This window comes from Loxodonta africana, chromosome 5, assembly GCF_030014295.1.
Source record: "Loxodonta africana isolate mLoxAfr1 chromosome 5, mLoxAfr1.hap2, whole genome shotgun sequence".
NCBI classification, from domain to species: domain Eukaryota; kingdom Metazoa; phylum Chordata; class Mammalia; order Proboscidea; family Elephantidae; genus Loxodonta; species Loxodonta africana.
Window position 1 is genome coordinate 25,563,278 of NC_087346.1, and position 72,089 is coordinate 25,635,366.

The 72,089-nt window shown below is 39.4% G+C and overlaps 1 protein-coding gene across 1 annotated transcript; it reads left to right on the plus strand.

Moving 5' to 3' along the window:
• The first annotated feature begins 15,690 nt into the window (after positions 1-15,690).
• On the plus strand, positions 15,691-49,372 carry LOC135231474 (rho GTPase-activating protein 20-like). The gene is made up of 11 exons (XM_064286263.1): positions 15,691-15,769; positions 20,764-20,959; positions 25,002-25,133; positions 28,364-28,405; positions 29,097-29,181; positions 35,843-35,920; positions 38,494-38,560; positions 40,871-41,059; positions 43,773-43,951; positions 45,924-46,085; positions 49,259-49,372. Exons 1-11 carry the CDS (start codon positions 15,691-15,693, stop codon positions 49,370-49,372), a joined length of 1,323 nt encoding a protein of 440 aa, XP_064142333.1.
• Positions 49,373-72,089: the final 22,717 nt, after the last annotated feature.

The window sequence follows — 72,089 nt, forward strand, 5'->3', positions numbered from 1 at the left end:
GGATTCATTTTCTTTGGCATTCTAGGACAGAACTAGAAGTGATTGGAAACTAAACAAGATTTATTTGCTCAGTTATAAAGTAGAATTTTATAGCAATGAGTGTTGGGCAACAGTGGTAATTGCCAATATTTAATTCTGAGCTCTCTTTCTCTTCCTGAAAATGTTCATACATATCATAAGGAGGTTGTACACTTTCCTTTTTTGATGGAAGATTGAATTAAATGACTTGTAAGTTTCCTCCCACCTCAGTGACACTGTGAATCCATAAAGTACAGTCTTAATAAAGAGGGTAGATTTACAATTGGTAGACCTTTCCACTGGAATGAAAGGTAAGTAGGTAAATCATCCATGAGTTCAGTCAGTTGGGAATAGGACAGGTAGTACAAACGAAGTGATAGGACTCCTTGCTCCTCTGACGAATCTAATTTCCAATAAAGTTAAATTTCCTAAGGTAATATATTTATGTAAGAATATTCAATCAACAGTTATCAATTTTCTCTTTCCGTTGCAGGTTGACATTGTTGTTATTGGAATATAAATAGACTCAAACACACTGTTGCTCTCATACTTGAAGTGGTTTTTCATACATTCCACAGTGCCAAAAAATTTTTATTTCACTTAAAAATTTTGGTGCTTTCTAGGTTTATTCAATGTAGTTCTGTTTTTTAAAGAAGTATCTTTTATTTTAAAGAAAGTGCTATTTTTAAGAAAAAATTTAATCCAAATAAGTGTATTTAAATCCAAATAAATTTTTACTTATCTCATGACATGGGTCTATAACTTCTTTCTTGATTTTTTTCTGCTGGTAGTCATTCTAATTTAAAAATGCTTTATTATAAACATTTGTTTTTTTGTTAGCATCTGATCTTTATTGTTAATCATTTATGTGTATCATACATCAGCCACCAGAGTAACAGAGAACTTTTATTTGTGATAAAACTCTCCAGCCTTGTATTATTTAGGCTGTGTTTATGTTTAAGTGAGGTCTGCTTTTCTATTAACAGATTTTTTTATGTATCTTTTATTTTTAAAATAATTTTTATTGTGCTTTAAGTGAAAGTTTACAAATCAAGTCAGTCTCTCACACAAATACCCATATACACCTTGCTACACACTCCCAATTACTTTTCCCCTAATGAGACAGCCTGCTCTCTCCCTCCACTCTCTCTTTTCACGTCTTTTTCACCAGCTTCTAACCCCCTCCACCCTCTCATCTACCCTCCAGGCAGGAGATGCCAACATAGTCTCAAGTGTCCACCTGATGCAAGAAGCTCACTCCTCACCAGCATCCCTCTCCAACACATTGTCCAGTCCAATCCATGTCTGAAGCGTTGGCTTCGGGAATGGTTCCCGTCCTAAGCCAACAGAAGGTCTGGGGGCCATGACCTCCAGGGCCCTTCCAGTCTTAGACCATTAAGTCTGGTCTTATGAGAATTTGGGGTCTGCATCCCACTGCTCTCCTGCTCCCTCAGAGGTTCTCTGTTGTGTTCCCTGTCAGGGCACTCATCAGTTATAGCCAGGCACCATCTAGTTCTTCTGGTCTCAGGATGATGTAGTCGCTGGTTCATGTGGCCCTTTCTGTCTCTTGGGTTTCTCATCACCTTGTGTCCTTGGTGTTCTTCATTTTCCTTTGATCCAGGTGGGTTGAGACCAATTGATGCATCTTAGATGGCTGCTTGCTAGCATTTCAGACCCCACACGCCACTCTTCAAAGTGGGATACAGAAACAGAATGTTTTCTTATTAGATTTTATTATGCCCAGTTGACTTAAATGTCCCTTGAAACCATGGTCCACTGATCCCTGCCCCTGCTACGCTGGCCTTCAAAGCATTCAGTTTATTCAGGAAACTTCTTTGCTTTTGGTTTAGTCCAATTATGCTGACCTCCCCTGTATTGTGTGCTGTCTTTCCCTCACCTAAAGTAGTTCTTACCTACTATCTAATTAGTGAATGTCCCTCTCCCACCCTTCCTCCCTCCCACATCTCGTTCCCTCAAAAGAATGTTTTCTTCTCAGTTTAAACTATTTCTCAAGTTCTTATAATAGTGGTCTTATACAATATTTGTCCTTTTGCAACTGACTAATTTCACTCAGCATAATGCCTTCCAGGTTCCTGCACATTACAAAATGTTTCACAGACCCTCACTGTTCTTTATCGATGCGTAGTATTCCATTGCGTGAATATACCATAATTTATCCATTCACCCGTTGATGGGCACCTTGGTTGCTTCCATCTTTTTGCTATTGTAAACAGTGCTGCAATAAACATGGGTGTGCATATATCTGTTCATGTAAAGGCTCTTACTTCTCTAGGATATATTCCAAGGAGTGGGATTGCTGGATTGTATGGTAGTTCTAACTTTTTAAGGAAGCGCCAAATTGATTTCCAAAGTGGTTGTACAATTTGACATTCCCACCAGCAGTGTAGAATTGTTCCAATCTCTCCACAGCCTTTCCAGCATTAATTGTTTTGTGTTTTTTGAATTAATGCCGGCCGTGTTGGAGTGAGATGAAATCTCATTGTAGTTTTGATCTGCATTTCTCTAATGGCTCATGATCGTGAGCATTTCCTCATGTATCTGTTAGCTACCTGAATGTCTTCTTTAGTGAAGTGTCTATTCATATCTTTTGCCCATTTTTTAATTGGGCTATTTGTCTTTTTGCAGTTGAGTTTTTGCAGTATCATGTAGATTTTAGAGATCAGGTGCTGATCAGAAATGTCATAGCTAAAAACTTTTTCCCAGTCTATAGGTAGTCTTTTTACTCTTTTGGTAAAGTCCTTGGATGAGCATAGGTGTTTGATTTTTAGGAGCTCCCAGTTATCTAGTTTTTCTTCCACATTCTTTGTAATGTTTTCTGTACTACTTATGCCATGTATTAGGGCTCCTAACATTGTCCCTATTTTTTCTTCCATGGTCTTTATCATTTTAGATTTTATATTTAGGTCTTTGATCCATTTTGAGTTTGTTTTTGTGCACAGAGTGAGGTATGGGTCTTGTTTCCTTTTTTTGCAGATGAATATCCAGTTATGCCAGCACCATTTATTAAAAAGACCATCTTTTCCCCATTTAACTGTTTTGGGGCCTTTGTCAAATATCAACTGCTCATATGTGGATGGCTTTATGTCTGGATTCTCAATTCTGTTCCATGTATCTGTTGTTGTACCCGTACCAGGCTGTTTTGACTACTGTGGCGATATAATAAGTTCTAAAGCCAGGTAGGGTAAGGCCTCCCACTTTGTTCTTTTTCAGTAATGCCTTATTTATCCGGGGCCTCTTCCCTTCCATATGAAATTGGTGATTTGTTTCTCCATCTCATTAAAGAACGTCCCTGGGATTTGGATCAGAATTGCATTAAACGTATAGATCGCTTTTGGTAGAATAGAAGTTTTTAATATGTTAAGTCTTCCTATCCATGAGCAAGGTATGTTCTTCCACTTATGTGAGTCTCTTTTGGTTTCTTGCAGAAGTGTACTGTAGTTTTCTTTGTATAAGTCTTTAACGTCTCTGGTAAGATTTATTCCTAAGTATTTTATCTTCTTGGGGGCTACTGTAAATGGCATTGATTTGATTTCCTCTTTGATGTTCTTTTTGTTGGTGTAGAGGAATCCAACTGATTTTTGTATGTTTATCTTATATCCTGATACTCTGCTGAACTCTTCTATTAGTTTCAGTAGTTTTCTGGAGGATTCCTTAAGGTTTTCTGTGTATAAGATCATGTCATCTGCAAAAAGAGATACTTTTACTTCTTCCTTGCCAATCTAGATGCCCTTTATTTCTTTATCTAGCCTAATTGCTCTGGCTAGGACTTCCAGCACAATGTTGAATAAGAGTGGTGATAAAGGACATCCTTGTCTGGTTCCCAATCTCAATGGGAATGTTTAACTGAGATTTTTTAAAAACATATGTTCAAATATTTATATATTGCTTTTATTAAATATATAATAAATACTGTACAATTTTAAATAATAGTGTATAAATGAAAAAGTAATCACTTTTAATGGCTTAGCATACAGTCTTCAAAACATTTTTCTATAGAGATATACTAAGCATATAATGTATGTATATGTGTGTGTATGTGTATATATATATATATATATATATATATATACATACACACACACACACACACACCAATCTCTCTTGGAAGAAGTACAGCCAGAATGCTTCTTAGAAGGAAGGATGGTGAGACTACATCTTATGTATTTTGGACATGTTGTCAGGAGGCATCAGTCTTGGAGAAGGACATCCTGCATGGTAAAGTAGAGGGTCAGTGAAAAGGAGGAAAACCCTCAACAAGATGGATTGAGACAGTGGCTGCAACAGTGGGATCAAGTATAACAATGATTGTGAGGATGGTGCAGGACCGGCAGTGTTTCGTTCTGTGGTACACATGGTTGCTATGAGACGGAACTGACTCCACAGCACCTAATAACAAGAACAACATATATATATGTATATGTTGTTGTTGCCAGGTGCCATCCAGAACAAAACAGTGCCTGATCCTGCACCATCCTCACACGTTTGCTACGTTTGAGCCCACTGTTGTAGCTACTGTGTCAGCCCATCTCGTTGAGAGTCTTCCTCTCTTTCACTAACCCGCTACTTTACCAAGCATGATGTCCTTCTCCAGAGACTAGTCCCTCCTGATAACATGCCCAAAGTATATAAGACAAAGTCTTGCCATCCTCACATCTAAGGAGCATTCTGGCCATACTTCTTCCAAGACAGATTTGTTCATTCTCTGGCAGTCCATGGTATATTCAATATTCTTCACCAACACCATAATTCAAAGGCATCAATTCTTCTCTGGTCTTCCTTATTCACTGTCCAGCTTTCTCATGCATATGAGACAACTGAAGAGACCATGGTGTGGTACAATTAGTTACTTTTGTGTATGGCCTTTCTAGCCATGGTCTTGTGACTCCCAGCCAGGTGATTGTGTGATAGGGTAATTGTGCCCTACCAAGGGGACTCATCAGTTTTGCCTTAAAAGACCCAATTCCAGAACAGTGAAGAGGAGCCTACCACTGAGGGAGGAGATACCCAGCAGCAGAGACCCCGGCAGCAGGAGACAGCGTAGTGAGCTCTCTGGCCCATGAAGTGAGAAAGTTGAGTGCTTTTGGGCAGAGACTGAGGGCCCAGGAAAGGTGTGCCTGTGAGTACAACTAGGAAGAGGCTATCCTGATGGAAGAACTGTATCTTGACTGTTCTGAGCCTGAATTCTAACTGTTACTTCCCTAATAACCCCATAATTGTGAAAATTGACTGTGAGTTCTGTGTGGCCATTGCAATGACTTATCGAACCCAGTAGAGAGTACTGTGGGTGGAATGGTTGGTGTCAAAACTGGTAAAGATGGCAGAGAAAGGAGGCATTTCTGACCCCCACCTCATAGGAATCAGCCTTGCACTGTTGGTGTTGGTAGCCCTTCCCACTTGTGGAGTCTGAGGAGGTCAGATGCTGCCCCCAAGCTGCTTCTGCACATGGCTAGGGTCAGGTGCACCTTAGTCCTCAAAATGATATCTTTGTTTTTTAACACTAATAAAGAGGTCTTTTGCAGCAAATTTCCCCAATGCAATATGTCATTTAATTTCTTGACTGCTGTTTCCATGGGCATTGATTGTGGTTCCAAGTAAAACGAAATCCTTGACAACTTCAATCTTTTTTCCCTTTATCGTGATGTTGCTTACTGGTCTAGTTGTGAGAATTTTTATTTTCTTTATGTTAAGGTATAACCCATACTGAAGACTATAGTCTTTTATCTATATTAAGTACGTGCTTCAAGTTCTCTTTGCTTTCTGCAGGCAAGCTTGCGTCATCTGTATATTGAAGGTTGTTGATGAGTTTTCCTCCAACCCTGATGCCATGTTCTTCATATAGTCCAGCTTCTCGGATTATTTTCTCAGCATAGAGATTGAATAGGTGTGGTGAAAGATACAACCCTGAGGCAGAACTTTCCTGATTTTAAACCATGCAGTATCCCCTTGCCTGGGTGGTATCCCCTTGTTCTGTTCAAACAACTACCTCTTGGTCTATGTACAGGTTCCTCATGAGCACAACTTTCTATCCTGGGATTTCTATTCTTTGCAATGTTATCCATGATTTGTTAGGATCCACATGGTCGAATACCTTTGAATAGGCAATAATACACAAGTAAACATCCTTCTGGCGTTCACTGCTTTCAGCCAAGATCCATCTGACATCAGCAATGACATCCCCCTTTCCACACCCTCTTCTGAATCCAGCTTGAATTTCTGGCAGTTCCTTGTTGACGTACTGCTGCCACCATTTTTTAATTATCATCAGCAAGATTTTACTTGTATGTTATTAATGATATTGTTTGATAATTTTCACATTCTGTTGGATCATCTTTCTTTGGAATGGGCACAAATACACATAAATATGTTTTATTGGATCTCGTTAAATATATTTTCCCTGTGCCTCCTTTTTCATTTAATACTATACAGTGAAGTCTTTAGTATTATACAGCAAGGTATTTAATACTTTTTAACCTTTTTATTATATAACAATTTTTGTAATAAAGATTTCCAATTTTTATGATGAAAAGTACTCAAATATTACCATAGAGTTTAAAGTAAAAAGTAAAAGTTCATCTTCTGCCTTTTTCCCTTGACTGAATTAACATGGTACTCCGATCTGCAACTTGATCATGGAGATGACACAGGACCAGACAGCCTTTCTTTCCATTGTGCGTGAGGTTGCCATGATTTGGGGGCTGACTCCACAGTAGCAAACTACAACAGTTTCTTATGCATGCTTCTACATGGAAGCATTTATGTATTATGTATTTACACATATACGTAAATAGGTTCATACAAAAGGTGTTATTTCCCAACTTGATATTTTCGATTAATACATTTTTTCAATATAAATTTGCATGTATCGGTCTTTTTAAGACTGTTCTGTAGTATTCCATTAGTTTATTTAATGAATCTCCTCTTGACGGCACTTAAGTCACTTTAACTTTCTCGCTTTTCCAAAATAATGCTGAAAAATGTGTCTTTGCGCATGTGTCACACTTTAGACAGAAGCAGAATTGTGGGGCCAATGGGTAAGTAACTGGTCCACAGCCAAGGAAAATCCTCTTCTGACTCCCTGACAAGCCTATCAAAAAGAGTGTTTCCCCACGTTTTCCCAATGGCTTTCAATTTTTATATCCTTTTAGAAACTGAGTTTCTAGAACAAATTGGTGTTCCTCTAGTGTGCTTTACAAATTTTGAACTTATTTTATTGGATGACTTCATATTTTACACTCTCCAAACCCTAGTGGCGTAGTGGTTAAGTGCTGCGGCTGCTAACCAAGAGGTCGGCAGTTCGAATCCGCCAGGCTCTCCTTGGAAACTCTATCGGACAGTTCTGCTCTGTCCTGTAGGGTCGCTATGAGTCAGAATCACCTCAACGGCAGTGGGTTTGGTTTCTGGGTCTTTTAGATATTCCATCCTCAGATGACTTTGACAAATGGATGTAAGGAACCAAAAGACAGAGGACTTAAACCTACACCGTACCTGTGCTCTCTAAAGAGTAAATCAGGTATGAATTTGTGAACAGGTATGAAATGTAATTTTCTAACTAATAAGATTTTTTCATTAAGCAACCTCAGTTACTTAAAATCTCTGAGGAATTAATTTTTGGCTTCACTTGACAATTTATTTTTCATTATATATATAAAATTATATTTCACATAATTTTGTTCAGTGTGACCATGATAAAAGTTTGTGTTGGAATAACTATAGAATGAAACTTATCTACTAAATTTCAAGTCTTTTTAGTTATACTTACTAAAAACAGATCTTTAGAGATCTTTCCATTCTTTCAAAGCCGGAAGTATTCACTAATGCTTATTTAAAAAAAAAAATCTAGTTAGGCAAGCTACTTTAGCTCTATTAGAGTTGACAGTCCTCTTCCAATCTGGCAAAAACATTGTAGCCCTAGCAACAAGACTGTTAGAAAAGGCCTAGAGAGAAAAATGTCAGAATTGGCCCTCTGATTACACAAGTCATTTTATGTTACCATTTCACTTATTTTTGTACTCTTACCATCTGACCTATTTTGATGCTAGCGAAATGTAATATAGTTTCACTTATTTCTTCAAAGTCCATTTTCATCTGCATTTATCTGCACCATTGTGCTCTGCAAGCATATTTACAAAAAAGAACTATCAGAGAAAGATCTTTATTGTCTTTGCATGTTATCTATGCCAGAATAGGTCTTCAGCCGGAAGCTAGACCACCCAGACTCCATTTCCATGCAAGGGAAAGATCTCAAACGTGTTTCAAAACGACCTAGATATGGACATAGCCAGTGGATGGCTAGACACGGATGTGAGTTTCCTTCTGAAATGACAGTTTTGCTAAATGCAGATGTTAGCGGTTTTGAGGATTGAGGCTGCAATGTCCAGACTATTTCATGTCTAACATACAGTTAGTGGATCACTGTGTTCACAGTCATAATAGCCAGTACAGCTCTGTAAAGAACTGTCTGTCCAGTCCACAGCTGCAAGGGTGAAAAAGGAAATTCCTGTGTATTGATCATCCACTGTGTGCCAGGCACTAATTAGGTGCTTTTCACCTGTTCAGCTCGGTGCCTCTAAATGAATGGAAGTTGGAGTTGGAGGGAGGGTTGGGGTGCTTGGGTCATAGTCTTGGCTGTGGTCTTGGAAATATGGGGTTAACCATGAGGCAAAGGAAATGAAGAAGTCTCATTCCTAAATAAGGAGTCCTCAAATGCCAGACACCACCACCCTAAAGCCTCAATTCAGACCCATTGAGGAAGAATAGTACAGAGAGAGGAAAAGAACTGGATCCACAATGATTTATAACTGCTGATGCCCAGTTAATTCCAGTGGAGAGCCATAAAGCAAAACCATGAGAAAATGCTCTTAAGGGTGAGAGAACCCTTTATAAAGTATTTTTAATTCAACTTGTGAACAGGGAGGGAGTCACACATCAAATTTGTTCATTACATGTGTTTTCAATCCTCACAACAACCCTGTAAGTGTTATTATCCCCATTTTACAGATGGAAAAACAGATTCAGGAAGATTAAATAATTTTTCTGTTTCAATCATCCAAAATCCATCCCCAGGCTGACTCCAAAGCCAATATTCTTTCCACTATTATCTCATTGCTTTTCAGTTACTAAGAGACAGAAGGTCCCCCTGCTCCAGTGTGCCCAGACTTAGCTTAAAGAAGACTAGAATATCACATGAATTGCACCCCACGTTGGGGAAGTGAGAACATGTCCCCACAATATTTCAATATGAGTTGCATTTACTTTTTGAAAAACACTTTTTTTTCCCCATTATAAAAAAAAAAAAAATTTTTTTTTTTTTTTTAAGCTGTCATTAAATGTTACTGTCCTGCTGTAGGACAGAAGTATTCCTTTTCCTCAGTCAACTTTTTCTTCTCTTGTTTTTTCGTGTTTGTGTCCAAATGATGTGTTTGAATTTGGGCTTAACACGTAATGCCAACCCTTGTACTCTATAGGTTGTAACCAGTTTGAGAAATAGACACAGGAAACAAAAGGGGGTTGAAATATAATGCCTACATTATTACCCAAATTAGGGGATTCCCTGGGTAGAAGAATGAGGCTTATACATAAGGCAGAATAGGATTTGCTCTTCTCCTGATGTGAACTCAGCAGTCCATGTAGTCACAGGTAGAAGGGGCAGATTACCTTAGTCTTCTTTAGTAAGTCTGCCCTGCATCTGGGTGTAAGCCTGTATACTGAATTGTCCAGGGCAGACGTACTTGAACGCCTAGAAGTCCTGGAGAGACGTGAGCTGTGGCATTTTCTCTTTTTTGCTTGGGATAGAGTGAGAAAGAATCCTGTTTTACCTCATCAGGATTGGAATGGAAACTCGAAGCATGGAGTAGCAAGCATCCCTCCCAACATTTGACCGCTTTATATTACTATATATTGTAGTATGTATTCATTATGTGAGTTCATTTTAGGTAGTGTGTTGACAGGCTTTTTTTTTTAAGTACCTAATTATGTATTTTTATCTGTATGTGTATAATTAACACACTTAACACATTGCTTATCATGAGCAGAATATTGTTTTAAAAATACCCAGCCCAGTGCCGTGGAGTCTACTCCGACTCATAGCGACCCTATAGGACAGAGTAGATCTGCCCCATAGAGTTTCCAAGAAGCGCCTGGCGGATTCAAACTGCCAACCCTTTGGTTAGCAGCCGTAGGATACACACTCAATATTTAAAGAAAAATATTAGGTCAGCCATCATATGAGTGATAGACTGATGTGAGGGCAGCATGTATATGAAGGAAGGTTTGAAAACAGTGTCCTATCCCATTGGGCTTAACAAGCAAGTCAGAAGGAAGGCAGGATTGGCTGTCCCTCTCCGCAGGGAAACATGTATACTCAAAGGGCTACTGTGTTCCTATCCTGAACCCTGCTTCCTTCCACACTTAAGTCCTTTTGGAAACTGCTGGTAGGAATTTCACTTTTTGCCCAACAAAAGACTAACAACATGAGTCAGAACAGGGCACCATACAGCACCCTAAACTGAACATGCATTCCCTATCTGATTTCTTATGACTAATTATGTCCAGTCATGTTGTCCAAAATAGCTCAGCAGACTTTATGTAATGAATGCAAAAACTATAGCAACATAAAACTATACCAAATAGGAACACTCTGAGACTTTTCTCTTTATCAAACTTCTTAATCCTCTTAGAAATGAAAGCCCATAGAAACTAAAGTCCAAATTACTTCATTCCCAATTTTATACCATTGGCTCAGTCTCCGCCAGTCTCTCTCAGATTCCTGGGTTCCTGTAGCCACAGCTGTATCCTGGGGTGTCTTTTCACAGGAATTTCTGTAGCTTCTTTAGCTTCCTCAAAGTTAAATTAATCCAAATCTCTCATTAGTTCAGTTCTCTAAGGGGTCAACAAATCATACAAAAAAACCACAACTCCACTATAGAAGTTACCACAGCAAAATTACAATCCCAGAATTAAGCGAATGTTATAATCTATTTTAACACTACTAGCTGAAAGGTAGGTGGTTTGAACCCATCCAGAAGTGCCTTGGAAGACAGGTCTAGTGATCTGCTCCTGAAAACCCTATGGAGTAGTTCAGCTCTGCACTCAGGGGGTTGCCATGAGGTAGAATCAATTTGACAGCAACAAAAAACAACAACAGCATTGTCAGCCAAATAGTATGTGCAGAAAGATAAGCAGGAACCTTAGAACATCTGGCTTTCATTCCTGTGGAAGACAAATCAGTTGCACCAATATCAAGAGTCAACAACCTTTAAATCCATGTTCACTGAGCAGAAATTGTCCAAGTTAATTGTGTTTCTATATGTTTAGTATATGTGTGTGTGTGTGTGTGTTTGTTGTTGGTAGTGATGGTAGTCATGCTTGTGGGGGCCTTCTCATATGTATTACCTACTGTCTGAGAGAATGGTATTTAAGGCAATATTGCCTTCTTACACAATTTAAATATTCTGCTTTCCTCATATCCTTGTATCTAGCGTCTTGTGCTCTTGGCACTTCAATGCAAGATTGTGGCCAGTTTAGAGAAAACTTCTACTTCCAAGTTCTTCCAGGTGTGTTCTCTCCAGGACAATGGAAGGAAGCCTACTCTTCTCTGTGAACATGAGGAATAGGGTAATGACTGTCATCCTGTTCCCTCAACACTATATTTTAACCACTAATGTGTTATACTTTATTCTGGTAATAGTAATTATCATCACTCTTTGTAGACTTCATTCCTACGTAGCCAGGTAAAGTTGGACCCAGCTGGGCAGCAGTTAACCATAGTCGAGATTAAAAAAAGAAAAAAAAGGCTCACCGTAAGAGCCAATGAGTCAGAACTACTCTTGTTAAGAAATAACAAAAAGGGTAAAGAAACAGCCACATAAACCAGAGACTCCATCAGCCTGAGATCAGAAGACTTAGATGGTGCCCGGCTACCAGCAATGACTGCCCTGACAGGGAACACAACAGAGAATCCCTGATGGTGCAGGAGAAAAGTGGGACGCAGAGCTCAAAGCCTAGTAAAAAGACCAGACTTAATGGTCTGACAGAGACTGGAGAGACCCCAGAGGTCACGGCCTCCGGATTCTCTGTTAGCCCAAAACTAAAACCATTCCCAACGCCAACTCTTCAGACAAAGATTAGACTGGACTATAAGACACGAAATGATACTGGTGAGGAGTGTGCTTCTTAGCTCAAGTAGACACATGAGACTGTTTGGGCAGGTTCTGTCCGGAGGTGAGATGAGAAGGCAGAGGAGGACAGGAGCAGGTTGAATGGACACAGGAAATACTGAGTGGAGAGGAGGAGTGTGCAGTCACATTGTAGGGAGAGGAAGTAGGGGTCATATAACAATATGTGTAACTTTTTGTATGAAAGTCTGAATTGAATTATAAACTTTCACTTAATGCACAACAAAAAAATTTAAAAAAGAAAAAGAAATAACAGAGGGATCCCAAAGTTTAGCAAAGCTATAAATTTTTTTTTATAAGGAGATTCCAGATAACATGAATTAAAGTAGTCAAAAGTTAGCATTCCAGAGGTAGAAAAGACAGAATAAGCACATACAAAAAATACCCAGAAAACATGAACTTCAGGGCAGAAGTCAGTTCTGTTGTCCTCTTTTACTCCTTCCTGTCTCAGTGGGATGTGACCTGGAATGTAAGGAGAGTCGCTGCAGCTGAAGAAGGAAAGGGTGCCAAGGGCTGTTTTGTTGAAACACTATGTGACCTTATAATCCGACAAATGCACTAGGTACATGGCTCTCAGTTACTTAACTTTATGAGCCTCAGTTTTTTCATCTGCAAAAATGGAGGTAATGATGCTTACCTCACAAGGCTGCTGTAAGGAAATGAGAGGACGTGCTTGAACTACCTCGCAAAGAGCCTGGCAACTTATAGTTGCTCAACCAATTTTACTACCTGTTTTCTCTCCCTTCTCTTTTTAGTTCATGGAAATGTTTGCTATTTTTGAATAGAAAGTCTTCCTTCATATAAGCATAACTAAAATATTGAGGGATTACTGTGTCTTATACCTAGTGCTACCACAAGAGACATACCACAATGGGTTGCTTTAAAGAGCACAAATTGATTTTCTCACAGTTCAGAAGCCTAGAAGTCCAAATTCAGGGTGTGGCTCTAGGGAGAGGTCTTTCCTTGTCTATTTCAGCCTCAAGTATCTGCCAGCAATCCTCAGCGTGCCTGGATTTGTAGATGATCTCTCTCTGTCGTCAGCCTTCCTCTTCCCCGTCCGTGTCTTTATGTGTATTCTGCTCTTTTTATAACTCTGAAGTGATTAGGTTTAGGATCCATCCTAACTCCTGATACGACCTCATTAATACAGCAAAGGAAAAACCCTGTGTCCGAACTGGATCATATCCCTAGGAGCAGGGATTAGGATTTCAGCACATATTTAATGGGATACAATTCAATCCATAATGCTGTGTCAAAGCCATGCTAAGTTTATTTTAGTATTATCTGATTTAATTCTCATAGCAACCCTATGAATCTCATCTGCAGATGAGAACACTGAGGTGTTGAAAGTGTAACTGGTTTGCCTAGTGTCACATAGGTAGCAACTAATGAGGAGGGATTCAAAACCAGGTGGTTTGATTTGAGAACTTAACACTTCACAACCTGCTTCCTTATTTAACCATTTAATCAAACCATAAAAAATTGAAGGAAAAAATAGAATTAAGAAAAGAAAGTTTTCTTTTGCTATGTGCTTAAGTGTTGGTACGATTGCCATGACGTCACCTCATACCTTCTCTTCTATTTGATATTTAGGGTGAAAAGTTCAGTGTTCAATGAACTAAATGAAAACAGACCCTATCACTGTTATTCTATTTGCCGGTTTTTGTGAAATTAAAAGAAATACCAATGGTACTTTGGAGGAAATTAAGCAGCTATTGTAAAGGTAACTTTTACATGTAACTACCAAACTAAGGAAAGACCCCTCAATGTAACAAAAGGCTTCCTTTCCCTTGTTTCTTTGCTACAAGGGGAGATGGTGTCAGAACCCCATGTCTTTCTCAATGTACACCCAAAGGACGGTCATTCACAGTCCTGCTTACACATCAGTATCACGCAAAGGCTGTTTTAAAATACAGATTTTCCAGACCTGATTGATCAGAACCCGGGTGGGCGGATGCCTAAAAAGCTCCCCCATGTTGTTTTGATGCAGACCAGAATTGGTTACCAAGGATCATATTCTAGAAGGAAAGAAGTTCCTTGGCCTCTAACCTCTCTGAAAGAGAGGCAGAGAGTAAGAGGCACCTGGTGAATATTCTGCAAATCGGGGGAAGTGCATGTTAATTCTGCCTGCATTTCTTACCTTAACTAAATCCTGACGATGCTTGATGAGTGGACAGAAGGTGTTGCTTAATAAACTTCCATGGTGCTAAATACAGTCAGCATGTCCCGGGCTAGCACTATCGCTTTAAAATATTTTAGAAGTCTCTGGAGGCCACTGTCTACATGCCACTTTTATGCTAGCTTAGTTTTAAGACAAGAGGCCTTAACAAAGGTCTAAAAGAACCTGCATTCCTGGCCCCTACTTAGCTCTTCAGGTTTATCTCACTTTCCTGTGCCTTCTATTAGCATATCCAATGCAGCAAACTCATGGCTGTGAATCCTCACGTGTTCTATCCCCTTTGCATGGAATATTTTCTCCCAATACACACTGTTCTCTCTCTCTCCCTTCTTCTCTCCCTCTCTCTCTACTTCTTCACCTCTCTATACCTCAGTGTCTATCTCTGTGTCTTCATCTAGTTAATCTCGAATTATCCTTTAAAGATCATTTCAAATGAGTTCTTCGAATAATCCCCCCTTGTCTGCCCTCTTTGCACACTCTAAGTCAGGTGATGGGTCCCACTTCTAATCTCTTATCTCTCTCTTTACCTTTTCTTTGCAGTATTTTTCAGAGTCTGGTGTTACATACAAGGCTATCGATGTGATTATTTAATTTCTGTCTCCTATATTCAGATCTAGGTTTCATGAGTGGGGTCTGGGTCCCTTTTGTTCTCTGCTGCCTAGACCTAACCAAGTGCCCTTTTCCTGGTACAGGTTCAGATATTGTTTCTTGAATGAATGAAGTAGATGAAAGAGAGTCTATTTTCGGTCATCCCTTTCTTTTCCCCATCCATGGCAAAAAACTGTTTCACTCATTTACTTCAATAAAATGCTTTTTCATTTCTCCAATATGCCAAAGCCTGTGAGAATTAAATGATAAATGAGATATAGACTTTTTCTTGAGGTATTTAAAAGATATGTATTCAAATAACTATTATAGGAGACTATAAAGTAAACCACAAACTTTATTAATAAAATCAAATACCACTCCTCCAAGGGCTCAAGGAAAGGAGACACCATATGAGAAGAGGTTCGGGTACCTCACTGCCCTGAGACTTGTGTGCCCTCCAGAGTCAGCTGAATTTGAATTCCTAACATAATGGCTGTTTGGCTTCAAGATACTTAGCCTATCTGTGCAGCATCTGTGAAATGGTCGATTAACTAGTAGAAAGGGAACACTATATTTCAAATGTTTTTACCAGAATACTGTAAGTTTCATCCAACTGAAGAAGATACAGATAGAAATGAACACATGAAAAGATTAAGCATTACAGAAATGTAAAGTAAACCCACAATGAGATAGTGCTCCACACCTCTCAGAATGGCTAAAATAAAAATAGTGATAACACCAAATGCTGCTGTGGATGTGGAGACGCTGGATTATTCAGATATTGCTGGGGGTGGGGGTGAATATGAAATGATATTGCCACCCTGGGAAATAGTTAGACAGTTTCTTAAAAAATGAAACATGCAGCCACCGTATGGCCTAGCAATTGCACACCTGGGCATTTATCACACCAAAATCTGTACACAAATGTTTATAGCAGCTTTATTTGTTATAACCAAATACTGGAAACGATCCAGATGTCCTTCAGCGAATGAATGCTTGAAGCATGGTATACACCCGTACCATTGAGCACCACTAAGTCATACAAAGGAATGGATTATTGATACTGCAACAACCTGGATGAATCTCCAGAGAATTATGAGTGAAAAAAGACATTCCAAAAAGGTCACATACTGTATGATTCCATTCATATAATATTCTTCAAATGACCAAATTATAGAAATGGAGAACAGCTTAGTAGTTGCTACGGATTAAAGAGGTAGTGGGTTGGGAAGGAAGTTGGTGTGAATGTAAAAGGACAATACAAGGGATCCTCGTGGTGAGGGAAATGTTCTTTATCTTGACTATATCGATGCTAATATACTGGTTATGATATTGTACTATAGCATTAGAAGACATTACAGGGTTCTCCAGAGAAAATCAGTAGGCGAGGGAGAGAGAGATTGATTTTAGGAATTGGCTCGCAGGACTGTGGGAACTGGCAAGTCTAACATCTCTAGGACAGGCCAGCAGGCTGGAAACTCAGAAAGGGGTTGATACTATAGTCTTCACTCTGAAATCTGGCCAGTCTGGTGGGCCGGAAACTCGGGCAGGATTTCCATGTTACAGCCTTGAGACAGAATTCCTTTTTCTCCAGGAAACCTCAGCTTTTGCTCTTAAGGCCTTCAACTGATTGGATGTGGCCCATTCCCGTTATTAAATGGAATCTCTACTTGAAGTCTACTGATCGTAGATGTTAATCACATCTACAAGATATCTTCACAGCAACATCTAGACTGGCATTTGACCAAACAGCTGAACACCATAGCTAACCCAAGCTGACACATAAAATTAACCATCTCATTACCATTGGCAGAAACTGACTAAAAGGTACATGGAAACTGTATATATTTCTTACAACAGCATGTGAACACAGTTTAATTTTTAAAAAATTCAAACCGAGGGGAAAAGATATGTCAGTTAGTCAGTTACAGTTTGAACCTCAGAACTTTGAAATCATAATAACGAGTGATCGTGGCAACACCGGAATCCTCAGGCTCACGGATTTGCTTGAAGCAGTCTGCCCAGTGCTGAGGACTGGACTGGTTTTCACTCCCAGGAGTTGAAGAAAAAAAAAGATGTTTACATCAATCCAAAAGCACCCCAAGCTTCTATGTGGTCTTCCAAGGTTTAAGTGGACAAGGTAGTCTTTTAATATACTATTTTTAATCATCAAAGTAGACTGGGGATCACAGGATGTGTTGGGTCTTGTTTCCTCTGAAATACATGAACTAATTCTTAACTTCAGCACTGGTTTCATGAAAAGCTAATCATGTTCATTCGATTTAGTGCTACTGAGCACAGAAGAACAGGCTTTACATTCTCAGGAGAGACAATTTCTTGGCTCCATGGGAGAGACTTTTCTGTAGGTCTATGAAAATGTCTTCCCTATTTATGAAAGCTTTTATGGTCTGTTCAACCTAGATGTTTTACCTATTAAGGTCAGATACTCTTAGATATTATTTGGTCATAACTCAGCCAAATCATATCTAAGACCATTTTATTGATACTGTCTCATGTTTAGAAACTTTTTTTACTATTTCCAGTTTTATATGATGTTCTTTATCAGTTTTCCCAGAAATCAAATATTGATTTAGGAACGATGGGAGTTAATCCTCAATTATCTAAATTTTCATGTTAACATAAAACTAAACCGAAATTACTTCTTCACGAATATCCATATTATTTTATCTATGTTGCGTTAGAAATGGTCTTTTTTTTTTTTTTTAACTAAGTTCTAAGTGCTGTTTGAATAAAAGCTATCACATCCATCACAGTCTTCTCCGCAGAGTGTAGCAGAGCAGCTTCTGTAGATTCAATAGTAGCTTATGGAATGGAACGAGACTTTTCAAAGCTATAAGTTGGTTTAAAAACATTTGGGAAATATGATTTTTTTTTCCTTAAAAAATATAGTAGACACTTTTCATTAGGACCATGTCAATGGTTACTTTTTTTATAATCAAGATTAACTAGTAACAAATATTTGTGGACAACTTTACAGTTTAAGAATACTTTTGATTTCTTAAACGTCATATTAAGTTTAATCACAAACCAAACCCACTGCCGTTGAGTCAATTCCGACTCATAGTGAACCCGTAAGGCTTCCAAGGCCGTAAGTCTCTATGGAAACAGACTGCAACATCTTTCTTCTACAGAGCTGCTGGTGGTTTCAAACCACCAGCCTTTCAGTTAACAGTTGATCAGTTTAACCACTGCACCACTAGGGATCCTTTAAGTTTCATTAACCCCATTGCCACTGAATCCATTCCGACCCACAGCAACCCTACAGGGCAGAGTAAAACTGCCCCATAGGGTTTCCAGAGAGCCTTTGGTGGATTCAAACTGCCAGCCTTTTGGTTAGCAGCCGTATCACTTCACCACTGTACCACCAGGGCTCCCTTAAGTTTCATTGTAATCCTGTAAATTGACAACATTTATTCCAGTTTACATGTTCTATTATTGACATTTGCCATATTAAATAAAAACTTGGTAATCTGAAATTTTTAAGTGACCATTTACATATATTGCGTATGCAAGATATAATATGTATTATATTATTAAGTTGAAAAGAGTATCTCCAAAGATACACCAAGGATAGTTCTCTGTGGCTCTGAGCTCCAACCTCTGGGTACTTGGTTCTAACCCTCAGCTTTTCGTGTTGCTTTCTGTGTGATTCTTCTTTTTTCATGAAATATAGTGACGTTGGCAGCTGGGCAGCTTTATCAGCCTGCTTTCTGCCAGTGAGAATTTGGGGATCTAAAAGCCTTCTTTAATTCTGTTCTCTTTCTGTCCCTTTCACTTTAAACTCACATTGTTTCTGCTAATATAAAGTTTTCAAGAACTTTGTGGGTCTACCACAGATGTCACTGGCAATCACTTCATTAGACTCCACCCATCTTTCTGAGATACTTCCTTTTCTGGTTTTGGCTTCTGCTGAGATGGCTGATGGACAATGCCCAGAAGCTTCTTAGAGGCCCCTTAGAAGAGATCTGTGAGTCATACCCTTAATCTCTTCAAATGGCCTTTTGTATGACTGAACACTCTCCTCTTTTGATCTAACGTTTTAGCAAAAGATCTTACAATCACATGCTCAGCTTTTTATCTATGCCACACTTTTAAAATCAATCTCTTAATTTTAGCATCTTTTGCCATCTGAATAGGCTGAGAATCTCCCAAATCATCAAGTTATGGTTCTTTTTTGTTGAATAGTTTTTTTATCTTTCTTTTCTCACACTTTGCTATAAGCAGAGAGAAGAAACCAGGCCTGACCTTCAACAATTTGCTTGGAAATCTCCTCACCTAAGTATCCAAGCTCATCATTTGTAAGTTCTACTTTCCACGTAACTACAGAGCACAATTCCATTAAGCTCTCTGCCTGTATATAACAAGAATCTCCCTTCCTCCACTTTTCAATAACATGTTCCTCAATTCTTTCTAGAACCTCTCCAGCAGTGCCTTTAAAGTCCATATTTCCACCAATAGTATGTTTATAAATGATTCAGGTATTCTCCAAGTTGACACAGGCTTTCTCTACAATGCTTCTCACCCTTTCTGAGCTCTCACCAGCTGAATTTTTAATATCAATATTTCTATCACAGTCTGTTCAAGGGAATCCAGGCTTTTTCTATCATACTCCTCAAAATTCTCCCAGCTCCCATGTACTGCCAATTCCAAAGCTACCTCTACATTTTTAAATATTTTTTACAGCAGCACCCACTTGCAGGTGCCAAAATCTATATGAATTTTTTTATTGTAGCTGTAACAAATGACCACAAACTAAGTGGCTTAAAACAATAGAAATTTATTACCTCATAGTTTTTCTATGTCAAAAAGTCCAGGTGGACTTGGCTGGATCCTCTGCTTAGGGTCTCACAAGGTTGATCAAGGTGTCTGCAGGCCCTTGTGAAAACTCTGCTTCCAAACTCATTCAAGTTTTTGGTCAAGTTCAGTCCCTTGAGGTGATAATACTGATGTGACTCTTTTCCTGCTGGCTGTCGACCAGGGCTGGCTTTTGCTCTTAGAGGCTGACTACATTCCTGTTTCAAATGTGGTTCATTCCGGCAATGAGGGTCGAATCTCACTCACACTTCAAATCTCTCTAACTTCTTTCTGTGCCATCTCTCTAAATCCAGCTGGAAAAAGCTCTCTGTTTTTAAGCATTCATGCAATTAGATTGGACCCACCAGGATATTTCAGGATAACCTCCCTATTTTGAAGTTCATAACCTTAACTACATTTGCAAAGTCTCTTTTTCCATGTGACATATTCATAGGTTCCGGATTTAGGGTGTTGGGCACCTTTGCGGGAGAGGGGCATTCTGCCTTCCACAGTCCTACAAACAAACTTTCCTCCCATTATTCCACCAACATTGTTCTTGTCAGGGCCACCAATGACCTCCAGGTTACTAAATCCAATTGTCAGTAACCATCTGCCTTGGCCTTGCTGCAGCATTTGACATGGCTGTTTGCTCACTTCCTGTAATAGTATCTACCCTTGACCTCTCAGTTTTCCTCTTCACTGACAGTTCATGATCTGCTTTGATATTTCTCCTTTTTCCCACCTCTCTGAGTTGCCATACCTTGGGGCTCTTTCCTTAAATATGCTCTCCATCTACACCAACTTCTTAAGTGACCTCATCTTTTCCAATAGCTTTAAAAACTATAAACCAATGATTCCTAAACTTGAATTGGGGAGCCCTGTTTTGGAGAATGAGATTGTAATTTTTAGCAATTGTGTCATCCTCAACCTTTGGAATAAAACTCTAGCGTACATTTGACCATTGACTAGCTATTCTGTGGTTTGCGGTGTGTTGCAGGAAGACTCCTTCCACTGAGGTGGACACGCATAATGAGAGAACTACGTTACCTGAGGGCCCCAATCGTACCCTGCTGATTCATGGCCCTGTGGAATTCAAAAGAGGCTGGAGAAGGCAGAAGCGACACCTCTTCCTCTTCAGTGATTTGTTGCTTGTGTCTAATTCCAAGTAAGTGTATTCTACTCACTCTTCTGATTATCATTAGAATTTCATTCTCACTTACAAATTCCATTTTAATAGCCCTTACTATAAGCAAATACAAAGATTTTGTTTTTTTTTGCTTTTGTAAATGTTTTGATCTTTGATTTACTCAACAAATATGCATGAAGATCCTGCTTTGTATGGTGCCCGTGGAGAGAATACAGTCAAGAATATGACAGGAAGGTCCCTCTTCCTTGAAACATACAGAGAGATAATGAATACAGAGGAGAGAAATACAGTCTGTGACTAGTGCTCCTGGGAAGAAGATATGTTGGGTACCATTTGAAAAAGAAGATAGGATAGTGTTAAAAAAGGGGTCATCAGAAAGGTATCTGGTGGCAGCATTTAAATCCCTACCTATGGGACGGGAAGCAGTTACCATTCTTAGATTTGGCAGCAAGCCATCTAGCATGAAGGAATGGCAGACCCTACAGTGGGTGCGCCTTCTCCCCTTTTAGGGAGAGCTCAAGGAAAGCCCACAGGACTGGAGTCTGACACATGGGGTGTGACCTCTGTTATGACACTTGAGAATTAGTCAGGGATATGGTCACACGGCCTCAGTAAGCTTTGGTGAGGAGTTTGAAATTTATTCTAGTAGAGTGACCATATCTCTTATATTTTTAGCGTTTTGCTCTGGCTGTCGATAGATAATGGATTGGAGGGTAGGGAGACTAGTTAGGGGAGGCAGTAGTCCTGATGAATGAAAAAGAGGGCTGCGTCTTGGGACTGGCAGTGAAAACGAGAGAGAAGCAGACAAATTTTGAATATATGTTGGAGACAGAGCTAACTGGGTACACTTTTACACCAATACAATTTATATGCAGCTTAGAACATGGTGATTTCTCAAGAAATATATACAGGCGAGGAGGGGGAGTGGTGGTGGAAGGAAATTGACTAACCTGGTCATCTGTTTATCTGCTCCATCGCCATTTTCATTATGAAATATCATGAAAGTGAAAGAATAATTCAGCTTAGAAAATCTCATCAGGAAGCTATTTAGTCACTATGGAAAAATAAAACTTTTCTTTTGCCTTTACCTTGGTTCCCAGTCAAGCTCTGCCATGGATAAAACATGCAAAATTAAGTATTAATTTTGTAAAATGCTATATTTAATCCAAATGACAATAATAATAGGTAGGATTTATCAAGGGCTTATTATGTGTCAGGTATTATGGTAAAGACTTTATATACCTAATCTTGTCTCACCCTTACAACCACCCTGGGAGATGAGCTTGTTTTCCTTATTTTTCAGAATACCTTTATACTCAGACGTCTAGTGGCTTCCCCCAGGTCACCATGTTCGTACTTACTGGAATGCACTTTTGAAACAGAACTATTTGAAAGCACAGGCTTTTACCCTGTGGTGCTGTGGCCACTGTTCTTTCTTTCTTTTGGATTTCATAGAACATTCATAAGCAGGTAGTTTGTCTCTCACCATTGAAATCAACCTTTCCTTTGGGTTAAGTAAAAGCCTAATCCCCATCTGTTTTGTATCTAGTAAGACATAGAGCAGAATGCTTAATATACTAAAAAATTAATCAGAATTCCAACTACCAAAAACAAACAAACCGGGAACAGAGGCAATGATAAAGATATAAATGTCTTAGAATGCATTATGAATGAGAGAAGTTGCCTACAGTTATAACTGTGGAATTGGTGATCTCTTTAGAAGTACAGAGAGGAAAAGACTCTGTGTCCAGGCCTTGGCTTGAAGAGAGGCCCACACGCAAGGGCTTTTACAGATTCCACATGGTTACAACCATAGTCTCAAGACTTAGGCTGCCTGAGTTCAAATCCCGGCACTGCTGTTTTGGCAAGTTACTTAACCTCTCTGTGAGTGTCTTCATCTAAAACCGCGGTAATAGAGACTATCTGATATAGTTGTTTCAGGATTAAGTGGCATAATATTCGTAAAATGTTTAGTGCTTGGCATATGATAAGTGCTCAATAAATGTTAGAGTAGAGTTGAAACTGTGTTCTGGGTTCTTAGATGGCTCCTTGGTTTGGTTTCCACTGTGGAGTAGATAATTTTGAAACTTTATCAAACTAAGGAGAGAATTATAGAAATGGCTTCTTTGTAGGTCAATATATTTGGAAGTTGCAACGTAGTGTCTTGGGTATCTTTACACATTTAAGACCCATTGCTGTCGAGTCGATTCTGACTCATAGTGACCCTATAGGAAAGAGTAGAACTTCCCCATAGAGTTTCCAAGGAGCACCTCGTAGATTCCAACTGCCAACCTTTTGGTTAGTAGCTGTAGCTCTTAACCACTATGCCACCAGTGTTTCCTCTTTACACATAGATGCCTGTGCTCAAAAATACAAAATCTGTAAAAACAAGCAGATATGTGCTTGGCCTTCCAAATGGCCATGCATTTTAGCTTTATAATACATTCAGAGTTGCTATCCAGAAAAATGATTTTATATGATAATTGAATGTTTCATAAAAAATCTTCAAAAACACAGAAATAGAGTAAGAACTATTGACATAAAATGTACAAAGAAGCCACCTTATATTACAAGGCACTTTTCCATTATACTTATATTCAGTTGCTCTAAGCTGTGAATCTAGATTATCCATCAGGTGTACCTCCTGCACAATTCTTTTCATTTTATAAATCCCATTGAAGAGTTTTAGCTCTAACTTGTCCTTGACTCAGTGGAGTCATAGGGATGTTTCCACATGAGGTGTCTTTGATCTTATTTTAGCTTTAGTGTCCCCACAAGTAGTTCTGAATAGTCAGGAGTCCCAGAGCGATGTGCCCAGGTCCCCCAGGCATTCTTCAGAGGGCTGTAACTATTTAAATCTCAGGGCCACCTGACCATTAAATTTGCAAATTAAGTCAAGGGACATAGTGGTTTTATGTCAGAGTTATAAGGGGGATTAAGCAGAAATTGTCAGAAAGCAATGTCACTGCTGACAAAGTCAGTCATCTTCTGACTCTCCAGAGTTCAATGGAAGTGTGTTCATCACATATATATATGGCCTCTTGGCTTCTGGTCTGAATTTTATTTTTTTTTAATTTGGTTCAGTCTTTAGGCTATTAGTTTCTCAATTTTAGCCAGAATCTAAGGAAAAATCATATGAACAATGTCTCAAGAGAGGAAATTCGAAATAACTTATGCTTTAAGGGCTACAAAAACTAAAGTTGAGAATACATTTTAAATCGATTATATGTTTTTCCTCTCTCTTAAAAAAGTATTTTATGAATATTTTTATAAATCTTAAGTCATGTACTTTTTATCTTTGTTCAACCTCTCAAATACTTTTTGAAGTAAGCAAGCCATCAATAATGAATGAATGAATGTTTCCCGAAGAAAGTAATAATTTGGTGACATAAATGGTAAAGCCCTTGACAGCTAGCCAAAAGGTTGCCAGTTTGAATCCACCCAGAGGCCCCTCAGGAGACAGTTCTGTCTGACTGCATCCAAAAGATCACAGCCTTGAAAGCCCTATGGAACAGTCCTGCTCTGCACACATTTAGTAGCCATGAGTTAGAAATGAGTCGTGGCAACTAACAACAACAACAATTCTAAAATTAGAATTTCACAGAAGCTGGCTGAATGGACATGGGGAATACAGGGTGGAGAGGAATGTCCTATCCGCTAGGAGGAGAGCAACTAGGAGTACATATCAAGGTGTATAGAAATTTTTATATGAGAGACTGACTTGATTTGTAAACTTTCACTTAAAACAGTAAGAAAAGAAAAGAAAATTAGAAGTTTTGGTTCCCAGTCAATAGTCAGCACCGAGAACAATAAACCAGTCAGTCTGTGGTTACTTGCTTCCTTCAATGAAGTATTTTCAGGGCCCTCCTCAGCCAGGTTTCCATCAGCACTTAGGAAAGCCCCATCTGACCATCGACTGTGCTGTGCACCAAGGATAATAGAGATGAGGAAGGCATGCTTTGCTCTGGCGCCATGAAAACTGATTTCTTACCATGAGCAAAGCTCTCCCTTGACATTTAAGAAACAAACTAACAGAGTTTCTGTTGGGTTATCTTCCTAGGTATAGAAAGACCTTCAAAATTAAAGACAAAATACCACTGAACACCATGTGGATGACAGACTGTGATGACACCAATGCCAAGAGGTCCCTTGTTTTGGGCTGGCCCACTGTGAACTTCACAGCCACCTTTAGGTAAGAAGCAAAGCTTGACCCTGTATTTGTGTGGGTTAGCTATGTGAAGCGCATAGTCAGCTTTTCTAGAATGGAGAGAAAAATATAATTAATTTTTTCCTCTATTTTTTAAAAAGAAAACATTTTAATCTGAGTGTTTTGAAACAATGACTCACTTACATGCCTTATTTTTACTCAAATATGTGCAAATTTAAAGTAAACAATGGGAACTATCAGAGCTACTCCCTTTGGTTTTGACCAAGTGGTTATAAAAAAGCTCTAAGAGCTATTTTGAGGAGTGAGTATTCAGGGTTCTGTTCAGATGACTGCATCCTAAGTCGATTCTGGCATAAGTCAAATACCTCATTTTTTTTTTTTAAGTTTTCATGAGCATTGCCTTTTACTATCAGTATCTTTATAAATCTGGCAGTGTTTTGAAAAAAAAAAAAATACCCAATGCCATCGAGTCAATTCTGACTCATAGAACAGTAAATCATAAAATGGAACATCTGCAAGTGAAGATCTGAGAATGATAACATCAGCAAATTACGCCCTACAGCATATCACTAACAATAACATGTACAAAAAAATGGACAGTTAAGTGAAGTTGGTCGTTACCTGAATACGTTGTCAGTTGGGGACTACCTGTACTGGAATAGACCTTTCTTAAGAAAGTATCATTAAGTAGTCCAATTAAATTTGAAAATTTGCTTTTATGCTCCCAAATTAATTCCTTAAAGAAGTAGTCATTAATCATACAAATAAAATCGATCATATTATCAATTACTCGGTTGCTTAAATCACTGTGATTACCTGGTTTAGAGTCCAAGAAGGTGACAATGAAAAATAAAGGTATGATCCACAAAGTGCAGATTAATTTTCCAAGATACATTTCTAGGCTTAGAATGGGAAATATCAATAGTCCGGCATTCACAGTGACCAGGCAACACTTACATCTATCTACTCTTCTGAACAACGGCACCCCAAGCCCCGTACTTGTTTTACACAGAGTGTGAGTGTTCATCAAGTGCACTCAACACTCTTCTTTCTGACTTTTCCTCACCTCACTCCTTCACAGTCACACACATCATCTTTAAGTCAACTAAAATGTTTCCGAATTGTTCATCTATTAAACTGTAAAATGCAGCCGTTGACGTAACAATTTTCAGAGCTTATTAGGAAGAAACATGTGTTCCTATCATCCTCTGCATGTCTTCTTTTCCATAATAGATTTCTCTAAAGGTTATCAGTTGCTATTATCCAACACCTCCTTCATGTTACAGATGAAGGGAAGCAGTTTAAATTGGGAATTCATGAAGTCTTTGATGAGGGAACAGAATAAATTTACATAGGTTGATACAGTGTTATTGGTTCTAAAGCTATATGAATATGTATAGGGCATTTAAAACAGTGCCTGGCCCTGGTGCTTGGTGGTATTACTCTTCTACAAATGGGTGTGAGTAATTAGAGGCTGTGTACATGTGCGTATGCAGGTTAGGAGGCCAAGTGGAAGACCCCTTGTCCTGATGAAGTAGATCCTGAAATGGTGACTTGGGGAGAGGGAAGAGCTATTGCTGGTGGGAACGTAGAAGCGTGTAGCTGCTGTGGAAAAATGTGGTAGCTCTTCGAGAAGTTAAACAAAGAATTACCATGTTGTTGTTAGGTGCTGTCAAGTTGATTTCGACTCATAGAGTTTTCTAGGCTGTAATCTTTACGGGAGTAGATTGCTATGTCTTTTTCCCATGTAGCTGCTGGGTGGGTTTGAACCACCAACCTTTCATTTAGAAGCAGAACGCTTAATCATTGCCCAACCACTCCTGGGTATATACTCAGAAGAATTGAAAACATATTAAAAAAAAAATGCACACAAATGTGCATAGCAGCACTGTTCACAATAGCCAAAATTTGGAAACAACCCTGCTCTCCAAAAAAAAAAAAAAAAACTGATAAATGGATAAACAAATGTGAAATATCCATACACCAGATATTAGTAGGGCATAAAAAAGAATGAAGTACTGATCCATGCTACAACATGGATGAACCTTAAAAGATGATGCTAAGTGAAAAGAGCCAGACAGAAAGGACCATATATTTTGATTCCATTTATGTGAAATATCCAAAATAGAGACAGAAATCAGATTCATGGTCGCCAGGGCCTAGGTAAAGGGGGGAATGAGAAGTGACTGCTTAATTGGTAGGGGGTTTTCTTTTGAGGCGAGGAAAATATTCTGGAACTAGATAGTGGTGATGTCTGTATAACATTGTGAAGGTACTAAATGCCATTTATGGTAAATGTTATATGTCTTTTACCACAAATAAAATCTGATAAATGAGAAATCTACGTACAAATGAAGTTAAAAACACTTTAAGTCTGAATATTTGATGCTGTAGTAACTTTAGCAGGGAAAATATCAATCATTAGTAATTTAGCAGTCAGTGAATTGATATTGATAAGAGGATCCTTCTAATTAAGGGTAAGTTTTCTAGGAAATAATTTAACATTTTACAATCCTGCTACATGTATAAATAAATTAAATATTGAGTTTTTTTTTTTTCTTTAAAGAGATATTCTTGTTTCTAGGCCAAGGTAGTTCCATCCAAATGCCAAATATCTTAAGTATGATTTCATCTGAATAGTTCCGTACTTTATATTTGAGCAAGGCTCTAGGGGGCAGTGGTTAAGAGCTATAGCGTGCTATGGCTGTTAACCAGAAGGTCGGCAGCTGAAATCCACCAGCCTCTCCTTGGAAACCCTGTGGAGCAGTTGTACTCTGTTCTGTAGGGTCGTTATGAGTCGGAATCGACTCAATGGCAAGGGGTTTGATTTTTTGGTTTTATATTTGAATAGCACTTTACGTTGTCTTTATCAATCAGAATCCACTCAAGGACAACAGGTAGGTAGGTATTAAGTTGTAAGAACGCCCTGAGGTATAATTAACTTCCTTTCCAATGGTGACAAGTGACGGTCACGGCTGTTAAATGTCCAGATAACTTGCGTCTATGGTTGCAATCCAGTGTGTAGATTTCAAACCAACTTCTGTCCCACTGTCAGATCTACTTCCCGTTGCTGTAAAGTTGCCAGTAAAAGAGCAGGGTCATTCAAGGGTCCAGATGTGTGAAGGGCACCACTTACATGGGCATCCACAACAGTAGCAACTGGCTGCTGATATTTTATCAGGAATAGCAGTCATTACGATGTTAGTATAAGTGTCGCATATGGTTTAATTTTTTTTCCTTTTTTATTCATGCAGTTCTTCAGAACAAAAGGAACAATGGCGCTCTTCCCTTCGAAGGTATTTGTGATAAAAGATATAATCTGTGATAAAAGATATTAAAAAATTCAGGTCTCTGCAAAAGAAGTGCCCCCAATTATTCGTTCCTCCTTAGCAGAAATTGTTGTACTGTCCTCAAGTAATTTATTTAGATTTACTTTGGCTACTACTATAAATAATGTGCTCTTATTTACATGCATGTTTCACTTATCTTGAGGCACTGGGACTACTATAAATAATGTGCTCTTATTCACAGGCATGTTTCACTTATTTTGGAGGCAGTTCTAGTTACCAGTCTCCTGTTTCCCTTCTCTCCAACTTAGACGTTGGGGCTAACTTTACTCCCAAAACATGTATTAAATCTCCATGAATACAGGTTACTGTCGTGAGAAATTCACAAACCAACTGTTGCTGCCTACCCTTGAACCTAGGAAGGTGCTGGGCCCCCCAGTGCAGACAGGAAAGCTTTTAGGACCTAATCTGCTGCTCAAATCTCACATGACAGGGACCCCTTTATTTTCTAGGCCACGTCTTATTTTCCTGAAATATTTTTGTATGTTTTCTTCTAATCCATCCTTTGATCTTGCTGAGTCTACCCACCTGCTTTTAAAATGGCATACAGTATATTGAAAATATTAGCAACATAGGTTGATTTTCAAATAAGCTATTGTCTAAACTAATACTCTTTTGGCTTATTATTGAATTCGTCTAGGTACATCGATCTAGCCAAAGAGAAAGACCACCCGAAGAGCATTCCCCTGAAAATCTTTACTGAGGACATCGAGAACTGTGCCTGTGTAAGTGTCTTTAAGCCCCTAAATTAAATTCCTTGTCTCTGACTTAGGCAGAAGGAGAGAGAGAGAAGGCATGGAGACAGTACCATGTGGAAAAGCATATGTCTTTGTAAAAGGCAAACAAGTGCTAGGCAATATGAAGCAAAAGGAATCCATGTTACTTCCACTGTTTAGCTTTGAAAGAATTTTGCATGTTAAACGTCCTTCATGTTTCTCTGGATTTGTCTAATAGCAACCAGAGTGACTTGTGCTAACGAAGTGATTTCCACAAGCAGGTATTTCCTATCAGATTTGAGCACTGTCTTTACAATTGTTACATACATACAGATTGGTTTTGGTTGTTTCTGCAGGTTTTTTTTTTTTTTTAACATTTTATTTGGAAATGGCCCTTTATTCTTAAATATTTATATATTCCCTAAGAGTAAGAATACTCTGTTACTTTACTGCCATACAGGTTCACTCTTGTCAGGTGAGACATAGATGTAGCGTGTGCATGATTCTCTAGAGCCATTTCCCTTTCTAAGGTCAGATATTGCATTTAGTTATGTCAAATGCAGAATAATTTTGAAATATTCTTCATTCTGAGGATTGTCAGGGATTGAATTGAACTGGAATGTGCGACTTTCTAAGGGATCAGTGTGTTTGTACCTCTTTTGTTTATGCAAATGGAGGAAAAGCATTTAGCCCCAGTTACTGTGTATCATTTGATTTCTGCGATTGCAGTGCAGTAGGCAAGATGCTCACACTGATGAATAAGATGGATACGTCATGTTCTGAATATTTTTGTGACATTGTGGCCTGTCGTACTTTACAGCAACTGTAGATCCCACAAAACAGAATTTGTAGGTGAGAAAAGGAGGTAGTTCGAAACAGTTTTTCCTGTTCAACAGCAAAAGGCGTGTGGATGCCCTGACCTATTCCCAAGTGCCTGACGCCACTGCACGAAGGAGAGGAGACTCGAGAGTTCTCCTGTAGCGAAGCAAATGCTGGCCTCTGCCTGCTTTGTTTTTAATTGGTTTTGTTTAGAATTTTCATGGAAAATCACATTGGAATTAAAAAGAAAAACTTAAAAATAATATCTGCAGTGTGCTACATTCATTTTCTACATTCACCAGAGATTAGAGTTTTCCTCTGACTTTCATTCTTATGAGAGTTTCCTTAGCATTTTTCTATACTACACAGCTGATGCCAACAAATTTTCTTCGTTTTCTTTTATCTGAAAATGTCTTTATTTCCCTTTCACTCATGAAGGTATTTTGCCCCACACAGAATTTTGTTTGCAAGGCTGTTTTTTCCTTATAGCTCTTTAAAGCTATTCCACTGTCTTTTGGTCTCCATGCTTTCTGATGAGTAGTCTCTGATCATACAAATCATTGATCCTCTGTATGTGATTTATCATTTTTCTTTGGCTGCTTTCAAGATTTTTCTCTACGTTTTTAGTTTTCAGCCATTTGACTATTATGTGCCAAAGCATGTTTTTCTTTTAATTTATTCTGTTTAGGGTTTACTGAGCTGCTCCAACCTGTAAATTTATGTCTTACACCAAGTTTAGGAAAATTTTAGCCATCATTACTTCAAACATTTTTTCTTCCCCACTTTCTCTCTTCTCCCTCTGAGAAAAGTATATTACACATTTTGATATTGTCCACAGGTCCCTCACACTCTTTTAGTTATTTACTTTTATTCTTTTTTCTTCCTCAGTTGGAATCATTATTATGGATCTATTTTCAAATTCACTGACTCTTTCATTTGTCATCAATATTATGCTGTTTAGCACATCCAATAAATTCTTTCTTTCATGTATGTTTCAGGTAAATTTTTCATTTTAAAATGTTTTCTATTTCTATGCTGAGATTGCGTATATTTTTATTTGATATGAACATATTTTCCTTTGTATCATTGGGAACCTGTGGAAAGAGACGATGGAAAAGCTCAATATCATCAGTCAGAACAAGGCCAGGAGCTGACTGCGCAACAGACCGTCAATTGCGCATAAGCAAGTTTAAGCTGAAACTGAAGAAAATCAGAGCAAGTTCACGAGAGCCAAAATATGACCTTGAGTATATCCCACCTGAATTTAGAAACCATCTCAAGAATAGATTTGATGCATGGAGCACTAGTGACTGAAGACCAGATGAGTTGTGGAATGACATCAAGGACATCCATCCATGAAGAAAACAAGAGGTCACTGAAAAGACAGGAAAAGGTCAAGATGGATGTCAGAGGAGACCCTGAAACTTGCTCTTGAGCGTCAAGCAGCTAAAGCAAAAGGAAGATTTGATGAAGTAAAAGAACTGAACAGGAGATTTCAAAGGGCCTCTCAAGAAGACAAAGTAAAGTATTATACTGACATGTGCAAAGAGCTGGAGATGGAAATCCAAAAGGGAAGAACACACTCACGGTTTCTCAAGGTGAAAGAACTGAAGAAAAAATTCAAGCCTCAAGTTGAAATAGTGAAGGATTCCATGGGGAAAATATTAAACGATGCAAGAAGCATCAAAAGAAGATGGAACGCATACACAAGGTCATTCTACCAAAAAGAATTAGTCGATATTCAACCATTTCAAGAGATGGCATATGCTCAAGAACCAATGGTACTGAAGGAAGAAGTCCAAGCTACTCTGAAGGCATTGGTGAAAAAGAAGGCTCCAGGAATTGATGGAATATTAACTGAGATGTTTGAACAAACAGATGCAGCACTGGAGGTGCTCACTCGTCTATGCCATGAAATATGGAAGACAGCTTCCTGGCCAACTGACTGGAGGAGATCCATATTTATGCCTATTCCCAAGAAAGGTGATCCAACTAAATGTGGAAATTCTAAAACAATATCATTAATATCACACGCAAGCAAAATTTTGCTGAAGATCATTCAAAAACGGCTGTAACAGTGTATCGATAGGGAACTGCCAGAAATTCAGGCCGGTTTCAGAAGAGGACGTGCAACCAGGAATATCATTGCTGATGTCAGATGGATCCTGGCTGAAATCAGAGAATACCAGAAGGATGTTTACCTGTGTTTTCTTGACTATGCACAGGCATTCGACTGTGTGGATCATAACAAACTATGGATAACACTGCGAAGAATGGGAATTCCAGCATACTTAATTCTGCTCATGAGGAACCTTTACATAGATCAAGAGGCAGTCGTTCAGACAGAACGAGGGGACACCGATTGGTTTAAAGTTAGGAAAAGTGGCCGTCAGGGTTGTATTCTTTCACCATAGCTGTTTAATCTGTATGCTGAACAAATAATCCGAGAAGCTGGACTATATGAAGAAGAACAGGGCATCGGGATTGGAGGAAGACTCATTAACAACCTGCGTTATGCAGATGACACAACCTTTCTTGCTGAAAGTGAGGAGGGCTTGAAGCACTTACTAATGAATATCAAAGACCACAGCCTTCAGTATGGTTTACACCTCAACATGAAGAAAACAAATATCCTCCCAGCTGGACCAAAGAACAACATCATGATAAACGGAGAAAAGATTGAAGTTGCCAAGGATTTCATTTTACTTGGATCCACAATCAACAGCTATGGAAGCAGCAGTGAAGAAATCAAAAGATGCATTGGCAAATCTGCTGCAAAGGACCACTTCAAAGTGTTGAAGAGCAAAAATGCAACCCTGAAGACTAAGGTGCGCCTGACTCGTGCCATGGTATTTTCAATCACTTCATATGCATGTGAAAGCTGGACAATGAATACGGAAGACTAAAGAAGAGTTGACGCCTTTGAATTGTTGTGTTGGCGAAGAATATTGAATATACCAGGGACTGCCAAACGAACGAACAAATCTGCCTCGGAAGAAGTGCGGCCAGAATGTTCCTTAGAGGCAAGGCTGGCGGGACTGTGTCTTACATACTTTGGACATATTGTCAGGAGGGATCAGTCCCTGGAGAAGGACATCATGCTTGGCAGAGTACAGGGTCAGTGGAAAAGAAAAGGTCAATGAAGTGGATTGACACAGAGGCTGCAACAGTGAGCTCAAGCATAACAGTGATTGTAAGGATGGCGCAGGACCGGGCAGTGTTTCGTTCTGTTGTGCATACGGTTGCAATGAGTCGGAACCGACTCAACGGCACCTAACAACAACAGCAACAACATTGAGCAGAGTTCTAATAGCTGCTCTTTGTCTCATGATTTGAATATCTGGGTCATTTGAGAGTTTACCTCAGTCCTTCAGACTTGGTCAAATTTTCCTGGTTCTTCATAGGTCAAGTAACACTTTAGCTCATAGAACAAAATAGCCATATTTGCATTTTTTTAATTAAATCATGCAAAAGGTTTTTTAAAAAATTATTATTTGTTTACAAAGATGTATTTGTTAGAGTGTATCTGATTTATTTAGAAAGAGCAGCAGCAGGAAGAAATATACAGGTCCGAGGAATTATTCTTTTGAACAGGTGTGTTCCTTATGCTAAGAAAAACCATTATCTCACAAATGAAATAAATTAGGGAGGGATTATTAGCATTTCAAAAGAAATTTTCTACTTTACAAAAGATTTCATGGGAGAATTCCTTTCAATTAGATGGAAGGGTTTTCAGATATTTTAAGAAACAGCAGAACCTTTACTTCTAATGAAATACCAAGCTAAACCCTCATGTGTGAAACCTTCTAGGCACTTTAGCAATGGTTGCTGTTACTGGGTGACATTAAGTTGGTTCCCAGTCACAGCGACCCCATGTACAACAGAAAGAAACACTGCCCGGTCCTGAGCCATCCTCACAATCATTATGTTTGAGCCCATTGTTGCAGCCATTGTGTCAGTCTATCTTGTTGGGATCTTCTTTTTCACTGAACTTCTCCTTTACCAAACATGATGTCCTTCCCCAGGGACTGGTCCCTCCTGATAACATGTCCACAGTACATGAGACGAAGTCTCACCATCCTTGCTTCTAAGGATCATTCTGGTTGTACTTCTTCCCAGACGCATTTGTTTATTCTTCTGGCAATCTATGGTGTATTCAGTATTCCTCACCAACAGCATAATTAAAAGGCATCAGTTCTTTGGTATTCCTTATTCATTGTCCAACTTTTGCATGCATATGAGGCAACTGAAAATCCCATAGCTTGGATCAGGCACACCTTAGTCTTTAAAGTGGTATCTTTGCTTTTTCACACTTTAAAGACGTCTTTTGCAACAGATTTGCCCAATGCAATATATCATTTGATTTCTTGAGTGCTGCTTCTATGGGCATTGATTGTGGATCCAAGTAAGGGGGAATCCTCGATAACTTCAGTATTTTCTCCATTTAGAATGATAAACATCATGGTAAACTTTAGCAATAGGAAGTCCTAATGCCCCTGATTCTGGGTCCCTGAGCTCTACTTCTGGGCTGTGAGACACTTTTTCAGAATCCTTGGGGCTACATCAGTGCATTTCTGATGGTTTTGTTTCTGAAAATTGAATTAACAAACAACTTTCAGGGCCATCTGTCATTTCAAGAAATTGGCTCCTAAGGAAAAAAAAAAAAAAGGACAAATGATGAATTATGAAAGGATTTCCTTTAGCTTTGTTTTTAATATCATTTTTGTGTCAATGCCTATGAGTATCCACTTAGGCTGCTTATCTGTCCTCTTTAAGCCCTGTTTACCGGAAGACATAGCCCTCAGTGTGGACTTATGTGCTAATACTGTAAAACCTATGTGCATATCTTGGTTACATGGCATAATCCTATTTTTAAATAATGTCTCTTAGAATTCAAATAGTTGAACAGATATCATCCCAGAATCCTCAGAGTCCCTTTCAGGTTGTTTTCTGCAAATTGTCCCGTGTTCTTATGGATCAATATCTCGATGTGAGGTGTAGTTGAGAGCTATTACAGATACCCCGTTCACTGGCAGAGTTGGAACAGAACTTAGATTTCTAAAATTTTCAGTCTTGTTTCAAACCATTGGTTTTATTTTATTTTTTTAATTCTATTGTATTTTCAATGGTATTCAACAATAAAAACGTCAGTAGCCACTGTGCATGACTTAGAAAATGGCGACTGAATAGTCTTTTGAAAACTTTTTTTATAGCCAGTTCTTATTGTGATGTTACCATAACTGTGGGTGAAGTGCAAATCAATAAAGCCAGACTGTAAAAACAGAACTCAGGAAGAGAGAGAAAGGGTCCAAATCTCTCCATTTGAAATCGTCCCTTCCATATGGAAATATTGTTGAGGGGCTGAGGACCAGGCCATGTGCCCTCTCTGAATTCTCAATCTTTCTCTTTTTTAAGCCATTATGTTCATGTGCCACACATCCTTTATTTTAGAAGAAATAGGTGTTTTACTGAAATGCTTTCTGCTGCCTTCATATTTAAAACAAAAAACCAAAGCCCACTGCGTTCGAGTCAATTCTAACTCATAGTGACCCTATAGGACAGAGTAGATCTGCCCCATAGGGTTCCACACAACACCTGGTGGATCTGAACTGCCGAGCTTTTTGGTTAGCAGCCATTGCTCTTAACCACTGTACCACCGGGGTTTCCTTCATATCTAAAGGAATGAAAAATAAAATTATACTTAAGGATCTATGCTCTACATGTGCTTTACTTTGTCAGTGTCTGAAATCAAGCTTTGCATTTAGAATATGGATAACAATTTGCAATCATTATTTACAGAGCTGTTTTAAAATTCTTTACTTACAAATGTAGTTTTTATTTCATTTTTCAGCCTATAAGTTTAACAGTAACAAATTCAGATACAACCAATGACATTATCGACAAGTCACTACCAATGCTCGGAATAACTGTAAGTTACCTGCAAACAATTTTTAGTTAAGAATAAACTTGGATTTTTGAGAGTTGCGTGTGTGTGTGTATGAAATACAACTCCTTTCATAAGGCAGCTGATTGTTATAGATACCTAAGGCATATTTTGTCCTCCAGAATTCAGAAATTGAAAGCCTCGAAACTCTGATATTACTTTCTACACAGGTGCTGTTCTTATACTCCAATTTTAAATTCCATGTCACCTTGAAGTCATAGAATAATTAAATTGAACTATAGTTTTAGAGTGCTATTAACAGCATGTATTTTTACTGTATATATTGTATATATAAAAGACCAAAAACCCCTTGCCATCAAGTCGATTCCGACTCACAGCAAGTGTATAGGAAAGAGTAGAACTGTCCCATAGAGTTTCCAAGCAGCAGCTGATGAATTTGAACTGCTGACGTTTTGGTTAGCAGCTGAGCTCTTACCCACTGAGCCACGAGACCTCCATTATATACGTATACAACAAAAGTTTTATAAGATTTTTAGTGAGATAGTTGTAACCTCCTCCGCCTTACCTGTTCTGTTTTACTGTTCTTTCTGAACCTCCTTTCCTGGTTCTTCCCCTCCAGTACCTCATTTATCCTAATTGTCACTCTAGGACTCAAACTCAGTATGATGGATCCTACAGGACGTGTTTTGTAGTAAATTTTGATGTGAAGAACCCAAGACTAGAAGGCATAGCCCCTGACTGCAGGTCCTGAGGATGAGATGACTGATGCCTCTAATGAGTTGCTAACGAGGGAGACAAGTTCTGAACGAGACTATGAATTTAGGAGCATTTGTGTGCCCACCACTCTCGTCCTTGTTTTGCTTTTAGTGTCTGCTTCTTTATATTTTGATGGGGCTGACCTAAGTTAATGAAATTTTTTTCATGGAAGAGGTAGGCGTGTTTGAGGATGAGGGTGAGGTTGGGGAAAAGGAAAGAGTAATTGTAAGAGTCTCCTGCTATATGAACACCACACAATTGAGAACTATTATTAAAGAGAGTGACATTCAGGTGGATAGAAACTGTAGAAAGGACTTGGATATCATGGCTCCTTAAATAATGTAGAAATATGAAAATGCCTTGCTATTGTGGCGTGACGTGATTGTAAGACTTGTAATTAAACTCAGCCTGACCTACTGATATAATACCAAACCAAAAACCAAACTCATTACCTTCAAGTGAATTCCGACTCATAGAGACTCCATGAGTGATATAATACAGCCCCTGAAAAGCCAGAATTTGGCTTATGGAATCAATGATTTCTTTACTAGAGAAATTTAATAATACATTTAAAATAAAATTGAATTTATATTCACTCAGTAAATCAGATACCTCTGCACCTTTATGATATACGTGCCCTGAAAAAGAAAACTTAAATCTTGGAAAGAGTGAGTAGCTTTAGGTGTAGAGTAGATTGATCAGTGATACACTTCATTTTATTTCACGTTTTAATTTTCCTTTGCTTGAAGTCATCAGTTTCACCAGACAAGAAAGAATTTCTACTTTACTAAAAAATCAGCGTTACTTGCCTCTGCCTGTTCTATGGGATTCCAACATAGTGCTCCCAGCCCCTACCTTAAAAGAAAAGACTTTTGTTAGATCTTATTTCCTATTTGAAATACAATTTTGAGCAAATTTAGCTGAGAGAGTATGCAAGTGTGTGTGTATGTGTGTACGTGCATACACATACATGTTCTTGTGATAGCCTCCATAGCTGGGACCCTCCTTCATACAGGCAAGGCCATGATATCTTACCAGGAGTCAAGGGCAGGCATATGAACTATCACCAACAACTCCATTACCTTTTTCTGGAGGACTGTAAAATAATTCAGCAGAGTGTGTATGATTGAGATGTGGTTGCTTCAAGGGTGCTTTCTAGTACTGCTGGGCAGTAACTGCTGGGATAATAGTTCTCTGCATCTGGCCTGATCTCCAGCTTCGCATCCTTTATCCTTCTTGCTCCAGAATGGAGCTTGTCCAAACCAAAGCCAGTGGACTGACTTCACTCTGCCCATCTCCTCAAGGTCTTTGGGTATTTGTCTGCCTGCTCAAGGCAGCTGAGCTTGAGATGTTTTTCAAGTTTTCCTTTGCTCAGACATAGTCACGGCAGGCTGTGTGTCTCTCTGAGCAGCACACTTGTCTGGGCAGAGACAAATGAAGACAAAGCCTAAGGTTCTCCAAGGAGTCCAGAGACAGCAGGACCGTCAAGAAGAGATTAGACTTTTCTTTCTTAGTGAAGGAACCTAAAAATGATTTCATATCCACGGGCCACAGATAAAGTGAAAGACTGATTCATTGTTGTTCCATAGATCCCCGGCCTATCAGAAGGGAGAAAGCAAGAATCTGGAGTAGTCTACTGGGTGCTGGGAGAGGGACGGGTTGCTGAAATCACAACTGCTAACTCAAAAACTGTGGCCGACTGCATGGACTTACAGTATTTACACTGGTCCCAACTCTTTTTCTTTTCGAAAACATAGAAATGTTATAGAAATGTCCCCTCTTTCAATTACCTACTGTGAAAGAATTGTTGTGACTTTTTTTTTTTTTTTTTGGTCTCCAAGGGCTCTAAGAGTGATTACCAGTTGCGGGTCAGTTCTGGCAAGAAAGAGGCCCCATTCCCACTCATTGGTAAGTGGCAGGGAACTCTAAGATGGGGCTGACTGGATTCAAAATTATAACTCTAAAGTCTCAAAGTATTGATTGTTTGGCCTTAAGTTTAAATATCCTTTGGAGTAAAAACTTCTCACAATATCCATTCATACATTTGATAAATAAATTATGAAGCTTTACTCTATCCCAGGGAATAAATAATAACATCTCTTCATTCAGCAGCTTGTGGTCAAGTTGGGGAGAAAAATGTGAATTTTTCCTCTCTGCTTTTTCACTTGACATACAGCCCTGTCTTGATAAACCTCTCCTTATTTTTGATGAAAGCAATACGGATTGAAATTTCTTTTCCCCATACATCATATTTTATATTCCGTTCTTGAATTATTCTGTTCCATATTCTGACTACGAAGTAGCCTCTGTGTTGTAAGCATCCTCTAAAATGCAGCAGGTCTCTCTGTCCAACTACAAGTACTGACTGAACACCTGCTCAGCGCCCAGAGCTTCTCTCAGCATCACAGGCGAACTGAGATAAGCACGTCTAGATTCCTGAAGGCTTCGCTGGACGACTGACCTGCACTTTGCCATTTTACATTTTACAGCCTGAGTTTTCCAACATTTATTCTCAAAATTATTGATAAATAGATTACACCTCTCCTGAAATAGTTATTAGAACCATTTAGCTAAAAAAAAAAAAAAAAAAATTCTTGGATTAGCAAGTTGATTTACTGTGGTTAAAAGAAATAGAGCAAATAAAATAAGGGAAGGGACAGGTTCTGTAGCAGAGCTTGCCATGGGGCGATGGTGATAACTGATTGCCGCTAGAAATCCTGTGGGGTGTTCCCTCTTATCTACATTATGTTTTTAAATTCTTTCCACCATCCAGGATGTTCCCAAGTGATCTGAATAATCTAAAAACCAACTTTTTTAGGATTCACAGAGTGCATGTTCTCCATCTCGGTATATAACAAATCAAGTACACAGCTGAGGCCCAAAATCCTGTTTCATATTTTGTATTAACGTCAGCATCTTTGTAAAATCATTGTGCAATAAAATACATGAATAAAAATCAGACTAATACTTCAAATATATTTATTTAATAAAATGTGTTCATTTAGATGAAATGAATGTAGGTGGTAACTTCTAAGCTTAGAACAGCTTCAGGCACCACTGCTGACTCTGTGGAGTCTAAATCTTCCGTCATTTACAAGGGTCCTTTAACAGCCATTCTGTACGTGGATTTTCATGTGCTTTTAATTTTTTTTTTTTCACTTCTCAGTTGTGGATTAGCTCCTGGTTACCCTGATGAATTTGTTTTATTTTGTTGCTCTCATGGCAGCTTCTTTGTGGCTTAGTTCCTGTTATGAACAGAGCATTCGTATTGCATTTATACCAGGAGAAACGGAAAGGCAAGAGCTCACCACCTTACAGTCAGTCAGAACTAGAAGAAAGGGAGTGTTTGCTCTCTTCTTAAAAAGCTCAATCTATGTTGCAGCGCAGGGTCTCTGAGAATTCGATGGAGAGGAAGCCATTGGAAGCATGAAAGAGCAAAAGATATCATTTGGCTCTCAACACCTAATGATTGAGGGTTCCGTTTCTCTGTGTAAACACTGTTTTGGAGTAGGCTTCTGGGCTTCCAATACTCTGTAGCCTTATTTCTAATTCCGCCTGTGAGGGCCACCCTCACTCCAGCGGGGGGGTGGGGGGAGGGGGAGAGAAGGTAAGCATAAAGGGAACTCTACCTGCTGCTCTGGCTATAGCATTAATGAAATGTAATGAAATACCTGTTAAATGGACATACGTGTTAGAGAAGAGTGATCCTAGTGAGTCTTGACACGTATCATCCGATTATTTAAAGAACATTAACTGCCAATGTTTATTAATATATTTACTTTGTTACTCTGATCTGTACAAATCTGTGTAATATTGATGGTAAGTGCTTTAAATGATGAATTCAGGCTGGGGTGGTGGTCAGGTAATTTGCCTAAGATGCTCAGATCTAGTTAGTTTCTAGGCAGAAACTAGACGGCTTTAAATATTCTCAGATGGAAACATAGTAAAAGTCAACATGGTGTAGTACTCAAACGGATCTCTACTTTCCAATCAGGTAACATATTTTAAAGACTATTTTCTCTTTACATTTTTTAAACACCTTTCTTGGGCCCCGGCTTTGTGCACGGTCTCCGCCTTGAGAGCACACGCAGGAGACACAGCCTTCTTTATCCCCGAGGCCCAGCACGCCAGTGTGGTGCACGTGGGTGCCGTAAGGTAGCTTTGATCACACCCATCACCAGTCGGCCTGAATCTGTATGTACATGTTTCTCTGTATAGGACATGAACATCCCTATGGAATAAAAATGAGCCATCTTCAAGCCACTGCACTCCTGCCACACCGCCTAAGGGGCTGCATATCTCCATCCACTCTCCAGGAGCCCTTCTTACTGGAGGAGCCATTCCCAGAGATGGGAGGTCCGTTCGTCCTAAAGCCCAGGCGCCCACTGAGGAACCAGGAGCAGAAAAGTGAGTCCCTTCCCTCCTGCAGGTGTCTTCTCTCAACTCATGTCTCCATTCCTAGAAACAAAATCATAACACAGAGCTGATTCTCCATGTCAGGGAGAAGGGCAGTGTAGGCAAGGATCCAATCTTCACCAAGAATGAGACTGAGAGAAATGCCAAGGGTCTGTCCTCAAGAGCCAACTCACTTCTAGAAAGCTTCTTTTCATTCCGCCAGGTAGTAGTAGTTCCCTTCTCTGTATCCCCAGGGCCCTTCATGCATATTTTAAGTATCTGTGTACATATCTGTGTGTCTTATTAGAATACGGGCTTCTTAAGGCCTGGAAAGTCATGTTTTCCCCATCTCAGGGCTTTCCTCAGGATCTAGGCCACAGCAGAAGGGGATTCATGACTGCTTAGCTTAGACACACAGGAATGGAAGAGTGGAGTAGAACAGTTTCGGAGCTGAACTGGAATCTATTCTGAGCTTGGGCTGAAGTGGCCTCTAAGTTCTACCTCCACAGCGAGCCATGAGGACCAAGCTCACTTTCCCTGTGTGCTTCTGATCGAGGACTAGACTGGAGCAGGACCGAGTGTGTATGGTTGGGGGCTTTTTAATCTTCCTTCTTACCATTCTTTTTCCTACCATTCGTGTGTTTTCTCATCAGTATTTCTCTTTTTGAAGAAAATGTATTATTAATTTGAGGAATAGTGTGGCCAGAATGGAATTCCCACTTAAAGTGTTTTTATTTTTATGATAGTTATTATGTAAGCACAAAGTTTTACACATTTTATTTTTTAATATTCATACCCTATTTACAAGCATGAGGTAACACTACTCCAATCTTGCCAGGACCGTTGAAGAAAGGCTAGGTTTCTATAAAGTTAGCTTGTTCAATATCTCATAGTTTTCATGACAATAGCACTTATTTTCATTGGTCCCAGAGCAACATGAACTCTTACACAAGATAGTGTACATAACAAAAGGTCCATCTAAGGCCCAAAGTCCTTTTGAGAAAGTACAGAACTCAGTTTATACTTTGCCTTCTGTTTATGTCACAGAGTAGCTTTATATATAGCTTTAAATCAAATGAGTCAGAATTGATCGACGGCACTGGGTTTAAATCAAGGGATAGAGCAATGTTCTTAAGAGGTATTAAAGCTAAATAACTGAATACATTTGGATAGTTTTAGAAATAATAAAATCAGGTCAAGGGTAGGGAAACCAGGCCGAGTACAACTACTTCACCTACATATTCACCTGTACGTTCAACATTTGCACATGTTGACATTGCTGGATGTATAGAAATCCCTTCCTGGATTGAGGAATGTGTTTGTTTTCCTTCAGACTTTTAAAACGATGGAGTGTGAATGTTAGGGCAGGAAGAAAGAGTCTTAGTTAGGTGGAATGGTGGCAATCCTTCATGACTGCATACCCTCTGGAGGGTGCTAAGCCAAATGGAGAAGGGGATGGGGTCTGCTTTCAGAGGAGGAGACTGATGTCTTGATTGCCTTGGGCCCTCTGAGTGAGGAAAATCGTTCTCAACAAGGTTACTATGTGCTGTGCCTTGAGCTGAGGAGTACATTATACATTTCATCCATTTTAGTACTCAGTTCCATGAGATGTCATGTTAAAGTTGAGGAACCTGAAGTTCAAAGAGATTGAGTAATTTGTTCCCGTACCTGGCAGAACCCTCTGATCCAGCACCGGAAGTACCGCACCTAAGGTTATACTTGCCACATCCTAGAAAAGCCAAGTCAGTGGGTATTTAAGGATATTTGGTGAAATGTTGCTCATCTGTTTATCCTTCCACAACTCGGCTCGTCTATGGACTCTTTTAGCATCTGGTTCTAAGCAGCTTAAGAAAATATTAGGATATCTTATCAGGAAACATTCATAGCTGAGTAGTAGAAAAGACCTCTCTGAACTCAGGTTTCATTGCTGACCACCTGGTCTTAGAAAAGCTCTTCTTGTTCAGCATTCCTTTGACAGGGACTGTTGGGTAGCTAAAAATCATCTCTGGGTAGCATGGGTGGGTGTTACAAGAAACAAGGCCACCTGAGTTTTCATCACACAGCCAGCATTTAAAGGTGACTTCCCAAGACTCCTGTCCTCAGGGGGAGGCACATCGTGTATGGAACTGCCTGGGGGTTGTGGCCCCTCAGAGTGAAGGAGTTATAGGGTGCTCAGGAGCTGGGGTCAGGGAGGTTGAGTCATGAAGGGCAGATCTTTTTGATAAGAAAAAGTTCACAATAGTCAGGCACTCACTCAGAAAGCCAAAGAGGAAATCTAGAGGGGGGAGACTTACCGTAAAGGTAGGTGATTATCAAACTCTACTTGATTTTTATACCACATTTTTTAGCTTTTCAAATGGGATCTGATCCTCATGGATCGTATTTAACATCAGTGAACTTGTACCACCACGCATTCGGTGCCTCAGGAGGCACTGCAGCAGGAGCAGATAGCACCTGTAGGAAGTGTCACCTCCAGAAGAATTGAACCTGAGTCTGATCAAGCCTCTGGATGTAACTATCCATTTATGGAATAAGGGAAAACAGAACAAGTTACCACCACGAGGATGTGATCCACCTGCCCAGGACGGGGGAAATTCTACACACTGAATGACTCCATTTCTCTCTCTTCTAGCCCTAGGAAACAACATGCTCTGCAAATGGAAACAGTGGAAATAAGTTTAAGTGAATTAATCTACTACTTCTAATAATCTCACTTCTTCCTTAGATGCAGGCCAGAAGACAGGTGAAAAGAAATGGCTTGTGGTGAACTGGGCCTTTCGGCGGAACCCCGGCACTTGCCAGGACAACGTGTGCAGGGCTCTACCATCCCCCGAGCCAGGGAAGCTCTTTGGGGTTTCACTCAAAGATGTTTGTCCCAATGATGACCTGCCCACTCCTCTCCGGGTAGGTCTCCTTTTGGCCTTCTGTGGCCCCCTGAGGAGGGAGATTGAGGAAGAGAAAGCTCTGCAAGCCCATGTGTTCTCATCCAAATCTATTTCTAAGTGGAGAAAGCACTAGACAGCCCCTGGCTTTGGCTGAGAAGCTTTGTTACATTCTTTCAAAGAATACAAATTTGACTTAGTTATTGCAGAATCATAAGGTAGACACAGAGAAAAAGGTAATTTTTCCATTCCAATAGTTTCAGCAAAGACCCACATATGCCTGCTCAGATAAGTCAGAACGTGCTCTGTGTTTACCAGTCTCTGAAGCAGAGGTTCCACCTCCTTTCACATTCTCCTTTCAGCTCCTACCTTGAACTTCTCGTTAGTCTCAGCTTTCCCTTAGTTGCTTCTTCAGCTGAGACTACTGAATCTTACAACTCAAAATATTTCAGATGGTGTTTGATTTAATATTTCAGATGGCGTTTGATTTTATTTCAAGTGCATAAGCTTAAGACTACAAGACTTACACTCTGGCATATACCAATATCTTAATCCTGATAGAATAAGTCAAAGGAAAGCCACAAAGTTTAGCTTGTGTTGTCTCAAAGTAGTCTATTAAACCATCAGTGTTTACAGTTATTGAGTATCTAGTATCCCTCCAGGGGCTATGCTAGTGCTTCACATGCTTGATGTGAAGAAAATCATCATCTTAAGGGCATGCTGGGTACCACCCCAGACCCTGCAACTTTCACGGAAAATTTGGGGTCCTTATCATTATCATCAGAGAGCCCTGGAGTTGCAGTGGTTAAGAGCTGGGTTGCTAACCTAAAGGTTGGCAGTTGGATTCCACTGGCTGCTCCTTGGAAACCCTATGGGCAGTTCTACTCTGTGCTATAGGATTGTTGGGAGTTGGAATTGTCCCAGGACAACTGGTTTGTTTTGGTTTGTGATTATCATCATCCCCATTTCACAAAGGAGATAAACAAAAGCTTTAATATAGGTAAGTACTGTACTTTCCCCAAGGTCACACAGTGAATCGGTGGTAAAATACATTTCAATGCCACAGATTACCTGACTCCAACACCTATTATCTTTCTACACTGCAAGCAGAGGCCTAGCTGGGGGTAGGGGGAGTTGGGCAGGTAGGGTGCCTGTCCTGTGCTCTGACTGTGTGCCCTGGGCACCACTTGAGGAAGGGTGCCAGAACAGTTTCTATTCGCCACCACACTTTCCATGGCCAGGGGGAGAGATCATCGAGAGATTTAACACTAATTGCCCTAGGCACTGCTTTCCCTAGATAGGCCCCTGACTGCAAGCAAGAGACATAAAGATAGAGAAAAAGGAAATGAAAAAGTAAGAAACCAAACTAAACCATTGCTATCAAGTCAATTCTGACTCATAGCAACCCTACAGGACAGAGTAGAAGTGCCCCATAGAGTTTCCAAGGAGCGCATGGTGGATTTGAACTGCCGACCTTTTAGTTACCGGCAGTAGCACTTTACCACTAGGCCACCAGGTTTTCCAGAAAGTGCTGAGAGGATTTATTTGGAGAAGGCTATCTGGAGGAGAAGGTTTTTGAGCCTGATTTTGAAAGAGGAGAGGAAATACAAGAAGTAGGAATGGGGGATACAGTTGCTTAAAAGGGATAAGCAAATGGGGAAAGAATGGTGAGGTAGGACGGGGTGATGTAACAGAAGTCTTAAAGTAGACAGAGAAGTTTGATTTAGAAGTGTAAATTAACTGAAAAAGAAAATCTGAATAAAACAAGTGTTTGAAGTGTTTCAGTGTAGGAATGTAGAGTGGACCAATGAATAGAAAACGTATTTAGAGACGTGAAAAAAAAAAAAAAAACCCTAAAGAATTTACTTGAGTCCTTCCAGCTTGAGCACCATACTCTCCTGTAGCCTAGCTCTGGATGCCAACAAGGACAAGCTTGTGCTGAGGCCTGTGTGTATGAAATTCTGCATATTGTCTTTTCCATTCCTTCCCCCCAGGATATGCTTTTCTTTCTTAACCAAAAAGGGCCTCTGACAGAGGGCATCTTCAGAATATCGGCCAGTGTCAGAGCATGTGGAGCCCTCAAGCAGAAACTAAACTCAGGAGAGAAGGTGAATTGGGAGGACGAGCCGGTTTTGGTAGTAGCGTCTGTCTTAAAGGTAAGGAAGGTTCTAGCATTATCTTCACACAGTGTAGCTGTATAGAAATATGATTGGCTTCCTTCTTCATGATTGGCAAAGAGCCATAGTAGGTATAATAGGGTCAGAATTTGAAAATCTGAAAAACATTACAGAAAGGAAAGGAAACTGCCGTGGGTGTTAAAAGCACCTGTCTGTATGCCACGTGCAAAAAAATTAAATAAATAAAAATTTGAAAGCACGCACTTACACACACACAAGCATCCTACTTTTGAAGAGCTCCTCACCGGAAATGATGGCAAAGTTTCCAAAAGAAATTTCTTTTTAAACTTTTGAAAACAATGACAAAAATTTCCCATAGTAAGGAAATTTTTACCTTATGATGAGTCCAAAAATACTCAGTCCATGAGACTAGAGGGACCCCAGAGGTCACGGTCCCCAGATCCTCTGTTAGCCCAAGACTGAACCATTCTCCAAGCCAACTGCAGACAGGGATAGGACGGGATTATAGGACAGAAAATGATTCTGGTGAGGAGTGAGCTTCCTGGCCCAAACAGACACATGAGACTATGTAGGCAGCTCCTGTCTGGAGGCAAGGTGAGAAGGCAGAGGGGGACAGGAGCTCGTTGAATACATACAGAAAATACAGGGTGCAGAGGAGGAGTGTGCTGTACTCATTAGGGGAAGAGCAACTAGGAGGACATAGCAAGGTGTGTATAAGTTTTTGTATGAGAGACTGACTTGATTTGTAAACTTTCACTTAAACTAGAAGAAAATAAAATGAATAAATAAATGCTCAGTCAGGCCACCAACAGCTCCACTGGTTTTATCATCATTCCTTCCCGTTCTCTTAATGCCTTTCACTTGAAAAGTGCCATAGGAATGATGCTACCATTGGGCCTTCTTTCATCTTGACCACCTTCGGCATTCTTTGTTAATACGTGTTGTGCTTAACCTGCCACGTGGTAACCTGCTCTTCTCAAATGCCTTGCTCTTCACATCCTTAGAGATGCCTCACATATTTTGAAAATAGAATCTACATCCAAGACCAACTTTAAGCAAAGTGTTGATCCCAGAACAGCCTCTGCAGGTCTGCTTCAGGGCTCTTGTCCCCAGCATGGCGGAGATACAAGGAAGGCAGGGTAAAAACAGGGCCCAGGGCCTCCAACTCAGGCTGAGGCATAAAGGTCAAAAGTGCCTTGCCCTAGACATAAGTAAAGAACAGTTTTCTGTATTCCCTTTCCAGTCAAGTGGCCAGGTGCCCATTTAATATTACTTCCCGAGTTTATTTACAATCAAATCTGTCTTGGTAAAGGGGACATCATATATGCATCAGTAAATGGACGTTTCTTGCCAACCTGTGTCTTGGTCCATATGAAAATATATAGCAACAAATGTTCTATCACTAGTGTGTACCTGCTTTTCTGTAACACCCTCCTGTCCACTAGCTTTTAACACGTAGGTTAGCATAAATTAGCCAGCCCCCAGATCAAAAGGCTCTGGCCCCTTACTGTGAGACTTCCACCAAGACAGTATGCGGAATTCTGCATGTACCAACAGCCTAAGCTGAATTTTTGCCCTATTGTTATTTTGTGAGTTCGGTGTTTGGTCTCCTTGGGATCCTTACAGGGCACTGGTAATGGAAGAAGGGACATGCTTCTGTTCAGGCAGTGCCCTGTTGGAAGGATGCAGAGGAAGCAAGGTCACCATTGCTCTAATGAGTGGAGGGTGGGAGGGACTTGGGAAACTGACTTTGTCCGTTTTCTTCACAGCTAAGTCCTCAGAACGCAAAGCAGAGCCTGACACACACAGGACCTCAGTAAATATAAGAAAGAGTGAATGATTTCCAGGTTGTGATCATGATAGCTGCCCTGAGGCATTTCCTGTAGTAGCTGCTATTAAGAGAAGTCTCCTGGCACAGTGGTTAAGAGCTAAGGCGTGTTTTGACTGCTAACCCTAAAGATTGGCAGTTAGAATCCACCAGCTGCTCCTTGGAAACCCTGTGGAGCAGTTCTTCTGTGTCCTATATGGTCACTATGAGTCAGAATAGACTCAAAGACAATGTTGTTTTTTTGTTGTTGTGGGGGTGTTGGGTGAGTGTTCGAGCTATTTATTTAGTGAGACCACTGGCAGAAAGATGTGACTTTGAAGCTAGCAAGGTGATCTGACGTTTTCCCCTTGTTATCACACTAAAATTAAGCTTAATAAATTTTAATAGGCCCAACTGTATGATATTAAGACAGATTTTCCAGGTCACCACTTAGGAAGCTGGCCTGTGGACGCCTGTGGCTCTAGTACTCAGAGGCCTGAAGTTTTGCTGTATCTAAACTTTGATCATTTCTTTCTGTTTTGGAACATTTTACTTCCCAAAGAAACTAAACCCCCAGAAAATATGATATCCTATCCCACCTTTCCAATTAAGGCGGGGAGCCCTGGTGGCACAATCATGAAGCACTCAGCTCCTAAGGGAAAGGTCAGTCGTTTGAACCACCAGCCGCTCCTCGGGAGAAAAGGCCTGGCGATCTGATCCCATAAAGGTTACAGCCTAGGAAACCCTATGAGGCAGTTCTCTTCTGTCACATAGGGTCACTATGATGAGTCTGAATCTACTCAGGGGTGCACGGAAACAACAAAAACCCTTAAAGAGATGAAAAAGGAAGCTTTTATGAGAGGAGGTTTTTCCAAGAAGCACATATATCTCAAGTCAGAAGACCTACTCCTGTTTTATGTGTGTGTGAGTGTGTGCCTGTATTTGTGTGTGTGGTGTTTGTTTCAGAACTTTTCTTGCCAGGAATTAAGAACACCATGGCTGAAATAGATCATCAAAATGGGTATGTATCTCTTTTGAAGAAAATAATGGGATTTAGGGTGTTTATCACCAGGCCTTGTAATTTGTACCAGTTGGCTAAACTGTACATAAGAAGATTTCAGAAGATAGAAAGGGGCTTTACCTTTATTCCCATCACAGCCCAGACTCTGCTTTTATGCCACTAGTTTTAGTTGGAGAAAATCCAAGCACCTGCTTATGGGTGTGCAAGTCAGCAAAGAGGTGGAGCCGAGCTCTGTGGATGTCACAGTGTGGGTGGCTATGAAGGAAGTGGGGACCAAACTGAATTTTTCAACTAAATGTGATCTCTATCATTTGTCTAATACACGTTTGCCCTAAGAATAATATTATTTTTCATCTATTTTAGGATTTTTTTAGAAACATCCAGGAAAGTGTATTTTCCTCTGGTCTGTATTATCAATGGCTTACTGTTATTGATGAAGGGAATGAGGAGGAGAAAATAACTGGAATCCAGAGGTAATGATGCAGTCATTACCCAGCTCTGGCCATGCCTCAAAAATACAACCAACACACTCTCAGGAAAAAATAGCTTCTATTGTACAACTTTGCCTACTAAATAAGGACCACTGCCAAAGGGTTTCATGTGGTCACATCCATGGAGACCAGTTTAAAAGTAGATGTCTACGTTGCTGCTGTCACCAAGTTACTGTTTTTCTCCTCACCTTACTAATAGGGGTCTGTTGACCATTGTGCACCTTCTGAATATTTGAAATTAATAGGAGATGAAATCTGTTAGTCCAAGAGAGGTGGTAGAGGCCAACTCTGACAGCGTTATTATTTAAATTTCTCAAATTTTCAACTAACTAGAAAGTCTTGTTATGCTCAGGAAGTAAATTTAATGAAGCATTTCTGTATACACTCATGCCTGCAACTCGCTATTCTCTCGGCACACAGAGGTGAAGGATCTAATCTCTCACCTCAAGAAACTCAGAGGCTGGTGGAGGAGAGAAGTAGATAAACTGAAGTGTCATCAGTGCTATAAAAGGGACACTCAGAGGTTCTGGGGGAACATGGTGGAGTGATAATTAGCTTCCTACAAGACTCAGAGAAAACAGAAGCTCAAATTGCAAAGTCAAGAAATGATCACAAAGAATTCCAGGTCTATGGCCATGCAAGCAGAAATTTCTGGCAGGGCTCATCATGGATGTTATGGGCAACATAGCAGAATAGGAAAAAAGTACTCAGTAACTCCATTTCCTAAGCTTTCCTTCTATGAAAAACCCTAGAATTCCAATAGTATGTAGTATGTGTATATGCCTGTTGAGAACAATTCTTTTTTCGCGACTTGCAAATGTTATGAATTATCGCCTTCACAATACTTTTGGTGAACCCCCTTTTAGCAATAGAACATAGTATTTGCATTGAAGAGTTAGAAACTAAGGAACAGCGTGAAAGTCACCAAAAAACAAGGCGATGGAACAAAATACCACCTCTATTTCTCTTATAGTTTAGAGAAGACCATTTGAGTACAGTGAGCACCAAGTCCTGTAGCTCTCTGTTGTGCATGTTACCAACTGCACTCCTGTTACGCTTTAGAGGAGACCGTTCGGGTACACCAAGTATCACATCCCATAGCTTGTTGCTGCTGCTAGTATAAAACCTGTGTACTTCACACTACTTTAAGGGTGTATCATCAGTCCATAGTACTCAGAGGTGGGCTCCCTGTTGCTGGTGCCGTTTTGGTGACCATATTTTCTCCTAGTTGCAGCATCTTGGTATTAAAAAAAAAAGTAAAACTCTGAATATGAACTGAGAAACAGTTCCAATGCATGATTAGAAAAAAAAAACATCAATCACAAATATTAGAACATTGAAAATTATACTCTTGTAAACTTGTAGAAGAAAGTGGTACCATTGAGATTGATTTGGAATAAAATTGACCTTGGATGCTGCTGAGCAGAGCAGATCTCAGAACGTACTTATACGTCTTAGTAGATAAGATTTGAACTTTTATCATCAGACGGCATGTTTTTCGTTGTTACCTTGGAAATAAAGGGAGTATTTTCAATGCAATTGCTGTTTAATTTCATCAGTAACTTTTGTGAGTGTTAATTGTGCACATTCTGGAATGTTATGGGGTTTGTGTGTACTAAATTTATATTAAATTCTACATTAATAAGATTAGTCCAAGTGAAACACGGAAACCCTGTGGCATAGTGGCTGAGTGCCATAGCTGTTAACCAAAGGGTCGGCAGTTCGAATCCACCCGGTGCTCCTTGGAAATGCTATGAAGGGGTTCTGCTCTGTCTTATAGGGTCGATATGAGTTGGAATAGACTCGACAGCAACAGGTTTTGGTTTTTTTTATTGTTGTTAAACACATGGTAGTGGTTTCTGGGAAATATTGCAGGCAGCATTTTTTATGAGACAGAGTTCTACATTCTTTTACGGTTTTCACTGGGTTATGGACATTGTGGACAAAAAAAATGTCTTGTCTCTCTCCTTATTTACAAATTCTTAAAGAAATGACTTAAGAGTGTGTTTTTCTGTATTTCAAGGCTTTTAGACCAACTTCCAAAAGCCAATGTTGTTCTCCTGCGATACCTTTTTGGGGCTTTATACAACATTGAACAACATTCTGCATCAAATCAGATGACTGCATATAATTTATCAGTCTGTATCGCCCCAAGCATCCTTTGGTCTTCTACTTCCTGCAGCCCAGGACTGGAAAATGAATTGACAAAAAAGGTAATCCTATTTCTCCTTTTTATGCCTTTGGGGCCTGAGTCCTCACTTCGAACTTGAAAATCAGGTTGTTATCTAAAGCACCATTTTTTAAAAGTATACACTTTAATCCTACTCTTCTGGGATGGCAGAGTCATTTGTCTTATCATGGTGGGGTATGGGAAGGTGGGTCATTAAGTGGGAAATTGAGAGCAGCTGAGTCACTTCTTTCCCATTCAGGACACTAAATAGAAGACTGACTGAACCATAAACCAAAACCCATTGCCATCAAGTGGATTCCGACTTAACAGCAACCCTATAGGAAAGAGTAGAACTGCCCCATAGGGTTTCCAAGGAGTGGCTGGTGAATTTGAAGTGCTGACGTTTTGGTTAGCAGCGTGCTGTTTACCCAGTGTGCCACCAGGGCTCTGACCAAACCACAGAGAGATAAAAAAGTGGTGTGATATGATAGAAAAAACCTGGGCTTTGAAGTTAGACAAGCCAAGCTTCAACTCTCAACCTTACCATTGCTGGATGTGTAACCTTGGGCAAAGTCTCCAAGCCAGCCCCCTCATCTAAACATTGGTAGTTCTGACAGCACCCAGCTCATCTAGGCATTGCTTGCAGTTGTGCCCATGCACATCCCAGGGGGCCAGGCAATATGAGCACCCTTGGTTCCACACACACTAGACTTCTGCCAGCACTGGCCCACTCAGAAATATTTGGCTGCCCTTTTATGTCTGCTATCAGGGTGAAGAAACTAGTAAAAGATTCCAGAACATCCTAAGAGAGCAGCAGGGTGCCTAATAAGATCACAGTTTCCCCCTAGCACCCCCACAGAGCAAGCCTAAGGCAAGACAATGCTTGGGGAAGGACAGCAGTTAGACAGACAGACAGATTTTTCTACCCCACTGCCCCATTCCTTCAGTCAGCCCACAGAGAAATTCCACTTCTCACGCTTCAGATACTTCTTCACTTAACAAGTGAATTTCATGAATTTTCATGTATCGGATGCTTTATAAGTTGAATAACATCTTTACCCCCAACACCATATGTGGGTAATTTAAAAATTATCTGAATGTTAACTGTGTAGCCATTGGTATAAAAATATTCACCATTAAGCCAGGGACACAAATTTCATGTTTATTTCACTGATTAAGTGCATTTTTAACGTCTTTGCCCAAACTACTCTTGAAAGTATCACAGTTTCTTAGAGAAAACTAGTTTATTTGCTTTCACATCAACTCTGAATTTGTCTCAGAATTCTTTCACATTTTGGTTAGATTCAGGGTGCCTATATGAAATGTGATTTATAACTTTGTCATATTAAAAAAAAAAAAACAACATTTTTGCCATTTTGTGTTCCAGATTTCTCTTGTACAATTTGTTATCAAAAATTGCTTGAACATATTTGGAAAAGACATCACTTCCCTCTTAGAGGAAAGCTCAATGATCACAACAATGAGTTGTGATTATTCAGAGAAGGCTTCAGGTACTGTGAATAATTTAATGGCTTTTCTAAGAAAGAGTGAGCCTGGTAGGAGTCATGGGTGATGCCGAGACAGCAACTGTCCTGGAGCCCACAGCATGACCAAGGACAATGAAGCTGGGCCTAGGGGTCTTCTTACTGCTTCTTCAGAAGGGTGGCTCATGGATAGGAGGAGATAGGACACTGTTGTGAGATCAAAGAAAAGACCAAGTCCACAATGTCAAGAAGTTGCTAGTGTAGCTTGTAACAGCATCAGGACAGAGCATGGTAGGATACAGTGGTTTGGAGACTTTTTCAAACAAAACTTTAAATGGAACCCTGATATATCTAACAGATGCGCTCTGGTTGAAACCAAAGTGAGGGGCCAAGAGCACTGCCTGTTTTATTTCTCCCCCTTTTCTTGCTCCGTGTCCCTGAGGTACCTCAGGGATCCAGTGCTCTTTGAAACAGTTTGAAAAGAACCATCATCATTGAGAAAAAAGGACTTGATGTCAAACAGCCTTTTCAGAGTGTGAACCCCTGCCCCACTGTTACCAGTTCTGTCATCCGTGGCCAGTTTTTCCATCTCAGCCTCAAATTCTTAATCTCTAAAATTCAGATAAAAATGGTATCTAAATCTCAGGATATTTGTGAGGATTAAATAAGATAATGATGTCAAGTGAATTTGTAAAAAAGACAACAATGGAGTAGTAGAGATTTCTCTGAGGCCAGACTCAGTAGCTAGTATCATTTGAGTCTAGCTAATCATAGCTAAGGGGCCCCTGGGTGGTGCAAACAATTAAGCACCCTGCTACTAACCGAAAAGTTGGCAGCTCAAACCTGCTCAGAGATGCCTTGGAAGAAAGGCCTGGCGATCTCCTTCCAAAAGGTCACCGTCATGAAAACCCTATGGAGCACAGTTCTGTTCTGCAACACCTGGGGTCACCATGAGTCAGAATTGTCTCAATAACACCTGGGCATCATAGCTAACTGCCAACAGCCCATTTTACAAGGTGGATTTTAGATTCAGAACCAGTATCATGTATCATGCGTCCCTTCATATTTTTGTTATTTATTGTTTGTATGATATGTATCTCAGTGCTCTGAGGAAATCTTTAAGAAAGTCCATTTTATCAGGAACTGAGATGAGTCTAATATCTGAGAATATGTTTGTGCCAAGAGAACTTTTTTTTTTTCTCATTCAGAAGTAACAACGGAGCAGCCTCTTGAATGCAAGCCGATAAGAGTTATACTAATTTACAGAAAGAGACAACTGCGGGATTCTGCCCAGGCCCCGTCTGACGTGGACCAACCACCTGTCACCATTTTCTGAGTCCCTGAAGATTAGAACAGCCATAATCGTATTGGACTCTTCCATATCACTCCTATCTATAAGACACCACTGAGAGCTGTTGCGTTTTCCAAAATGTTTGTAGGGCTTTGCTGAATTTGTATTTTATGGGATTTTTTTCCAAAATGTAAAGGTGTACAACTAATGAGGACAGAAAAAAACCTCAGGGTAATGCTTATCTCTGTGAAAGAAGGAAGGGGATGGGATAGGAAAAAAGAAATTTCAAGCATATGTGTGTTATTTTATATCTTAAAAGAAAGATTTAAAAATGCTAACATTTTTCATATGCTTTTCACATCATTTTTAAAAATATTGTGATTTTGGAGAAAATTTACATAGAAATTAGGTCCTCATTTAACAATGTCTATACATATTCAATGACATTGGCTTTACTTCTCAGAATGTGTCAGCATTCTCATTATTTCCGTTCTGGTTGTTGTGTTTCCATTAATCTAGCTCCTTGACCCTCCTTACCTTCTCATCCTTGGTGTAGAGTAAATATTAACTGTTAGATTTCATTCAGGTGGTTGGCTAGAGTAGCACAGTATTCACTGGCGATATTATTTATTGCTATGATCCACTCAGTCTTTGGCTGCTAGGTGACCTCTGGGAATAGTTTGAGTTCCAAGTTTAAAAGGCATCCCAAGGCAATAGTCTCAGGGTTCCTCTAGTCTCTACCAGTCCAGTAGGTCTGATCTTTTTCTAGGAATTTGAGTTTTGTACTTCTTTTTTTTTTTTTTCATTCTCTCTGGAACCATCTATTGTGTCCCCGATCAAAATGGTTGATAGTGGTAGCTGTGTACCATCTAGTTCTTCTGGTCTTATGGTAGCAAAGGCTGTGGTTCGTGTGGGACATGGGTCCTATGGATTAATTTCCTTCTTGAGTCTTTGGTTTCTTTCACTCTCCTTTGCTCCAGACCAGAAGAGATCAGGAGTTGTATCTTAGATGGCCGCTCACAAGCTTTTAAGGCCCCAAACGCTACTCACCAAACTGGGATGTAGAACATTATCTTTATGTGCTATGTCCTACCAAGTGGCCAGGTTGTCCCCTGAGATTATGATCCTAAGCCCTCAAACTGCTTCACATCATTTTTTAATAAATAAAAAGTTTAGATAGTTTTTATTGCATAAATATCCACAACATACCTATGTTTGCATATGTAAGTAAATAAAGTATTATTGAATGTACCAAGGGCTGCCAAAAGAACAAACAAATCTGTCTTGGAAGAAATACAGCCAGAATGCTCCTTAGAAGCAAGGATGGTGAGACTTGGTCTTTGGACTTGTTATCAGAAGGGATCAGTCCCTGGAGAAGGGATGGATTGACACAGTGGCCACAACAATGGACTCAAGCATAACAACAATTGTGAGGATAGCGCAGACCGGGCAGTGTTTTCTTCTGTTGTGCATAGTGTAACAACAACAAAGTATTATTCAATGAATCAGTAACCTACACAAATTTTTATTATTCTGCAGCTTTTCTTTTAAACCTTAACATGTTTTCTCCATATATGTAGAACTAATTCACTCAGTCTAGTTGTTTTATGGAGTCCCTGAGTGGTAAAAATAGCTACCATGCTTGGCTGCTACCTGAAAGGTTTGGAGGTTTGAGTCTATCCAAAGGTGCCTCAGAAGAAAGGCATGCTGTCTACTTCTGAAAAGTCAATGATTGAAATCCCTGTTAAGCCTTGTTCTACTCTGAAGGACGTGGGTTTGCCAAGATTCCGAGTCAACTCAGTGCTAACTTTTCTCTCTTTTTTTTTTTTTTGAGTTTCTATAAGTTGCTAAAAAGCCCTAGTGGTATACTGGTTAAATATTTGGTGGTAACCCAAGGGTAAGTGGTTTGAATCCACCAACCACTCCACGGGAGAAAGATGTGGCTCACTTATGCCTAATGTATCTCCCTTTTTTATTTTTTTTGTATGTGTACAACTGGCTTATTGAAAAGCCTGATTCACTGGGGTACAGTTATGGAATTGCTTTACTTATTTATTTTTTTCTAATCACTGCCTTTGACTGTGCTGAATCTCCCTTTCTAGTCCTTTAATGATATGCAGGACAGATCTCACAGCTGATTACTTTCACATATTAAACAGTGCAGTTCAGTTCTGTCCACTTATCCCAGTTTAAATTAGCAGTCTCATGGCCTTCCTCTCTGCCAGCTCAGCCCAATCGTAACTGGAGGAACTTGGATTTAGGAGGGAGCCTCGTCTGCTCTTTTGCTTCTCCTCATCCTGTTATGGTCTTCATCTCTCCTCCAATGTAGTGGATTGGGGTGAGGGTGGGGGTCGTGGAAGCCTTTGGAATCTTCTCTTTACTGACATGAGCTGCGCTTTGATTCACTGAGTTGGCAGGCACCTTTATGTTGGGGGATATAGGTGAATTCTTTGTGAAATGAATGAAAAACTCTGACTTCTCCTGACCCACCTCCCCATTCCCATCCTTGGTAGTTCAAACCGCATTCTCTTTCTTTTTTTTTAAATTAGTTTTTATGGTTCTTTAAGTGAAAGTTTACAAATCAGGTTAGTCTCTCATACAAAAATGTATATACACCTTCCTAGACACTCCTACCTGCTCTCCCTCTAATGAGATAGCACAATTCTTCCCTCCACTCTCTCTTCTTATGTCCATTTGGGTAGCTTCTGGCCCCCTCTGCCTTCTCATCTCCCCTCCAGACAGGAGATGCCAACATAGTCTCATGTGTCTACTTGATCCAAGAAGCTCGTTCTTCACCACTATCATTTTCCATCCCATACACCAGTCCCATCCCTATCTGAAGAGTTCACTTTGGGAATGGTTCCTGTCTTGGGCTAACAGAAAGTCTAGGAACCATAGCCTTCTAGTCCCAGTCTGACTCTGGTCTTTTTCTGAGAATTTGGGCTCTGCATCCCACTGCTCTCCTGCTCCCTCAGGGGTTCTCTGTTCTGTTCCCTGTCAAGGCAGTCATCGGTTGTGGCTGGGTACCATCTAGTTCTGCTCTCAGGCTGATGTAAAAACCAAAGCCAAACCCAGTGCCGTCGAGTCAATTCTGACTCATGGCGACGCTATAGGACAGAGTAGAACTGCCCCATAGAGTTTCCAAGGAGCGCCTGGCAGATTCGAACTGCTGACTCTTTGGTTAGCAGCTGTAGTGCTTAACCACTATGCTAGGAGGCTGATGTAGTCTCTGGTTTATGTGGTCCTTTCTGTCTCTTAGGCTCATCATTACCTTGTGTCTTTGGTGTTCTTCCTTCTTCCTTGTTCGAGGTGGTTTGAGACCAATTGATGCATCGTAGATGGACACTTGCTAGCGTTTAAGACCTCAAACACAACTCTCCAAAATGGGATGCAGAATGTTTTCTTAATAGGTTTTATTATGCCAATTGGTTTAGATATCCCCTGAAACCATGGTCCGCAAACCCTCACCCCTGCTATTCTGGCCTTTGAAGCGTTCAGTTTATTCAGGAAACTTCTTTGCTTTTGGTTTAGTTCAGTTGTGTTGACCTCTCCTGTATTGTGTATTATCTTTCCCTTCACCTAAAATAAAGCATATCTACTACCTAATTACTGAAAACCCCTCTACCTCCCGTCCTCCCTCCCCCCTCTCCTAACCATCAAAGAATATTTTCTTCTGTGTTTAAACTATTTCTCCTGTTCTTATGATAGTACTCTTATACACAGTTTGTCCTTTTGCAACCAATTTCACTCAGCATAATGTCTTCTAGATTTCTCCATGTTATGAAACGTTTCATGGATTCATCATTGTTCTTTATCGATGCGTAGTATTCCATTGTGTGAATATACCATAATTTATTTATCCATTCATCTGCTGATGAGCACCTTGGTTGCTTCCAACTTTTTGCTATTGTAAACAGTGCTGCAATGAACATGAGTGTACATATATCTGTTCGAGCAAAGGCTCTTATTTCTCTAGGATATATTCCAAGGAGTGGGATTGCTGGATCATATGGTAGTTCAATCTCTAATTTTTTAAGTGCCAAATCCATTTCCAAAGTGTTTGTACCATTTTACATTCCCACCTGCAATGTATCAGTGTTCCAGTCTCTCCACAACCTCTCCAGCATTTATTAGTATGTGTTCTTTGGATCAATGCCAGCTTTGTTGAAGTGAGATGGAATCTCGCTGTAGTTTTGATTTGCATTTCTCTAATGGCTAATGATCGTGAGCCTTTCCTCATGTATCTGATAGCAGCCTGAATCTCTTCTTTAGTGAAGTGCCTGTTCATAGCCTTTGCCCATTTTTTCATATGGTTCTTTGTCTATTTGTGGTTGAGTTTTAGCAGAATCATGTAGGTTTTAGAGAGCAGGCACAGATCGGAAATGTCATAGCTAAAAACTTTTTCCCAGTCTCTAGGTAGTCTTTTTGCACTTTTGGTAAAGTCTTTGGATGAGCATAGGTGTTTGATTTTTAGGAACTCCCAGTTATCTGGCTTTTCTTCTACATCTTTATTCTTGTTTCGTATACTGTGTCTGCCAGGTATTAGGGCTCCTAATGTTGTCCGTATTTTTCCTTCCATGATCATTATCATTTTAGATTTTATGTTTAGATCTTTGATCCATTTCGAGTATATTTTTGTGCATGGTGTGAGGTATGGGTCTTGTTTCATTGTTTTGCACATGGATATCCAGTCATGCCAGCACCATTTGTTAAAAAGACTGTCTTTTCCCCAATTAACCTACTTTGGGCCTTTGTCAAATATCATTTGCTCATATGTGGATAGATTTATGTCTGGATTCTCAGCTCTGTTCCATTGGTCTATGTATCTGTTGTTATACCAGTAGCAGGTGTTTTGACTACTGTGGCGGTATAATAGGTTCTAAAATCAAGTAGACTGAGGCCTCCCACGTTGTTCTTCTTTTTCAGTAATGCTTTACTTATCTGGGGTCTCTTGCCCGTCCATATGAAGTTGGTGATTTGTTTCTCCATCTCATTAAAAAATGTCATTGGAATTTGGATGAGAATTGCATTGTATCTATAGATGGCTTTTGGTATAATAGACATTTTTACAATGTTAAATCTTCCTATCCCTGAGCAAGGTTATGTTTTCCCGCTTACGTAGATCTCTTTTGGTTTCTTGCAGTAGTGTCTAGAAGTTTTCTTTGTATAAGTCCTTTACATCTCTGGCAAGGTTTTTTCCTAAGTATTTTATCTTCTTGGGGGCTACTGTAAATGGTATTGATTTGGTGATTTCCTCTTCGATGTTCTTTTTGTTGGTGTAGTGGAATCCAACTGATTCTTGTATGTTTACCTTGTATCCTGATACTCTGCCGAACTCTTCTATTAGTTTCACTGTTTTTTTGAGGACTCTAGGGTTTTCTGTGTATAAGATCATATCTTCTGCAAATAGAGATACTTTTTCTTCTACTTTAGCAATCTGGATGCCATTTATTTCTTTATTTAGCCTAACTACTATGGCTAGACCATCTAGCACAATGTTGAGTAAGATTGGGGATAAGGGGCATCCTTGTCTGGTTCCTGCTCTCATGGGAAATGCTTTTAGAATCTCTCCATATAGGATGATGTTGTCTATTGGCTTTGTATAAATGCTCTTTATTATGTTGAGGAATTTCCCTTCTATTCTTATTTTGCTGAGAGTTTTTATCATGAATGGGTGTTGGACTTTGTCAAATGCATATTCTGCGTCAGTGGAGAAAATCATGTGGTTCTTGTCTTTTTATTTTATTTATATGGTAAAAAGAAAAAAAAATTTGTTTTCTTTGGGTTACATAATTTGTTTTTCTAATGTTGAACCATCCCTGCATAAACACCCCTGCATTCGTGGTATAAATCCCACTTTGTCATGGTGAATTTTTTTTTTTTTTTGATATATTGTTGAATTCTGTTGGCTAGAATTTTGATGAGGATTTTTGCATCTAAGTTCATAAGGCTTATAGTTCTGTAATCTTCTTTTTTTGTGGTGTCTTTACCTGGTTCTGGTATCAGGGATATGCCGGCTTCATAGAATGAGTTTGGGAGTATTCTGTCCCATTCTATGCTGTGAAATACTTTTAGCACTAGTGGTGTTAACTCTTCTCTGAAATTCTGGTAGAGCTCTATAGTGAAGCCATCAGGGACAGGTTTTTGTTTGTGTGTGTGTGTGTGAGTTTTTTGATTACCTTTTCAATCTCTTTTTTTGTTATGCGTCTATTTAGTTGTTCTAGCTCTGTTTGTGTTAGCTTATGTAGGTAGTGTGTTTCTAGGAATTCATCCATTAATTCTAGGTTTTTAAATTTGTTAGAGTACAATTTTTGTAGTAATCTGATATGATTATTTTAATTTCAGTTGGGTCTGTTGTAATATCGCCTATCTCATTTCTTATTTGGGTTATTTGTTTCCTTTCCTGTTTTTCTTTTGTCAGTCTGGCCAATGGTTTATCAATTTTGTTAATTTTTTCAAAGAACCAGCTTTTGGTCTTGTTAACTCTTTCAATTGCTTTCCTCTTCTCTATTTAATTTAATTCTGCTTTAATTTTTATTATTTGTTTTCTTCTGGTGCCTGACTGTTTCTTTTGTTCCTCTCTTTCTATTTGTTCAAATTGTAGGGACAGTTGTTTGACTTTGGTCCTTCTTTTTGTATGTGTGCATTTATTGCTATAAATTGACCTCTGAGCACTGCTTTCGCTGTGTCCCAAAGGTTCTGATTGGAAGTGTTTTCATTCTCATTAGATTCTATGAATTTCTTTATTCCCACCTGAATGTCTTCTATAACCCAGTCTTTTGACAGAGTATTGCTCAGTGTCCAAGTATTTGATTTCTTTTCCCTGTTTTTTTTGTTCTTGATTTCTACTTTTATGGCCTTATGGTCAGAGAAGATGCTTTGTAATATATCTTTTGGATTCTGCAAAAGCTTTCTTTATGAACTAATACGTGGTCTATTCTAGAGAATGCTCCATGTGCGCTAGAAAAGAAAGTATAATTTGCAGCTGATGGGTGGAGTGTTCTGTATGTGTCTATGAGGTCGTGTTGGTTGACTGTGGCATTTAGATCTTTCATGTCTTTATTGAGCTTCTTACTGGATGTCCTGTCCTACTATAATTGTGGAGCTGTCTATCTCACTTTTCGATGCCGTTAGTGTTTGTTTTATGTATCTTGCAGCCCTGTCATTGGGTGCATAAATATTTAATATGGTTATATCTTCCAGGTAAATTGTCCCTTTAATCCTTATATAGAGTCCTTCTTTATCCTTTGTGGTGGATTGAACTTTAAAGTCTATTTTGTCAAAAGATAATATTGCCATTCCAACTTGTTATAGATTGTTGTTTTCTTGATATATTTTTTTCCATCCTTTGAATTTTAGTTTGTTTTTGTCTCTGAGTCTAAGGTGTGTCTCTTGTAGGCAGGATATAGCTGGAATATGTTTTTTTAATCCAATTCGTACTCTCTTTCTCTTTATTGGTGCATTTAGTCCATTTACTTTCAGTGTAAGTATACATAGGTATGAGTTCAGTGCTGTCATTTTGATACCTTTTTTGTGTGCATTGCTGACAATTTCATTTTCCACTGACCTTTCTGTGCTGAGAAGTTTTTCTTTGTAAATTGTAGTTGAATTTGTTTTTCATTGTAGTTGAATTTGTTTTTACCGAGTCTTTATGTTTATCTTGGTTTTTATTTTGAAGCATGGGATTATTAGTCTTCTTTGTGGTTACCTTAATATTTATCCCTATTTTTCTAAGTAGAAACCTAACTTGTATCTCCGTATATCACCTTGATTTCCTCTCCATATGGAAGATCTATGCCTCCTGTATTTAGTCCCTCTTTTTTGATTATTGTCATCTTTTACATAATGACATCAGTGATTCCGTGTCTTGAGCATGTTTTTTAATCTTATTTTATTTTTGTGATTTCCCTATCTGAGTTAATATCAGGATGCTTTGTTCTGCGTCCTTGTGTTGTGCTGATATCTGATATTATTGATTTTCTGACCAAAGAATTTCTTCAGTAATTCTTTCAGCTTTGGTTTGGTTTTTGCAAATTCTCTAAGCTTGTGTTTATGTGTAAATGACTTAATTTCACCTTCATATTTGAGAGAGAGTTTTGCTGGATGTATGATTCTTGGTTAGCAATTTTTCTCCTTCAATGTTGTCTTTATGTAATCCCATTGCCTTCTTGCCTGCATGGTTTCTGCTGAGTAGTCCGAACTTATTCTTCTCCTTTGTAGGTGAATTTTCATTTATCCCTGGCTGCTTTTAAAATTTTCTCCTTATCTTTGGTTTTGTCACGTTTGATGATAATATATCTTGGTGATTTTTGTTTTGCGATCTATCTTTCATGGGGTTCAGTGAGCATCTTGGATACATATCCTTCCATCTTTCATGATGTCAGGGAAGTTTTATGCCAACAGATCTTCAACAATTCTCTCTGTACTTTCTGTTATCCCTCCCTGCTCTGGAATTCCATTCATACACAAGTTATTTTTCTTGATACATTCCCACATGTTTCTTAGGGTTTCTTCGTTTTTTTTAATTCTTTTCTCTGATTTTTGTTCGAATATATTGGTGCCAATTGCCTTATCCTCCATCTCCCCAATTCTGCATTCCAATTCCTCAGTTCTACTCCTCTGACTTCCTATTGAGTGGTCTAGTTCTGTTATTTTTTGCTAATCTTTTGAATTTCTGAATGCTGTCTCTCTATGGATACTTGCAGCTTATTAAATTTTTCATTGTCTTCTTGAATCATCTTTTTAATTCTTTCAACTGCTTTTTCTGTGTGTTCCTTGCCTTTTTCCGTACATTGCCTGATTTCATTTCTGATATTGTCCTTGATGTCTTGAAGCGTTCTGTATAGTAATCTTTTCTTTTCCACATCTGGCAATTCCAGGAATATATCTTCATCTGGGAGATATCTTGATTCTCTGTTTTGGGGCATTGTAGAAGCAATCATGGTCTGCTTCTTCGTGTGATTGGATATCGACTGCAGTCTCCGAGCCATCTATAAGTTATTGTTATAATTTATTTTATATTTGCTCACTGAGTCCTGTCTTCTTGTTTTGTTTTGTTTCAATATACCCACATGGGCTTCTAGAGTGCACTAACTTGATAATTGGAGCCTTTGAAGCACTAATGTCCTATTGCCACATAGTTAGAGCTGTTACCAGGCATATGAGAATATGAGTCCATTCACTATTCTTGAGTAGAATCAGCTCAGATGTCCTGATGGTCAGTCACCTCATGTGTAGTGTAGGTTCTCACCTACTATCTTAGAGGAGTAGTGGTGATAGTTGTATGCACCAGTTTCTGGTAGAGGCAGGGGTCACACTCTGAGGAGGTCAGGGTTCTGACAGCCTTCCTGTAAGTGCCAGTGAGGAAGCAGTGTTCCCTTCTCTAGAGTGCCTTGGTGGGTGGGCTCTGCATCTGTACCTTAGGCACCCAGTGCTTATACCTGTAAAGACTGGTAGGTACCATTATCCTCAGAATCCTTTCATGGGTGGCTAGGTGGTGTGGATGGAGCCTCAGCCCTCAGGTCCCTGCTCTGGGTAGGTGAGGGCTCTGTTTAATAGGTAGAGTGGTATCAGACCTCCAAAACCTGCCTCTCCACTGCTCAGCTGAAACAATTATAGTCAGACCTTTAGCAGATTTGCTTTTGCATTATAAAGGTCACCTGGTTCCATGTAGGGGTGAAAGCCAAAGTCTTTGGATCTCTTATGCCTGGACTGGAGCTGCTTCTGCTTTGATCTTCTGGTTTAAGGGAGTCAGGAAATTATTTTTCCCCAATTGTTAATTTGCTCCTTTTCCCAGGCCAGAAAAATGAATCAGACAAAAGCAGGTCACTACTATCTCAGGCCCAGGGAATTCAAATGTTATGAAGCCGGCTGGGGCAAGGAGTGGAGGGATCAGAGAGGTAGGAGATAGTAGTGTGGTAAAATAGACAAAATCACTTACCTTGTGTCCAGAACACTGTTTTATCTGAGGTTAGAGAGGTGTGTGTAGCCTGTGTGTTCTGGGTGGGTCCCCTGTCAATATTGCCCCAGGGCTTTAGGGCTGTATCCCATGCTTGCCTTGTCTCAGGAAACTAGCATCAGGCCCACCCCATTCACGCCAAAGAACAGCTCCAAGGATTCAGAGCTGGGACGCTGCACAGGCTTGGTAACTAGTCACTGCTTCTGTGTTGTCTCTCGCTCCCCTGTTACTCAGGTCGATTCCTTAGCTCTATGTTTGTTGATCAGGGTTTGTAGATTGTCATATATGTTATGGATTCACTTGTTTTTTTCGGTGTTTGTTGCAGGAGGGTTCAGTGGCAGCTTTTGACTATTCAGCCATCTTGGCGCGCCTCTTACTGGCAGCATATAGTTGTTTTTTTTAATCGAAGCTGAAAATTTCTGACTTTAATCAAGTAATTTAACATATCTACATTTATTATCACCAATAATATATTTGAATTTACATTGAGCATCTTCTTTTGCATTTTTATTTTATCAGTGATTTTAATTTTTTTTTTTCCTAATTTTTTTGATTGATAAACTATGGGTTACAATTGTTTTATTAGTGTTTTCCGTGTAATCTTTTACTTACAAATATTAAAATTTCTCAGCCCTTATCTTTTTGAATAATGCTGCTTCAACTTTCTATTATCTTTTTCAGAGTCCTATTAAAATTCTACTTAAAAAATGAGTTCTCAAACTTCCATATCTATTAGCTACTTAAATTTTTTTTTTCTCCATGTTTTATTATGGACAAAATTCTCTTCCCATTCTCTCTTTTCTTTACCGTTGTTAATTTCAGAGTTTATCCTTTAAGTTTTGTGTGTGTGTGTTTTAATACTTACACATTTTCTAGGTTTAGTAATTGATTCCTCTTTCTGTTCATATCATTTTCCATTTTTTCCGTAGAAATCATTCTTTCCTCTCTGTGAACCTTAAACATACTTATTTTAAAGTCATTTTAAGATTGCACAATTGTTTTCATTTTTTAGGGAGTAAATTTGTCTCCTGGCTGATTATTTCTTTGGCTGTCTGTCTTTCTTCAGATCTCTTGTTTATATTGTTATTTTAGTTTGCTGGCTCATATTGAGGAGGAGATTTTTTCTAAGTGCTTCTCAGCCCTTACCATTCTTATCCAATGGGTTTTTAGTCACGCCCATCTGATACCCTGAAGCTGCTAATACAAAGAAAGGTTTATATCAGTAGCACTTGTCAAGCTTTCATTCAGCATGAATACTGGCAATATCACAGATCGATTCACAGTACTTTAAGGCTACGTCTGCTTCCCAACTTCTAAAAGGCTCCCTGGGCAGTGTTTTGTTCTTTTCGGATTCCCTTCATGGAGTAGGATGGAGACTTACACTAGCCTTGGTTTTCAGCAGTGAGGTGGCTCTTTCCCTTGACTCTGCTGGGCCCCTGTTATCCACAGGCATTGGTTCCAGGCTGCCTCTGCCTGTTCCTAAACTCAGGGCAGTCAGGCCCATGGACTCAGCCCTTCTCACCACTTTGTGTTTCTGCTGTTTCCAATCCAAGGAGGTGCTCATCAGTTTTCTATACAGCTCTGTCTTCTTTGCTCCACTTGTTGGTCACCAAAGACAATAAATTAACAAATGAGGATACTCCATGCATTTCCTAGCAATCATTCAAAGCTCTCTTCCCTTACTCTCAATCTGCCACTCTTCCAATTATATATTCCATTGATGTTCAGGTCATGGGGTCTCCCACTTGAAAGTCTGTTTTGCTTTCTTGACTAAATATTTTGTAGTGATGATAAATAAAGTATAAAAATAAAGAGTTAAAAAGATACTCTGAAGTTTTGACAACATCATTGTTGTTTAGCTTCCAACAAGTCATCCCTTGATTCATGGTGACACCATGTAAAATGGAACAAAATTCTACCCGGTCCTTTGTCACCCCCAGAATCGGACGGCTATTATCCACAGGGTTTTCACTGGCTGATTTTCAGAAGTAGGTCACCAAGCCTTTTTTCCTAGTCTGTCCTAGTCTGGAAGCTCTGTTGAAATCTCTTTAGCATCATAGCAACAGAGAAGCCTTCACTGACAGACAGGTGGTGGCTGAGATGCACTGGCCAGGAACTGAACCCAGGTGTCCAGCATTGAAGGTGGGAATTCTACCACTGAACTTACTTCCCCTAAAGACTTGAGCTCACACTGACCCTTCTTGTGCTCTTCTTTCTAGACTTCTTTGGTAGAAGAGTCTATTTTAATTCTGCTGCTTATGCCCTGGCACATGGGATGGCTCCATTATGTCCCTTGGCCCCAGTATTGCCAGATTAAATAGTGGATGCCCAGTTAAATTTAAATTTCAGATAAATAATGAATAAATATTTCATATATTTACATCCTAGATATTGCATGAGACCTGCTTATCCTAAAAAATTATTTGTTGTTTACCTGAAGTTCGAAGTTAGCATTATTTTAGGCTTCTTTGTATCTCTAAGCATGTTAAACACAGGATTAGAAAGATAGTTAAGTTTCTTTTCATTATGAAATCCATGCTACCTGCTACAGCCAACAAATAGGGTTAACTATCTCTTTAAAAATGCCAGTAACACAGGGATTGGACTGGACTATAAGATAGAAAATGATACTGGTGAGGAGTGAGCTTCTTGGCTCAAGTAGATACATAATACTATGTGGGCAACTCCTATCTGGACGAGAGATGAGAAGGCAGAGGGGGACAGAATCTGGCTGAATGGACACAGGAATACAAGGCGGAGAGAAGGAGTGTGCTGTTCATTAGGGGGAGAGCACCTGGGAGCATATAGCAAGGTGTGTATAATTTTTGTATGAGAGACTGACCGGACTTGTAAACTTTCACTTAAAGCACAAAAAAAGTCAGTAAAGAAATACACTTTATTTCAGTGATGCATTAAAAAATATAACATACTGGGGGCGGAGCCAAGATGGCAGAGTAGTCAGATGCTTCTGGTGATCCCTCTTACAACAAACACCTGAAGAACAAGTGAAATGATTATATATATGACATGCTAGGAGCCCTGAACATCAAAGGCATAGTCAGGGAATCGGACTGAGCAGCAGGAAGAGGGAGAGACACTTCAGAAGTTGCAAGGATTTACTGGAGCTGACTTGGTGGGAACAAGCACCCCTCAGACATGATCTCCTAGAGCTACCGTGGAGGGGCTGGCAGTAGTGTTTGGGATGCTGTTTCCTCAGGCAGGGATAGTGAGCCACACAGTCTACTTACACCTCTGAAACCAGAGAAAAACAGTGCTCTCAGCAAAAGCTCAGTACTTGTGTTTATTTTACCCCACCCCTTGCCCCCAAGCTGGCTTCAGTGGTTGTCGATTTCCCTGCATCTGAGATAGGTCTTGCTGCGCACCCTGAGCCAGTCACCCGGCCTTGGAGAAGGAATAAATTAACAATTGGGGGAAAAGATAATCTGCCAGCTCCACTAACCTGGGGAGTTCAGGACAGAATCAGCTTCTGTCCAGGCACAAACAGTCCACGAACTTTGAATAGCTTTCGTACCTGCGTGGTACTGTGTGGGTCCATTTCAGGAGATTAGGCCTTGATTGGCCGACTGCAATGGTGTGTGTGCTTGAGATCTGACTTCAACTGTTTCAGCTGTGTGGTGGAGAGGTGGGTTTTTAATGTTTGACAACACTTTGCCATTAAACAAGGTCCTCCTCACCTGCCCATATCAAGGGCCAGAGGGCCGGTTGTCCCACCCACATGACCTAGCCACCCATGACAGGGCTCCAAGGAGAAGTGGGGCCTCCCAGTCCTTCTAACCAAAACCATTCGGTGCCCACGTTCCAGCTGCACAACCCACCTGCCTGTGCAGTCTCCTTAACAGGGCTGCAGTTTCCTTGCAGACACTTGGGGATGGTTGTCAGCCCCCTGCCTTTTTCAGAGCATGACCCCCTGCTGCAAGCAGATACCTCTGCCTACACCAATCACCCCTGACCCTCTAAGACTGTAGGACAAAGCGTTTACCACACACTTGCTGACCAACTGCCTGGACATGTGGGCTGAATCCATAGAAGAAAAGTGAATGGACTCCTAGGCTCATATACTTGGTAACAGGTCTAGCCGTCTGGTAACAGGACTTTAGAGCTTCAAAGGGGCAAATAATCAAGCTCGCTCACTCAAGCAGCCTATTTGGGTATATGAAAACAAAACAAAGCAAGAAGCTAAGATACAGTAATCAAGCACATAATAAATTAATACGATAATGTATAAATGGCTTGGAGACACAGTCAATATGGAATCACATAAAGAAGCAGACAATGGCTTCAACAAGCTCTCAAAACAAAGAATGAAGGAATCTTCCAGATGAAGACATCTTCCTGAAATTACCACATGTAGACTAAAGAAGATTAATATACAGAACTCTTCAAGGGATCAGGGAGGTGATCAGGAAAACACACAAGCCAAAGAACACACAGATCAAACAGCTGAAGAAAGAAAAAGATTACCCAAGAACATAATGAAAAATTTAATAGGCTGCAGGAATCCATAGAGAGACAGCAATCAGAAATTCAGAAGATTAACAATAAAATCACAGAATTAGAAAACTCAATAGAAAATTAGAGAAGCAGAATTGAGGAAATGGAAGGCAAAATTAATGAGATTAAGGATAAAACACTTGGCACCAATATAGGAAAAGAAAAATCAGATAAGATAATTTTTAAAAAACTGAAGAATTCTAAGAATCATGTGAGACTCTATCAAGAGAAATAACCTACGAGTGATTGGAGTATGAGAAAAGCGAGGGATAACAGAAAATATAGTGAGAATTGTTGAAGATATGTTGGCAGAAAACTTCCCTGATATCACAAAAGATGACAAGATATCTATCCAAGATGCTCATTGAACTCCACATGAGGTAGATCTCAAAAGAAAGTCACCAAGTCATATTATAATCAAACTTTCCAAAACTGAAGATAAAGAGAGAATTTTAAGAGGTGCTAGGGATAAATGAAGTCATCTTCAAAAGAAAAGTCAATAAGAATATGCTCGGACTACTCAGCAGAAACCATGTTAATGCTTTAGAGTTTGTTTTCTCAAGGCCAGGCACAAAATTCAGAGGAATAAATGAATGAATGAATGAATTCAAGGCATCTTTTTAAATGAAATGATTTGTCTTCCTACCTTATAAAAGGTAGAATACTGGAAATAACTAGAGAATTTTTGGTATGCTTCATATTTTTAATAAGCTGAGTACCAAATATTGGATATACAGTGGATTGACAAAAGAGTGAACAAATCAGTTTTAGAAGAAATACAATCAGAATGCTTTTTAGAAGGAATGATGGTGAGACTTTGACTTATTACTTTCCACACATCATCAGGAAAGACCAATCACTAGAGAAGGACAAAACATTTGGTAAAATGGAGGGCTGGCAAAAACGAAGGAAACTTTCAATGAGATGTGTAACATGATAGTCACAACAATGGGCTCAAACATAACAAGTATCATGAAGATGGCAAAGGATCTGACTACGTTTTTTTCTTTACACATAAAGTTGCCATGAGCCAGATCCAACTCAACAGCAACTAACAACAAAATTGTAAAAGCTGCAAGGAAAGAGTTGTGAAATCAGAGAAGCTCCCTTTTACTGAGTGAATTTCACTCAGATAAAAATGTGATTGTTGTTATTCTTAGGTGCCATTGAGTTGATTTCAACTCATGGTGACCACAAGTGACAGACGAGAACTTCCCCCTAGGGTTTTCTTCGCTTTATTCTTTTCAGAAGCAGATCTGTACGTCTTCCTCCCACAGAGATGCTGGATGTGTTCAAACCATCAACCTTTCAGTTAACACTTTGTACCACTATGAATCCAAAAAAAAGTTATTAATCTGTATATATATTTCAGAAACTAACACAAGAATGTGCTCACTGTCAATAGTATGTTCCTACCCAAAAGGGAAATATCGATCTAATCCTCATAAACCGGTTATGGATTACATGCCAACAGAGGATTTAACGCTCCACCATTCTGATGTTGTTGGTTACTGATAAAACTCAGCACTGTCATTTACCCCTCTCATCAACTGACAACTCTGCTTCCTTCTCTTGCCTGCCTGAAACTTCTGCTATGATGGAGATGCCAAACACTGAGTCTTCTACAAAGTAGAAAAGTTTCAGTCTCATGAAATGATTGTACCAGGTTCTCTTAACTACTGATGCTTTGAGAAATAGACTCATGACTTTGCAACTTAAGGAAGCATCACATAGAACTGTCAGACTATATTAGAGGAATGAGCCAGAATTTCCAGGATTCATTTTAGTCCAGGAGCAGATAACTTTGTGAGAGCAGACTGCTTAGCTAGTACCCAGAAATACAAGAACTTATTACATGGGGTTGAATAAAGTATACTTGTTGGAAATATTGTTGATATCACTGTCTCTTAGGATCCAGGGACAAATATTTCTACCAATATTTACTCTTTTTGATAATGTAATTATATGCATAGGTTCAATAAGAATCTGTCCTCCTTGTTATCAGGATGTAATTAAACAAATCAGTTGTGTAACTAAAACCATGCCTGGGTATCATGTTTGACAAGAAGCCCACCATTAAAAAACAAGGGTTTATATTTCATACGTCAACTGAGGTACACAGAGTCCTTGTAGGAAACTGAGCTGATATCTGCTCTACAGTTTATACAGTCCCTGCCTTACAGGTAGTAAGGAAGGTCACTTAGTGGCAGGTCAAGAACTTTGGCAGATATTGGGAAATTCAGAAAGAAAGAAATTCACTCACACTTATAGAGACTTCAGCAAAATCTGGAGAAAATGAGATTCCTGGGCTTGGATTCCTAGCCTCAGATTAGGAGATTAAATAAAAAACGTGTCACATCATACACTGCTGACATGGATGTAAATTGGTACAAGTCTTTCAGAGGGGAATTTGGCAATGTCTAACAAAACCACATATGTACTTACCTTTTGAGTCAGTAATCCCACTTCCAGGAATTTATCTTAAAGATATACCTCCAACGATATGAAAAAATAAATACAGGTACATGTTATTCACTACAGCTTGGGTTATATTTGCAAACTACTGGACACTACCTAAATGCCTACAGGAGTCTGGTTGAATTAAACCATGGTACATCCACACGATGGATTACTATAAAGCTGTCAAAATGGAGGAGGAAGATCTCTATGGACCATGGCATTATTCCAAAATTTTTATTTTTATACATTTTTAAGAGAAGGAAAAAAAAAAGCAGAAAAAAAATGCAATGTTACATGTGAGAGACAATGGGAAAAACATATATCTGCGATCTGCACAATTTTGGAAAAAAAAAAGAGAGTAAATCAGAGACTAATGGGGTTGATTACCTACAGGGAGTGATTATGAAAAGAATGGGGGATTGAAAACAAAGAAGAAATAAGGTAGCTGTGTTACTTTTAGCAGCAGACTTTTTTATAGCTTTCTTTTTTGTTTCTTTTTAGTTCTGATTTTTAGAACCAGGTTGATGTTTGCAATGCTTGAAAAATCAAATAACTCATTAGAATTAACCAGGGTATGGGGGAAATGCAGAATGGAATACAAATAATAAAAATCACCCAAACTCTATTATAAATGAGTAATTACCATACTTGTAGAAAAAATGCCCACACATATAACACACGGCATAGCCAGCTTATAAAAATAGGGGTGGAGTGTTGTGCACTTGGGAAAAATACATATAACATTGCATTATTTGCATAAAAATGCCATACACTGAAAGGGATAGGGAAGGAAAGAACTTACCCAAGTAACTTTGGAAACCAATATTC

Excerpts from the sequence above, each read along its gene's own strand:
- LOC135231474 (XM_064286263.1), top strand. The coding sequence starts at position 15,691 with ATGGCTAAAATAAAAATAGTGATAACACCAAATGCTGCTGTGGATGTG. Across the intron at positions 15,770-20,763 it reads TTATTCAGATATTGCTGGGG|CTATTCTGTGGTTTGCGGTG; the intron begins GTGGGGGTGAAT and ends ACCATTGACTAG. Across the intron at positions 35,921-38,493 it reads TACCAATGCTCGGAATAACT|GGCTCTAAGAGTGATTACCA; the intron begins GTAAGTTACCTG and ends TTGGTCTCCAAG.